Source organism: Physeter macrocephalus, chromosome 11 (genome assembly GCF_002837175.3).
Source record: "Physeter macrocephalus isolate SW-GA chromosome 11, ASM283717v5, whole genome shotgun sequence".
NCBI lineage: Eukaryota > Metazoa > Chordata > Mammalia > Artiodactyla > Physeteridae > Physeter > Physeter macrocephalus.
In genome coordinates, this window is record NC_041224.1 from 151,227,881 (window position 1) to 151,299,969 (window position 72,089).

Sequence of the window (72,089 nt, forward strand, 5' to 3'; positions counted from 1 at the left end):
GGGTGGGGGTGGGGGTATGAAAATATTACATTAGCCTCATATGGTTAATGTTACATCTGGGCATGAGATAGTTAAAAATCTCCCACTTGTCCATAGAGGGAATTTTGAAGGTTGAATATGGATTAAAAACTGGTGATGGAAATGTTGTAATTTTCTCAGGTAAATTGTGAAATTGAGCGCAATTAGAAAAACATCCCCAAAATAGCATTGGTTTTGCTGGCATGTGACCAAACCCTGAACAGCTTAGATTAGTATAAAAGAGATTCAAATATATGTCTTTCACATATGCTTAAGAAACTGAGCTGAAGGAAGAGAAAAAAGCAGCACATGCCATCTGTTTAGGAGGTAAGAAAGCTCCAGAGAGAGTTTGGAAAGAAAGGGAGGCTTCAGTCTTCTAAGACCAGTAGGCAGTGAGAAAGGCAGAGACGCAAAGAAACAGAAACAAGGTCAGGACCAAGGGCAGATACAGAGCCTGAGGCCCATAAAGCCAGCAGGAGCTGTGCCTTCTGCTGTGTACCACACCAAATTCTTCCCATCAAAATAATCCACATACATCTCTAAGAAATCCTGCAACACGTCTCAGCGGCAATGAGTTATTACCATTAGTGGTATGATCATCCATAGGACTCATTGGCCTATGCCCAGTGCTTGCCTGTTAGGAATGAAGGAAGAGGTTTTGATGACATTGGGCCAAAGAATCAATGAAACCAACCGTGTAGTAGAAACCTACTATGGCTCAACCATCGTTCTCCCCTGTGAGGTTCATGAGCAAGCAATACATTCAAGAACCATCTATAGATGAGAAGTCAAAATATTACTTTATTTTCACCTGAATAGGTGCCCAATTTCTTAGTGCAGAGTTCTCCTGTAAAAACAAGATTGGAGAAAAGTAAAGGCCAATGGTAAAGGGCTACACGAATGCTTCCCTCCCCATTACACACCAAAATCTCACCCTCTGTCCTGCCATACTGGGCCAGAAATAGAAGCAATAAAAAGTATGGTTGGCTATGCATTTGAGGAAGAGAAAACAAGATGGTGAGATCCCAAGAGGACGCTCTAGCTCAGCTTACCTATTCCTGCTGCACGAAATAGAAGAGGAAACTGCATGGAGGTTCAGAACCCTGCCCTTGTGAAATGTGGACCAATTAATTTCCTGGAATCTGCCCAATCTAATGAACAAGTCTTCTCTGGGAGAAAGCAAAGACCAGGAGAGAAGGGGAGAGATGGAATGTCCCTTTCCTTTAAATAGTTTCTCCCCAAAATGTGGGCCATGGACCAGCAGTATCATCATCTCCTGGTAGTTTGTTAAAAATACACATTCTTGGGCCCCACCCTAAATTAGTAGAATCAGGGAATTGCTTTTTAATAAGATCTCCTGTGGAGTCACATGCATGTTAAAGTTTGAGAAGCACTGAGTTTGTGAATCCTAAATCCATGCCCAAATTTTCTGTCATTTGGATCTTCACTCACTTGCTAAAATAGTGCTCTGCATATAGTCAATAGTTAATGAAAAGATGTTTGAGAAATTCTCTTTGGCACCTATTTAATTCCATTTGAAGGGAGGAGGCCATTTCTGAGAAACCAGCACACACTTACCAATGAGTGGCTTAGACAGAGACAGAAGCATACTAAAAACAAGCAAACAAAACTGTTCTAGACATATACACACGGCTCTGCAGAGTGGGACAGATGGGCATAGTCAGTTTCCTCTCACACCACCCCCCCCACCCATAATATTCCCTCCCTTCCTCACTCATGCTCTCCTTCATCCAAGCTAGTCTGAAGCTCTTATGTTGAGCTCTGTTTCCTACACAGGATAGTACCACGTGTGTTACATGTCTCTTGCAGCTCTGTCCTCAAACCCAGCATTGAAGAATGAGACACTGTACCATTAAGCCAGGACACAGCAGGAAAACAAAAAGCAATTGGGCACATCAATACTTCTCACATGTAAATACTGTGACCATAATGACCCAATTCACATCTTATTTCTGACAGTAGCCAAATCCCAGGCCTGGATCTTCATCTAATATTTGCTTTCAGTGGCTCTTCCTACCTAAGTAGGAAGGCAACAATAAAAATTCAGAGCACCCAACTCCCAGTTTCTTCTCTTTGCTCTATCTGACACAATACCTTAAAGTGAAAAGGGCCAGGGGTTGGCAAATATGGACTGAGTCTGCCATAACATTATTATGTAATCCAATAATGACGAGATTTAATGAGTCATAATTAAAGTCATAATGTGCTGAGCACTTACAATGTACTTCACAACAACTCTATGAAGGAAGTAGTAACCTCATTTAATGAGTGAGGAAATTTGAAGTTGTCAGAAGTTGAATAACTTGCCCAGGAAGCAGCAAAGTTGGAATTCCAACCCACACCTGTCTAAGTCCAAAGCCTCTTAACCACTGAACTAGTATGATCTCTCACTGATCAGAAACTACTATAAACTCACTGCGTGAGTAGAAAATCATTTTCCGGTTCTGAAGAACTTAGGGGTAGGACAGGAATAAAGATGCAGACATAGAGAATGGACATGAGGACACGGGGAGGGGGAAGGGTGTGGGAAGCAGCCACATAGCACATGGAGATCAGCTCAGTGCTTTGTGTCTACCTAGAGGGGTGGGATAGGGAGGGCGGGAGGGAGACGCAAGAGGGAGGAGATATGGGGATATATGTATATGTATAGCTGATTCACTTTGTTATAAAGTAGAAACTAACACACTATTGTAAAGCAATTACACTCCAATAAAGATGTTTTAAAAAAACCCATTTTCCTTCTCTGGGGCTATGAGGAGGATTAGGTGAGATTAAAGATGTTCAAGCACTTAGAAAAGTAAGGTGCTGTAACATATAAGGTATAATTTAGTACATTAAGGCTGTGTCCAAATAAAAACCCTCAGTACCATACAAATGGCAAGTACACGTGTGAAAAATGTTCACCCTTGAAATTAGAGATACCCCAGTTTGTTCGATACACAGTTCTTATTTATCAAATTAGAAAATATTTTTAAAAATTTAATCCTCCACGGTGGCAAGGATGTTGGGAAACTAGTACGTTGCTGGTGGGAGGTCAAGTTAATACAACCTTTCTAAAAAGCAGATTGAAAGTATGTTCCAAGACATTTTTAGACATTAGCATAATTTCTTGCAAGAGCATAGATACTAAGACCAGATTGCCTGGATTTAAATCCCAGCTCTACTTCTTATTAGCAGTGTGACCTTGGGCAAGTCTCTGTGACCTGGTGTCCAAAATAGGGATACTAATAGCACCTATTTCACTGGATTGTTATGATATAAGTGGTATCTATTATTTGCATAATCTCAGTGTTTTTTATAATACCAAACAATTGGAATCAATCTATCTGACCACAGAAAAATGATTAAGTACGCTATGCTATAGACACAAAAGGAATATTATGAAGTCATTAAAAATAAGGCTTTAAAAGGCTATTTAATCCCATATAATGTAAAGTAACAAGAGCAGGAAACTGTATATATCGTCCCATACCACTCATGTTCATTGAAAGAGCACTTTGTACAGATACAGATGTATAGAAAACAACCAGTAGGAATTACATCAAAATATTAACAAAGAATATATCTGGGTGACGGTGTAGGGTTGGGGGTTTCTTTATATGTTTCTGTACTTTGCAAATCCTCCAGAGCAATGCTTTTCACACTCTTCACAGGCATATGAATCACCTGGTAATCTTGTTAAAATGCAGATTCTGGGTCAGTAGGTCTGGGATTTTGCAGATTCTCCATCTTTAACAGGCTTCTGGGTGATGCTGGTGCTACCGGCCCAAGGTCTCCACTTTGAGTAGCAAGGTTTTGGAGCAGGGGTCCTCAAACGTGAGTGTGCATCTGAACCAAGAGGGGCGGGGTGGATGCCATGCCTAGAGTTTCTGACTTTAGTAGGTCTGGAGTGGGACCCTAGAAACTGCATTTCTGTTTTGCAGGAGATCCTGATGCTGCAGGCCTAGAAACCATGCTTCAAAAACCACTGCTGTAGAATATATCTACATATACTTTTTTCTCAGCATCATAAAGGAGGGGGGAGCACTAAAAAACAGGCCAGGCTTCTCCACTGTTTACAAAATCAAATGCAAACCCTTCATCCAAATGCCTCCATAATCTAACCCAATCATTTCCAGTTACTTTTCTTTAGGCCATAAAAATCACACCACTAATGCCCTAAACACACCCAAGCTTCCGAACATCATGCCCTCCGCTGTTTCCTCACTCTGGTTGAGATGTCATTTCCTTCTATCTCCTCATGCCCAGATCTTACCCATCCGTCAAGGCCTTCAAAGGCCATTTCCGGTACAAAGCTTCCCTTCCTCGGGGCTCCACAGGACTTTCTGTTCCTCCCTGATGACACTTAACCAATCTCTGCCCGGCAGAGTGACTCTGCCGGTGGGTGGTGTATCTCCCCCAGTAGACTGGGAGTTAGTTAATGGTGAGCAGGGCAGTCCCTTCCTTGACTAGCTTTGTCAAGATTTGCTGACCTCAGCAAATCCCCAGGAGACAGCCGCCACTCAGGGCAGGCTGAAAGAATGAATGAACGAAGGGATGGAACCTCCCGAAGCAGGGCAGAACTGTCCTGTAAATGGAAATTCGAACGCACGCCCAGCCTTGATGACCAACAGTAACAGGTGTTTTCCATCTCTGATGTCTGTGATTCATTCTGCACAACTGCCTGCACACCCAGGCGTCAGCACACGGCGGCTCCTGGAATACTGCGCCCTACACGCTGAAGTGCCCACTGTGTTCTGGGCGCCTGAGCAGCCACACACGGAGACACACCTCAGCGACAACCTGCATCCACAAAAAAAGAGGCCCTGCCACCTTAAAAATATTAACGCCTCACTGCAAAGAACACACACACTCGCGCGCGCGCGCGCACACACACACAGACCCCCTCCCCCGTGTGTCTCTTTCAGACTAGGCGCGTCTCCGAGGGCTGGATTGAATGGGAAAGAACGGGCCCGTCTTTGTCATTAATCCTCCCCTCCTTCAGGCGAGCCAAGCTTCTTCCGGGTCAGCGACAATCACCGCCAACCCCAGCAGGCCCTCGGTCCCCCACACCGCTAGCCCCGGAGCGCGCGAGGGCCAGGTCGCCACCGCCCGCAGGTTGAGGGAGGGGAGGAGGGAGAGGAGGAGGGCGGGCGGCGCGGGAGTCGGGGAGGGAGGGAGGGAGGGAGGAGGGAAGGAGGGGAAGGCAATCCGAGGAGGAGGAGGAGAGAGCAGCCTCCCGCAGCTGGCGAGGAGAATGGGAGTGCGGGACGACAGACCACCGCGGGGTGTCACGGCCGCGGCCAAGCTTGCCAGGCGTGGGGCCGGCGCCCGGCGCTTTTAAACCCGGGAGGGCGCGGCGGCGGCGGGCGGATCGCGGCGTGCGCTGGGCGCCGGGTGGCGGCCGAATGGAGAGGAAGGGCTCGGCGGCCAAGGGGAACCCGAGCCCGCCGGCAGCCGGCGAGGCTCAACGGTCGCAGCCGCCTCTGTGCGTCCCGGGCGGCGGCGGAGGGACCCCGGCGCGGGGCCAGGGTGGCACGGCTGCGGAGCCAGCCGAGTTCATCCGGCGAGCGCACGAGTTCAAGAGCCAAGGGGCGCAGTGCTACAAGGATAAGAAATTCCGCGAAGCCATCGGCAAGTACCACAGGGCGTTGCTGGAGCTGAAGGGGCTGCTGCCGGCCTCCGGGGAACGGGAGCGGGACTCGCGCGCGGCCTTCCCGGCCGGGGCCCCCAACCCCGGGAGCCTCTCGGAGGAGCAGAGCAAGACGGTGGAAGCCATCGAGATCGACTGCTACAACAGCCTGGCAGGTGAGCCGCGCCGCGCCCCCGCCCCCTCCTCCCCCAGCCCTCCCGATCTCCCGCCGGGCGCCGGTCCCCATTCCCCAGCCCCGGGCCTCCGGGGCACAGCCGACCGCCGCGGCGCGCCGCTACGCACACGCCCCCGCTGGGACAGTGCCGCTCTGGGAAGGAGAGCCTGGGAGGGGGGCGCTTTGGAAAAAGTGTGACTTTTAAGATTATACCTTCCAAAACTCGTTGTCATCTCGCATTCCTCCCCCGCATCCTCGTAAATCTCGCCTATAAATAACTGGACCGAGAGATGGGGACCCAGCCGGCCTGGAGGCGACTGCTGCTGCTAGCACTGGTCGCCAGTGGCCCTGGGTCCAAATGCGGGCAGAAGCAACCAGGGTGGGCCACCCGCACCCACGGCATGCCCAGTGGCTGCTTGCCTCAGGGATCGTTGGCACCAGAGCTCGCCCTCACCTTCCCCGCAGCTGACCGCATCCCTCTGAGTCAAGTCCTTCCCCAAGTTCCTTTGGCCCCAGCAGCAAAGGGCAGTTTGCTACGATGCCTTCAGCATCTCAAGCAAAATGGATTCCAAAATGCACTTCCTTCTCTCTGAGCTCTGCTGGGGCCCCGGTTGCCAGGTGAAGAGAGCGATCTCAAAGGAAAGCTAGTCCAAGGTTGGGCTTGAGCTGTGCTGTCTTCTAGCTCTCCTCCCTGCCTGACTCCGTGTAGCACTGGTTCTCACACCAGCTAGCTGCTAGGCTTGAGGAAAACGGAGCCCTTTTATTGGGATAAGAAGGTGAGGTATACATTCCCGAGTACACTTTGGGGATTAAGGTCAAAGTCGGGCGTTTCAAAAATTAACTTTGGCACAGAACGTTTTAAAGTCTCTAAAACCGGAGGAGTCTGGGTCACTCCAGGGCCTTCATTGAGAAAGTGGAAGATGTTGGCAGAGGCAATGGCCTTATATTTGAAAAACACTCTCTCTCCTCTTCTCACACCCCATTTGGTGGGATCTGGGCATGATCCAGCTCCTCTGACCAGATAAAGCCCATCACTCCTAATCCTTAACCCTTGAAGTTGCCTAAACTAGCTCTGGACAGTTGTAGCAGAGTCAAGTTGGGAGAATGGGTGTGGTTGGGGACGGTGGATTTGTCTGGGGCCCAGACAGTTGGGGGATGAAAAAAAATGTATGGATAATTCTGCTCTGTTCCTAAGGGCCAGTCAGCTCTGTTCCCTTTGAGATCTCTGGCGCCAGCCTACCTCTGCCTTCCCATAATGCCATGTCCAGTGTCATCTTTAATCAGGCAAAGCCCAGGCACTTTGTAGATTGTTAAGTAGTTTACAAACTTAAAGGATTAATGATAATAGTAGTAGTCGCAATTGTGGAAATGGTGGTGCTGATAGCAGTACTAGTAATAACGGCAGCAGATAAAGTAGTAGGAATACAGCATAGATGGACTATTTCACGCCATCACAAGGTACACCATGATTCCCTTTATTTCCCGTAAGTCTCTGGCATATTCATTACTGCCTGATGAATATAAAGGGCAGAGTGGCCATGGGTGGAGGAGGGGGCACTCCGGATCACTAATGCAGTGATTTCAGAGTGGTAATAGAGTCTTATATTTAGTGTTTTCCATGGGCATTCTAGGGTTGCCCCTCACCCCATGCTTTGGCTGCCGGCCGATGGCTAGCACTGCCTACTTTCTACCCCAGAAGTGGTTACATTTCCAAGGTGAAACCAAAGCTGCGTCCTTGGTCAGGCCAGCCCACTCAGGGCAGGGCTAAGATCTGGACGGTTCCTCCACTTCCATACCCACCCCTCCACACACTTCGGAAAACTTTAGCGGTGAGAGAATGGAAAGTAGCAATGGCAGATTTCCCCCTCTGCGGCCTTCTCCGGTTCTCACCACTTATTAATATTAATAATTTATGGATTACGAAAGTAATGCTTACCTATAAAATGTATTTTCTTTTAAGAGAATACAAAATTACCTTTTTTTTTTTGGCGGTACGCGGGCCTCTCACTGTTGTGGCCTCTCCCGTTGCGGAGCACAGGCTCCGGACGCGCAGGCTCAGCGGCCGTGGCTCACGGGCCCAGCCGCTCCGCGGCACGTGGGATCTTCCCGGACCGGGGCACGAACCCGTGTCCCCTGCATCGGCAGGCGGATTCGCAACCACTGCGCCACCAGGGAAGCCCACAAAATTACCTTTAATCCCACCAACCTAAAGAAATCCATTGTGATATATTTCCTTCCTGTATTTTGTTCTATACCTAAACATAAACTATTTACAAAGCTAAGGCCCTCCTGTATCCTGTTTTTATTCCCACTTGCCATTGTGTCAGAGCATTTTTACATTTCACTAAAATATTTTTGTGAAGATTATTTTAAATGGCAACCTAAAATTTTTAAATGTGTGTTTACAGTGAGCATTTGATGGAAAGAGAAAGAAAGATGGTCACTGTTATTGCTGTTAGAACCAGAACAGTGCAGCGTGGCCCATAAGATAATCTCCCCCACGCCCCCCGCTCCCCACCGTGCCTGATTAAAGGGAGGAGACGGCAACTGCAAGTTTGTTCCAGCAAAAAGGCAGCTGGCCCTTCCACTGGGGCTGCAGTGCTGGCTGAGCAGCCCAGTGGGCTTCAGGAGAGAGCAGTCTGAAGATGTTGGTTCTCTCAAGGATCTGTCCTTCCACATGGCTGTGCATAGAGGGAGAGGTTTGGGGTTTAGAAGCAACATGAACTAGCCCAGAAACACTTGGAGGATTAGGCTATGTTGCTAAGGGCATCTCAGCACCAAACAAAAGACTATTTTGAGGCTTCGGGAGGAAACCTAGGTTCAGTGGACCCTTGCACTCTGCATGGAAGGCTCCAAGAGAACAGCAAGGGGGCCGTTAGAATCTGCTGAGAGATGTTAACCTAAAAATCCATTTGCCTGACTTGAGGTGACCACTTGAAGGGTGTGCAGGCAATGTGCAAAGTGCCTGTGGCTGTGGTCTGTTCTGGCTTGGAGTTCCTTCTGATTAGTAGGGATCTGGCCAGGGGTGCAAGACCCCCAGATTTGATTTTGCATGTCTTAGTCTCTCAGAAATTCAAGGAAGGAAATGAGAAGCATCTTCTTCCTTCAGAATTTCTAATGACTTTGATACAATGATTAGAAAAGATACTCTGCCTGGGAAGATGTAGACATGTGATTCTTAGCAAGGCTGCAAAAGAAGCATGTACTGGCTTGTCGATCAACTCCCACTGACCTTCAACAAGACACAGGACTCCCCTGGGGCCTTGGAATGTTCTGTGCAAAACCTCTTGTTGAAGGACAGAACCTTTTGCTTTACAGCTGTTCCTGTGGGGCTGTAGTGGCCCCAGCTGGGTTTGATCAAAATGTTGCAACGCATGACTCTGTTGGTATTTTCAAATGATGTTCGGGACTCAGATGCCCACAGTGGAGATGGGTGCTGACAGGCCATGGCATTGGATCTGAAGGCTAGACGAGAGTCAGCTTATGTCCCTATTCCTGGCATACCCTGTGACTTTGTATTGGTCCCTACCACATCATTTTACCTCCATTTTCCCATCCATTTAGAGCTATGTTTGGGCGGGGGGTTTTGGGTTTTGTTTTGTTTTTTTACCAAAGGGGCAGACAATATCCATTGATGCCAACTGAAAGTCCCAGGACAGGGGAGCGACAAGGCCTAAAGAAGTCACGCAAGAAAAAGGCCTGGATGGGAGCCAGCTTTATCAGTGCTTGCGGACGTGTCTTGAAGCCGTGGGACCAGGGCCAGCTACATAATTTGTGAGGCCCAGTGCAAAATGAAAATGTGGGGCTCCTTCTTCAAAAAAGCAGGAGAAAGTTGTCATTAAAAGTTTTAAAAGATAAAGTTTTTTCCCTTTCTTTCATGGTTTCTCTCTCGACTGGAAATGGTGTTTTTATCTGCTATTTAATGTCATTTCAAGAAAATTACAATTTTAAATTATTGGCATGAATTTACTATTCATCATCTTAGTGCTTTCATGGTTTCTCTCTCGACTGGAAATGGTGTTTTTATCTGCTATTTAATGTCATTTCAAGAAAATTACAATTTTAAATTATTGGCATGAATTTACTATTCATCTTTATAGTGTGCAATGCCAGTTTTAAGTGGAAATATAAGAACATTTAACTGGTATATGAAATCATGTAAGTTACACAATTCACGTTTTGTAGCTTGTGCATGCATATGTAGTTTATTCTTACTGGAACCATGGAAATGCTGACTAAACGAACTCAACTGCTTTTATTTCACTTTTTATATGCATACTTTATAGGTGCACTTTATACCAGTCTTGGCTTTCTGATGAGTAAGGAAAGGAAAAGGAGCTATTCCATACCCCCACCCTAGTCTTTCCTCCTCTGTCGTCATTTTCAGCATAAGTGGTTGGCTAGTACAGGGCACTTAAGCAAGAAAGGATGTGATGGGGTTTTAGGTTATTTTTGTTTCTTAGAACACTATTGCTGTCTTTCTGCATTTGAAGCAATTTCTGGGTTGAATGGAAAGCCTGGCCTCTTTGGGCTGTCAACATGTGTGCTTACTTAGTTATTGACCTAACCCTCTTACTTATGCTTGTTGAACTCCCCTGCACTGTGGATCCCCTGGAATTCTGTGCTCATGGGGCATTGTGAATGCTATATACTACATGGGCCTGCAAAGAATAGTTGTACCTCTGTCTTCTGCTCAACTTCATGCTCCATTATCCAATCGGGCTTCACTTACAAAACACAGTTTCAAAGATAAAATAATTAGAATGTCAAGAAGTCAACAGCAGAGCATTAAACCAAATACAAGGCCCTTCTGAGCATGGGTCTTATGTGACTGCACCCTTAAAGCCGCCCCTGCAATGGGACACCAGAAGATGACTGAGCGTATACATCTAAGGTGGACAGAATTAGATATAGACCCTGAGGCAGATTCTAAGACAAAAGGTACCCCCTGGAAATTGGTGTGGGAACCAAAGAACCAAGCAGGAAGATGGATAAATTACAAATGCAAGAACTCAGTGAGGAAAAAAATAAAAGAGGTCAAGAGCTGGAGACAAGCAGTAACCTGGTAGCCAGAAGGTGAATTGTTGGGATAAGAACTGGCAAAGGAGGGGAAAGAAGAGGGGCTTCATGCTAAGATGCTTGGCCAAGATACTGCCATCTGGATGGGAGAGTTTGACTGGCCAAGCCATTGTTAACCTGAGGCTGTTCCTCAGGCAGCCCCTTGGCCAATAAATCTTAAGCTTGTACATGTGGCTTCAAAGATCATCTTCCAAGAAAGGATGTGAGACTTGAAACTTGTAGAATGCTTTCAAGGAGAGAATATTCTGAATGTAGACTTTGGGCTGAGTTTCTAAGGTGGATTCTGAAGTTCCTTAGTTTACCTGCAAAAGTAATGAGGTGGGTGGCTTGTAGCCAGAAACTAAGATATCTTGAAGTAAGAGTCCCTACAGCCAAAAGGCATGGGAGTGCCCCATCCAAGGCAAGGGGACTTGGCTGCAGGATGGACAGGAAGGCCAAGATGTGGAGCGGCCAAAAGCTTCACAGAGCTTCACAAGTTGGGAGTGACCTTCAGATGGGACATTCTCTCCTGCCAGCTCTTCTCTTTCGTCACCAGGTTGTGCCTCCTCCAAAGAGCTAGGATGAAAACCAAATGTTTCAACCAACCAGCCAACCAGCAATTTCCTAATTCCCAGATATTTGGCTTTGGGAAATCAGATGTCCATGCTGGGACCAGAGTTTCCCATTATCACCAACGCGATTAGTGTGGTCCATTCCTAATTACATAGCAGCAAGCACAGCTCTAGCATGGACAGTGGTACCAGACATTTAAAAAGCCAAAGATAGGGGAATTCTCTGGCAGTCCAGGGGTTAGGACTGGACTCGGTGCTGTCACTGCCGGGGCCCCGGGTTCGATCCCTGGTCAGGGGACTAAGATTCTGCAAGCCACATGGTGCAGCAAAAACAAACAAACAAACTTTTAAAAAAAGCCAAGGATAATACTACAGAAGATTAAAAGAGTTTAGTCTTCCTCATGGTGTTCATATGGCCTTGAAATGATCACAAGCAGCGTAAAGCTCATTATCTTCCTTTTAAACATACATACACATTTTCATATCAGCAATGAAATGATGCCATGTCTGGTAGGACTCAAAACCAACAGTTCCCAAATATTTTTTAAAAAGAAGCAGGATGTAGGAGCTATACTCAATATTTTGTAATAACCTATAAGGGAAAAGAATCTGAAAAAGTATGAGGTATATATATTATATATATATAATATACATATAAAACTGAATCACTTTGTTGTACACCTGAAACTAACAGAACATTTGTAAATCAACTATACTTCAATTAAAGAAAAAGAAAAAAAAAGGAAGGGAAATGTGTAGTGCCAAGGAGAGCTGACTTGAACTAGAAGAATCCTGGGTTGAAATATATCCAAGTGGACCTTCTCTTCTCTTTCAGCCAAAAGGAATTTAAAACAGCACTGAAATTACAGACAGCGTTTACAGAGAGGAAGCTTGTGGAGCAAAGGTTTCCCTTCCACAGTGTGTCTGTGTGAAAAGAACAAAAGTGCTAAGGAAGTGCTAACTAGCTAGCTTGAGAGTTATGGAAAACCAGAATTATGATTTCAGATTTGGTTATGACTCCATACCTTACAGAGGTGTGTGAATCTCCTTGTCAACATTACCACCTTGTTATCAGCATGAGCTTAGGCACTTCCCAAAATAGGGATACTCACCACTACCTATAGTAACTTATTTAATAACCACCACCAGAAAACAACAACTACAATAATAATAGCAGTAACAATAATGGTAGTAAAGACTACCGTGATGAGCCCAGCTTCGGGCGCCCAGTAGATGTTCCATAAATGTGTTTGAAAGGAGTGAAAATGCTTATCCCAGCATTTGTCTCATATTAAGGATCCAAGAAATTCAATCATTTCATTAATATTCATTGAGCAACTAATAGGTGCTAGACGCTGGGCCTTGAGGGCCGGGAACACAGGAGTAAACATAAAGAACAAGGTCACTGCCTTTCATGAACTTACATACATACCTATATAACTTTGTGAGAAAGAAAACTCAAGCTGGAACAGTTAAGTCCCTTGCCCATGGTCACGCAGTAGTATGTGGCAAACTGGGATTTCTCATCTGCCAGGTCTGTAATTCCAAAGCCTATAGTCCTAACCATTCACCCCACAACCTCCATCTTTAGAAGTTTCTTCCTTAGGTACTAAAATTTGCCTCCTTGAAATTTCTATCGATCCATCCATATTCTATCTATCTTTTGAAGCAACAAAAAATACATCTCATCACTGTAACAAGGAAGAGCCTTGACATTTTTAGGGTAACTCGCTTGCCCATCCTCCAGTCTTGCCTTCTGTAGGTTATTCCTTTTACCATGATTGTGCCTTGTGTGATTAGCATTCCCATTCCATGACCATCCTGGGTGGTTAAGGGGAAACTGTCCTGCTCTCTGTAACCAGGTTCTGTGTCACTAGGAAGGTGACCTGAGAGGAATGAGAATCTGATGAGTCATAGTTTCTAATGAGCCTAGAGGCTTACAGAAGCCCCACCCCACAGAAGACCTCCCCCTAGTTTTTATCCCCTTTGCTCCAGAGTGTGTGAATTCCAGTTAAGAGGTCTTGAGAAATTTAAGTGGATGTGTTAAGAGTAGGAATTCATTTCAGCCATTACTTTTCAGTAACCAGTTTGTGGATACAATGACGGGAAATGACCCATTAGAAGAATAACATCTGGACTTGTCCAGATGCATTACTCCAGACCTGGTCAGTTTTAATGTCATGAGAGTGATGATACCATCATTTAAAAATATGTTCTGGTTCAAGTGCTAAACGAGATTGGACACAGTATTATTCTGTGTGGCATGGAACATTTTCTCTCCTAACATCCTGTAAAGTAGTATTTATTTTTTAGTTTGTTGTTTTATGCCTGGCTGATAAGTTCTAACTTTGTGAGCCAAAACCTCATCTCCCAAGAAACAAAAACAACCCCTCCCCCAAACCCAGCAGTAAATAGACAAGTTGGCCCTGTGTCTAGTGGGACGGGAACTGAGGGAGACTCGTGTGACAGCTGGTGGCACATTCGCTACATATGTGAACTTAATCTGGTCTTGAGTTTCCTCGCATATTAAATGGGTATAATCATGCTAGCCTGACTCGCAAGATAAGGGTGAAAAGCAAGAAGATAACGTATGAATGTACTTTATAAACTACAAAGTATTAGAAGTGTAAATTATCATTTTAAGTGGGCAGGGATATTTAGGAGAACAAAAAAAAGAATAGAAATAAGAAGTGGGAACTGGGGCTTCCCTGGTGGCTCAGTGGTTACGAATCCGCCTGCCAGTGCAGGGGACACGGGTTCGAGCCCTGGTCCGGGAAGATCCCGCATGCCACGGAGCAAATAAGCCCGTGCGCCACAACTACTGAGCCTGTGCTCTAGGACCCGCGAGCCACAACTACTGAGCCCACGCGCCTAGAGCCCGTGCTCTGCAACAAGAGGAGCCACCACAATGAGAAAGAAGCCCGCGCACCACAACGAAGAGTAGCCACCCCTCGCCGCAACTAGAGAAAGCCCGCGCACAGCACTGAAGAGCCAACGCAGCCAAAAATAAATAATTTTTTTTTAAAAGTGGGAACTGCCCAATGAGGGAAATTTCCACCTTTAATTCTAACAGTTTTAAGACAAAAGGGATACTTGAGTAGTACCTACTAGGAAAACCCTCTTGATGCGTGGTTTCTGCATTAAATATCTATTGACGCTGACTCTCCCATTTTGTTTCAAACGCACACGAAAAAACTGCCCCCCAAATGCACGTACTCCACCAAAAAAAGCACTTGCTAATACAGTAAAACAAAAGTGTTTCTGATGAGTAGAATGCGAGAGACGTTCTTTGAAAGTCTTCAGACGTCCCCATCAAAGACACAGCGGAAGCATGACTTGGTAAAGAGTGACCTGGACAGCAAGTTCTGTCTCTAACTCACCAGCTGCCTTGGGTCAAGGAATTTTACCTCTTGGGCCGTAGTTTTCTGATGTCTAAAAACTGAGGGTTGGAGTCCAGGATCTCGAAGGTCCTTTCCAGCTCTGGAAAGAATAATCCTCCATTCTTTCTGAACTGGGTGGCCAGAATGGGAGAGTTCCGTGTGGACTGATAGAGACCAGTCTCCAAAATCTGTTATTACGTGAAAAGGCAGAATGCAAAACAGTGTTTATTTGCTTTGTGTTTAAAAAAAGAAAAAAGATATAAACTAGCATCAACATATACTCTAGTGCAGTACTTGCTCTCAAGAAGATTACCTGAAATTATGCAAGTGAAGCTGTTCACGTCACCTGAATAGGGACTGGGCAGAGAAATTGGGGAGAGGCTTTCACTTTTTTTTTTAAAGATTAAGACTTCATTGTTTTTAGAGCAGTTTAAGGTTTACAGCAAAATTGAGGGGAAGGGACAGAGATTTCTCATATACTCCCTGCACCCATACATGCCTAGCCTCCCCTGTTATCAGCACCCCCCACCAGAGTGGTACATTTGTTACAGTTGGTGAATCTACACTGACACGTCATGATCACCAAAAGTCCACAGTTTACTTCGGGGTTCACTCTTGTGTTGTGCATTCTATGGGTTTAGACAAATGTATAATGACGTGTACCTATCACTGTGGTACCATACCGAGTGCTTTCACTGCCCTAAAACTCCTCTGTGCTCTGCCTCTTTATCTCTTACACCCCACCCTTGGCAACCACTGATCTTTTTACTGTCTCCATAGTTTGCCTTTTCCAGAATGTCCTATAGTTGGAATTATACAGTGTGTAGCATTTTCAGACTGGCTTCTTTCACTTAGTCATACGCATTTAAGGTTCCTCTATGTCCTTTTTTAACTTTTTAACTTTTTTTTAACTTTTAACTTTTTATTCTAAACCTTTCTATAGTGCATGACTTTTCTAAGTATATGCATTATTACTTTTATTTTTTAAGAAAAACGATGATAAGGATTATCTGTGTAGAAAGATGATGGGTAGTTTTGCTTTCTTCTTTTATATTCCCAAAGAAAACCTACCTTATGCACATTCTTTTTTTTTTTTTTTTTTTTTTTTTGTGGTATGCGGGCCTCCCTCTGTTGTGGCCTCTCCCGTTGCGGAGCACAGGCTCCGGACGCGCAGGCTCAGCGGCCATGGCTCACGGGCCCAGCCGCTCCGCGGCATGTGGGATCCTCCCAGACCGGGGCGCGAACCCGGTTCCCCTGCATCGGCAGGCGGACGCGCAACCACTGCGCCACCAGGGAAGCCCCACATAATTTTTAATGCCGTTCTGGATATTATCTGTGCCTTGTCTAATCCCATCAGACTGTAACACCAAAGATGTCAAGCAAACTTATCCCAAGCCTCAAACTTTCTCTTAGTATCCCATAATATGACTTATCCTTTCTGCAGTGCCCACCACCCCAATGCACACAGAGGGCTGGATCCTGGCAGCATGGTACCCCACAGTAGGGGGGCGCCCCTTTGGACTCAGTAGCACGTGAGTGACGGTTTGAATCTGCTGGTGAGGCAGGGAAGAAAGTTGGGTCGGAGCTTGTGATACAAACTGGTCCTGAGCATTAGTGATGTGCCGCTGGTGTGGAGGAAGGGACCGTATGGGTGGTCCATGTCCAAGATTCTTGGTGGCCCCCGAGTCTAGGAAATCCTGCCCATCGGTAGCTCAGACCCAGCACCCGGAAGGAAGCTCACTCACTCATCAGATCTTTATTGGATACTTGCCATGGCTCTTCACAGCCCAAATCTCAAATCCACTGTGTTCTCCTCGAAACATGGCATGCGGTTGTGGGAACAGGGCTCTAATCTAGAGTCTGCGGCTAACTTCCTCCGTGACTTTGGAAAAGTCACATCACTCTGAGCCTCAGTTTCCTCATATGTAAACAATCGGTGTTGGGTCAGATGCCCTCCAAGTGCCCTTTCAGAAGGGTTGAACTGTCTAGGAGTGTGAAGACCCTCTAGCTCCCCTCTCCCCCACCTTCTAGCCTCTCTCTCTGGAAGCAACCAGATTTAGGAAGGAAATAGGAAACAAGCTCTCTTTTGTTCCAGTTTACTGATATGTGCTGACAAATAAGCATAAAGATCTCAACTAAGATTTCCAAGGTAACCTTGCAAATCTGAGGGTAAACCAAAGTAAATGGCAGTCTCCCAGGATGATAGAGTCAGACAGAGGGTCTCAGAGAGAAACCAGAGTAGGGGTTGGGAGCCTCTGTAAAATATTTCCTGGGCCCTGGAATCTAAATTGATGGCACCAGAGATGACCTGCTGCTGCTAGACCTTCTCAGATTATTCCAAAATTCAGACTTTGATTCTAAGCAGGCAGTCATTCACCATAAGAAATCTGGCAAGACTAGCTGTATTAGGCCAGGAAGTTCTGATGGAGGGGAAAAAAAAAAAAAAAAAAGCTTTTAAGAAATGAACTGGCAGTGGCAGGGCCAAGAGTTTCAGGGAACAGTTTCTGTCTAAGCTATAGCATCTCAGAGAGTTGCCACCATTGACTCAAGACTGGAGAGCCCTGAGGAGTCTGGGCCAGATCTGAGGATTTGGGGGATGTGATTCTAGGCCTACTGCTCATTTGGAGTCAGAACTGAGCTCCTTTCTTGAATGGACCTGAACCTCAGGCTGTAGGTGCCACTGGGTCATTGGAACTGGTGTGGAATTCTCCCTGACACCTAGAGAGAGAGAGAAGGGCTGTGTTCCTGTGTGTGCCAGTGAAGACGGGAGGGAAGAAAGGGAGCACAGAGGAGCAGAAAACCTGTAGGGCAAGGCGGCCTGATGGAAAAGATCTTTACTTAGTGTAAGAGGGTCTGGGTTTGACTCCTGACTTCCCATCAACTCCTCCGTTAACCTTGGGATGGTCCTGATCTTGACAAGCTTCTGTTTCCATTACAGCATGGGAGTAGTAGTATGCACCAAACAGGATTGTGATGGTGATTGAAATTAAAGGATACATGCACGCGTGCCTAGCACAGTGCCTGGCACGTAACAGATGCTTAATGGATGATGGCTGTGTGTAAATCTAACTCCTACTCTGGTAGGTACTATGGCGGGAAAGTGTGCAAGAGGGGAGGAGAAAGGACTCAGCAAAGGAGGCTATGGAGGAATATGGGAAGCAAGTGAGCAAAAGAGGGGTCACACCTTGCTCGCCTCCCCTGCACTGTAGCCACTTAAGAGCAAATTTCAGCTCTTAAGTGCAGGGGAGGCAAGCAACGTGTGAGCCAACAGCCTTTGGTATGGATGTTTCCTACCTGGGCCCACGGGGCTGGATGAACAAGTAACCCATCAGGCTTCCTCTGAAGGGCAACTGAGTTCCAGCAGAACCAAGGGCCTTTGGGCCCTGAGGTCTAGGCCTGCTTCCAGCTTCTCAGGATATAAGGCGGTCCAGAAAACACTTAGAAACTGCTGAGTTGGGACTTCCCTGGTGGTGCAGTGGTTAAGAAACCACCTGCCAATGTAGGGGACGTGGGTTTGAGCCCTGGTCCAGGAAGATCCCACATGCCACGGCGCCACTAAGCCCGTGCGCCACAACTACGGAGCCCACGTGCCACAACTACTGAAGCCCACACACCTAGAGCCTGAGCTCCGCAACGAGAGAAGCCACCGCCATGAGAAGCCCGCGCACTGCAATGAAGAGTAGCCCCCGCTTGCCACAACTAGAGAAAGCCCGCGTGCAGCAACGAAGACCCAACACGGCGAACAATAAATAAATAAATAAATAAATAAGAAACTGCTGGGCTCTAGGCACACATGTCTCTGGCCTGAGGCTGTGCAAGCGAATAAGCCTCAGTTAGACGGTGTCTGTTCTCTGCCACTTTCCATCCTCTGCCCCAGGATTCTCTGACCCGTTCTTTGAACTGAACTAGTAGGGAAAGAACTTCGGATTCTCTCACAAGTTAGACCAGTTCAGAGTCTGAGAGCAGAGAGCAAGGATGTTCCAGGAAGAGAAGATACATGCTGTGATCAGCTGGGTTCCCTGGGGAGCTTCACAAGCAAGAAAGTTGACTGGTGCGCTGGGGAAAGGAGGCTATGGAGGAAGGCAAGGCCCCTGCAAGAGGGAGAAGCTGCTAAGCTGGCAGCCTCATGCCTGCTCTGCCTGTTCTCTTGTGTCTTATGCTGGCGCCAGTTTACTGAGCTGCCTTCCTCATGTCGGATGAGGAAAGCCCCTGGCTTGATCAGGTGTCCTGGGAATAAAAGCACTAGCAGCCATGTCCCCTGGAGCCTCCTTTTAATCTCGCCTTACAGGCACTCCTCTGCCATAATGCCTGGAGTCCTCTCATGACCCTGGGTCTCTCCAAATGGGTGCTCCGTGAACAGCCAGTGCTTTCTGCTCAGTACACCCTTCAGAAGCCTTTACTGCATCTCTCCTCCCAGGTTCCCCACTGCTCTCTTTGAAGACATAATGGGCAGAGGTGATTTTTTTTTTTAATAAAATCACAGTTGATGAGGGTATTCTAAGAAAAGATAATTTCTTCCCTCCCTAAGAGGAACTCTGATGCCTATTACACATTCTTCACCCTGATACACACACACACACACACACACACACACACACACACACACATTTATTTTTCACAAGAGTCAGGTTGTACTGCACAAACGTTCACAACATTTTCCACCAATATTTTACGCTAAAAACATTTTTCGGTGTCATTATTTTTCTACAGCATAATTTAATGTCCGTGTCATGTTCCATTATACCAATGCCCTGTTATTTATTTAACCAGTTTCCTACTGATGGATCTTTAAGTTATTTCCAATACTTTGCTAATACACACAGTGCTGCCACAGAGAGGCCACAAACGTGCTCTTTCTGCTACACGTGTGCCTGTTAGCTAACTTATCCCCAAACATATCTGGTTACATGGTATTTGCCCTGTTGTCATGGAAAGATGGCAGGAGAGGCAATAGGAACAGGAGAGATGTTGCTGGGGTCACAGAAGGATGGAGGGAGAGGTGATCAGAACAAGAGAGGTATTTTTTAAAGTCTAAAAAGAGAACAAGATGGCATTTTGGCTTCTGAGATTTTCCCCCATCCTGGCTCAGAATTCCTGCCAATGGGCATGACATGTGTCCTTGGCCAGAGCCAACAAGGTAAAGATACTATCAGGCAATGGGTTTCTTCTGAATGTTTCTGGGTATATACTCATTGTCATATTCCAGATGGCCCAACTGGCCCTTCCAAAGTCCCACTTCTAACCCAAGGAAGGGTGTGAGTGAAGACAAACAGTAATCCTGTCCTACCTTCTTCCTACTACATCACTTCTCTCTGTGTATATACTGCAATGAAGTCGATAAGAGTTGGGGGCCGTGGATGGGATAACTTGTAAGTATGCTGCTGTAGCACCCAAGTCTGCTCCTTCCCTCATGAACAGGAGCAAGTGACAGGCACCAAAAGGCTGAGCTGACCTCAGCCTTTGGCATTACAACTCTTGAGCAGATTTCGATATCCCTTAAAGGACTGTCGACATAAGTCTTTAGCTTATAAGAGTTTTAGACTGGTTTTTCACCTGAGCTCTTTCAACTGCCACTTTCACAGCCAAGTAGTGGCCAACAGAGGGTGAATAAGAAGAATATAAACTCCTTGAAGATATCAATATCTTTTGAATGCTCTCCATTTCCTTACAAAGCCCCGGCACAGGCCGTGATGAATGAATCCTCATCGAATAAGTTTACGAAGGGCCTGTACCCAGGATTGTGTGGTGATGCCGGGGACATCCACGTGAAGAATTCGAAGGGCGGGAAACAAAGGGCAGCTTGGGAATGGTGTAAAGAGATCTCCAAGAATAATGTTGTTAAAACAAAAGAAAACAAAACAAAAGAAACACTTGGCAATGTTTATTTGAATCCAGGGTAAGCATGTGCTAGATTGGAAAAATAGAAGGTCAGAAATTAATGTGAATGGAATCAGAGGAGATTTAGCCCATGAGATAAAGCCAGACGATTCCTGGTCATGGGAACAGCATCAGCAGTGATGGGGGAACTCTATCTAGGTGCCAGGCAGGGCAAGAATGATGTGAATGAAGATACTGCCCCTTGAAGGGTGCTGGCTTCCTGAGTCAGCAGGAAGTTGTCCTAGCTTCTCAGTGCCTTAGACTTGGGAAAGACCTTGAGGGATCAGAGAGTCCAGGTCTCTTTACCCACCAGCTCTGCTGGAGTGGAACCAATGTGGGCTTGGGCTTAGACAGTCCTGGCTCTTTCCCTAAAACTCAAATGGCCTTAGCAAATCACTTAACTTCTTTAAGCCTCAGCTCTTGGAAGCAGGACTAATAAGACCTATTTTCCCAGAGTCACTGTCAAGGTCAAGTGAGTCATGAAACACTATATAAATGTTTGGTATTGCTACTTACTGAACATACAATATGTGTAAACCAGTATGATGTACTTTTGCTGTGTGAAGGTTTACAGATGCTTGTCTGGAAAGCAAAGAAGGTATGTGTCATAAATAGCTGCCATGATGGGCATGAGCTGAGTCTATGGCTGTGAAAAATGATTTTATTCATTGGAAAACAAAAGGGCCCACTTGATGACCGTACCTGTAGATCTGGCCTTATTAGAAAAAGACCACCCTACATGTTCTGTGAAAGCATTACCATTAGGGAGGGTTGTACTATAATTCACAGGTATTAGAAAGATGGTAACTTCTCAGCAAGTTAGAAATAGAGGGAAATTACCTGATCTTGATAAAGAGCATCTACCAAAAAAACTAAAGCTAACATCATACTAAATGGTGAGAGACTGAATGCAGTCCACAACTCTTCATAGCAGCATCATTCATAATAACCAAACACTGGAAATGGCCCAGATGTTCTTCAACAGATGAATGGTCAAACAAACCCTGGTACGCCCATACCATGGAATACTACTCAGCAATGAAAAGGAATGAACTATTGATACTTGTAACAGCTTGGATGCATCTCAAGGGGATTATCTCAAGATTATGCTAAATGAAAAAAAAGCTAATTCTCAACAACTTCATATTCTATGATTCCATTTATGTAACACTTTGAAATGACAAAATTTTAGTAATGGAGAACAGATTAGTGGTGGTCAGGGGTGAAAAAGGAGGTGGGGCTACAGGAGAGACATGGATGTAGTTATAAAAGGGCAACAGGATCCCTCCTGTGATGGAACTGTTCTGTAACTTAACTTTGGGTGTAGACAGAGGAAACCACATATGTGATAAATGGTATAGAATTAACACACACACACACACACACACACACAAATGAGTACAAGTAAAGCTGGAAAACCTGAATAAGATCTGCAGATTGTATGAGTGTCAGTATGGTAGTCAATATATTATACTATAGTTTTATAAGATGTTATCACTGGGGGAACTGGATAAAGGGTGCAAGGGATCTCTGTATTATATCTTACAACTGTATGTGAATCTAATATTATCTCAATAAAAATTTCAATTAAAAAATAATACTGTTGGTGTTAGTCTGGCCAGCAGCAGCTAAGATGGATGTTGTTTCAGGAAGAAACCAGAGATGTGTCATGTCAGCCCTATTAGGATCACAGCCGACTCTCAATGGAATTGGAGATGCAGGTGGTTTTAGGACTTAAAAAAGAGAAGCCTTGGTGGAAACTCTGCACTTGGTTTTGTTTGTTTGTTTTTGTCTTTGAATGCAGAGACATAAGACGGGTAGAGGGTCCCGGAGAGTTATATAGGAAGCTTCCAAATGAGATGTATACAGATAAAGTATAGAAATAAAATGGGCACAGTTTGGTACCAACAGGGTCCCACAGTTGCACCTGGCAAGAAGCAGAACTCAAGCCTCAAAGCTGTCTAATGAAGGAACTGAATTAAAATTCATTATAGGCAGTTGAACATTCTAAGAGAGCACTGTGGGTAATGCTTAAGAGCACAGTCTCAGGTGACAGATGGCTTAGAATCAAATCCCGGCCCTGATGCATATTAGCTTTGTGACCTTTGGCAAGTGACTGAACTTCCTTGGGCCTTAGTTTCCCCATCTGGAAAATGGGCAAAATACTAGAACCTACCTCATAGGCTGTTGTCCAGATTAAATGAGTTAATGCTTAGAACACTCCCTGGCCAATTCATGCTTGATCAAGGTTACCTGCTCTTACTCTTACTACCCTTCTGGGAGGATAGATGAATACTGCCTATGGTGCAAGGCTAGATTCTCCTGAGCTCATCACGAAGCATCTCAGCATTCTACCCTGTTTCTTCATTTCCTTGGCCTGGGCTCCTGTTCACCAGTCAGAAGTCTCTAATCACTAAGAAGGAAAGAACCCAAAATGTCGCATGTTGACTGTCGGAGAACAGTTGTTTGCCTACATGTGCAGATTTCTTGGCTCTAGGGCATGGCTTTCTGGGACCTGTTTGCCCTTGTGGGTAATCCTGGGGCCTCCCATGGTTATCCTGGGCTCTCATGGTTTAACCAATAGATGTTCCTGAAGAAACATACATCGGAAATGGTAGAATGTAAAGTACTAGCTCAGGTGAGACGGCCCACCTGCAGGTGCTCACTGGAGACTTTTTTAAAATGTGGATTACAGGGACTTCCCTGGCGGTCCAGTGGTTAAGACTCCGCACTTCCAATGCAGGGGGCGCAGGTTCGATCCCTGGTCGGGGAACTAAGATCCCACATGCTGTGCGGCTCAGCCAAAAAAAAAAAAAAATACAGACTTAAGAAAAGAATGTGGATTACAGGGTTCCAGAACCTCCATGTTAACTAATGATGATAAGTTAGCATGAATGATTTAATGAGAAACACTGTGGGGTTCTCATCAGATGTCAGGGTCTGGCCCTTGGGAAACCCTGACTTTTCTCACCCTGCTCACAAGCCTTCAAGGTAGGGAGCAGCCGTAATTACCTTCATCTTTACCCACTTCAAAACTGAAACTCTGAGAGGCGAGCTGTTTTAACCCAAGGATGCCAGGTGAATGCTGGTGCTGAGGACATTGTCTTGTATCAACTAACTCAGAGGCACTGAAACTGGCCAGCAACCTCTCCATAAAAATATTTCTGTCTTCTCTCGAAGGCTCTTTCATGCCCTATAGAGTCAGGAACAAGGCCTATTCATTTTCCTGCCACAGCTGGCTTTTAGAGTTCCTAGCTTTCCCAAATTATTAGGACTCCAGAGGAGTCCAGCAACTTTGGGTCTGTCTGCCACCCCGTCCATAAAGCTGTCAGTGAAATATCGGCGGCCGTACCCAGTCATCCACTCATGATGAGAAAAGGGCTGAGAGCAGGCAGGAGGCAGCATTCATGTCTGCAGTTTAGGGATGTAGATGGGTGGGAGGAGGGTACAACCAACTGTTGACTCAGAGGCTGTCTAATCTATAAGTGAAAAGAAAATAGTCCCAGAACCCTACCCCGTTCTTTCCCTAAGCCCCCTTTTCTGGCTGCAAAGCTGCCTTTATCATGTTCTCTGCATATACCCACCCAACCCCGATAGGAAAACACACCTTTGAGCACACTTTAGAAAGGAAAACTGGTAAGTAAAACCAAGCATCAAACCTAGATGTGGGAAATATTTGTGGCAAGTGTGAGTTTAGGTACATCTGAGACCATGAAAGGAAAAATGAGAAATCGGGGATGGGCTCTGCCCTCGCTGCACAGGTTTGGGGGCGGAGCATTTTTGCTGATCTCTGAATCAGCTCATGTCCACGGAGCATTTGCTGTGGGCCCAGCACTGCATCCAGCACTGTGGTGCACTTTCTCACTTCATCCTCAGAACAGACCAGTGAATTCGATAGAGTTGCTGTCTTTATTTCAGAGACGAGGAAACTAGTCTTAGAGAGGGCCAGTCACTTTCTAAGGCCACATAACTGGCCAGGGGCAGTCAGGATTAGAACCCAGGTCTGCCTTACCCCTAAATTCTTCATCTCCCTTAGAAAGTAGACATCTCTTTGTGCAAACTGGGGTTTGCCCGTCTCCTTCCAGCTGTCTTCTTTGCCCTCCCCACAACCCCGTGAAATAAAAGCAAGCCACACATAGATTATTTCTGAAATGAAGATTCCTAGGCGTTTGGGAGGGCCCAAGGCTCTAAGTAAACAGCCACTGTCAAGGGGAAAGATCTGTGTGTTACGTGGCAAAGGCCATGCAGACAGTCACACACCCTGACCTAGTAATTGTAACCCTGGGATTATAGGTTATATTTAACATAAACAAAACCTCCATGATTATATTTATCTTAAAGTTACTTCAGTATCTAAAATGTAGAGGCAACATAAATGTCCAGAAAGAAAAAAAGAGAGAGAAATCAAGAGAAGAAAGTTGTTTTCAGAACTCTGAGTGTAAAGCATTCGTGTACACAGAAAGGAAAATCAGTACTTTTATGGAAAGGTAAAATTGGGTGGGTCATAGCGGTCCTGGATATGAAGGCTAATAAGTAAAAATACCCATCATTTCACTGCACACACTACATTCTCACTGCTCTGCCGCAGAAAGACCCTCTATCATTTTGCAATATATACAAACATCAAATCAGCATGTTGTACGCCCAAAACGAACATCATGTTATGTCAACTTTACCTCAATTTTTAAAACGTTTTTTCAATTTTTTTTTTTTTTTAATTTCTTTGGCCACACCGCGTGGCATGCGGGATCTTAGTTCCCCGACCAGGGATTGAACCCGCACCCCCTGCAGTGGAAGTGCAGATTCTTAACCACTGGACGGCTAGGGAAGTCCCTACCTCAATTTTTAAAAAGAGAATCAAGATGCTAAAAAAAGAAAGAAAGATAGACCCTCGAAATTACCCTCCAAAATATATCTGACCTATTCTTGAAAATTGGCTTTAAATTAAGCTGTAGTTTCCTGCACTGTGTGTAGGATTCAAAATGGAAATTTCCTCTGATTAACATAACACGTTGCTGGGGAAACCACATTTGACCAGTGATTTCCTAAAGAACTAGTATTTATGAGAATCAGTTTTTGTGCCCAGCGCTGTGTGGGGCATATAACATACATTAATTACCTCATTTTATCATCACAAGAGTCCCTACAACATAGGTATTATTATCTTCATTTAACACATGAGAAGAAGGAGACCGAGGGAGATGAAGTAACCTGCCCAAGGGCCTGGGCTAGTGTGTGGCAGAGTTTGGATTCCAGCCTGGGACTGTATCTCCAGATCCAGCACTGATGTGCAGCCAGAACACCCCAGAACTAACACAATCCCATGTGCCTATTCAGTGTGGTTAGGACCTATACCAGTTGTTAAATATCCTGAATGTCACCTCTATCCTGATCCAAGCTCTTTCCACTTGACTACTATGCCAGCGCCCCTTGAAATCAATTTGAAAATGGGTCAAATAATTTGGTTTGGGAAAATTTCCCCCAGGAACGTAATAGCCAATTCCTGGGCCCCCTTCCCAAAGAAATGACCAGCAAGGTGTATTCGTTTCCTAAGGCCACCATCATAAAGCGCCACAAACTGCATGGCTTCAAATAACAGAGAAACACTGTCTCACAGTTCTGGACGTTAGGAGTCCAAGATGAAGGTGTTGGTAGGGTTGGTTCCTTCCGAGAGCTGTGAGGGAGAATCTGTTCCAGGCCTCTCTCCTAGCTTCTGGTAGCCTCTGGCATTCCTTGGCTTGTAGGTGGCCATCTTGTCCCTGTGTCTCTTCACATCGTCTTTTCTGTGTGTGCCTGACTCTGTGTCCAAATTTCTCCTTTGTATATGGACGCCAGTCGTACTAAATTAGGGTCCATCCTCCTGACCTCATTTTGACTTGACCGCCTCTATAAAGACCCTCTCTCCATGTGGGATCACATTCTGACGTGTTGAGGATTAGGACTCCAACATACCTTGTTGGGAGGACACAATTCAACTGCTAACAGGGAGCAGCCTCATGAAGCGGGTTCCCCCTCCTCACTCCTGGCCCCAGATGGGTCTTTCCTTCCCTCCCATCCAGCCCATGCTTCCCTCCCGTCCAGCAGGTAAGGGCAAATGGTAGTGAATCGGCTGTCCAAAGAAAACCAATGGCTACATGAACTTGGTCTTCCTCCTCCCATCAAGTTTCCTTTCATCTCATGCCAACAAGTGGCGTTTTGCCCAGGCTGTCACCATGCCCTGCGTGCACCAGGAAAAACAGAAACAAAACAGGTGCCAGAGCCAGGAGAGCCTGACATGTTTTAGCCTGAGGTCTCGGTGTGGTTGCCTTGGGGAACATCAAACTTATGATTTCCTCTGTCTCTGTGTGTGAGTGCTTGGGGCTGTTTAAGTTGCTGATTCTCTTTCTCCTACTGCAGAGTCCTCTGCGGAGCTAAGAAAGCCTGCCAAGCTCTTTTCATAAAATCATACCCTAACCACCCAAGGTTGGCAATGGAAGAGGAATCTCCACATGGGAGGAGTGATTGAGGATTTACCGCCCCAATTTTGTCCTCCAAAGTTACCTTTCTCTTGTAAGTTGCACTGGCACTACTGCTGCCACCATGTTAGGCTCAGGGAAGGCAGTTTCCCTTCTAGCACTCCTTTCCAAGTATGAATGGAAGCTTGTCCTAATTCTCCACAGCTTGGTTGATTCCAGGATGCAGCATTTGTTCAAACTTGTCAGCAGACCCAGAGACCAGAAAGTTCATAATATTTCTCTGAAAAAGAGCTTCTAGATATGGTGGTCTGGGAGCCCGGGCCCATCTCCACATGTCCACTTTGGACATGTCTCCCCACCGGGCACCTGCCGCTTAATAACTGCATCTTTGAAGCCAAATATATACTCAGAGCCGAGGCCATGGACAAGAACAAGCTCCATTTCCATCCAGCCTGAGGCCTGCCTTCCCAAGTCCACTGTCTCCTAAGCTGGGACTGGCCAACAGTGGCGGTGCTTTTGCCCTGCAGGGAAGATCCTGCCCCAGAGCCTTGGCTTGGGAAGACCATATCCGAACATAATCCAGTCTCTGTGCCAAAACAAATCTCCACATAGCAGAAGTGTTTTAGACAAGCCCTTTGATCGCTGCCCCACCAGTTCTGACTGTCATCTCCAGCAGAAGATGCCTTACCAAAAGGAACAGAACAGAAGTCCTTTTGAAGAGGAACCAGTGAAACAATTTCATCCTTCTATCAAGCGGCGAACATTTATATTCACAGGCTGTTAGGCGGAAACGGATGGTAGAGATTACTCAATGAAGTGTGGGCCCCTCGTTTTTACTGAGGCCCCGAAAGGGAAAGTGATTTTCCTAATGTTGGCCAGTGGCAAAGGTGGGACGAGGATCCAGCTCTTCTGATTCCCAGCCCAGTATTGATCTGTACTGTATAGTAGAGCACAGAGACTCGTATTTTAAACCTTATTTCAAAATGGAGACCGGGTTGCTACAATGTGGAAGAAAACTTGTGGATCATCAGTGAATCCAAAATGGCAATCTAGGATCTCCTGGGATGACGGGATCTAAGCACATGAGTGTAACAGCAGAGGGGACATATTTCAGGGGTTCCCTAATGCTAGTCAGTTCTGACCCCTGGGTGCCGCTTGAATGAATCCCTTTCTCCTGACTTTCTGCCTCAGCTTGAGTCAACTGAGTCACCATCATTTTATCATCCAAATCCACTCTTGCCCTAAGAATAAAGTCCCAGATCCTCAACATGAACCAGAAGGGTCTGTGTGTCCTGGTTTCATCTTGCTTCTCTAGCTTTATTCCCTTTTACCCCTCCCCTCAGTCTCTCTGCTCCAGCTGGGCTTGGCTACTCAAACCTCCTCAAATAAGCCATAATCTCTCTTTCTATCTTCCTTCCTTCCTTCCTTCCTTCCTTTCTTTCTTTCTTTCTTTTTTCCTTTCTTTCTTTTTCTTTCTTTCTCTTTCTTTCCTTCCTGGTTTCTTTCTCTCTAATATGGGAATATAAACACTGTTGTGTGTTTTTAAAAAAAAATTTTCTTCTTTTCTTTCTTTCTTTCTTTCTTCCTTTCTTTCCTTCTTCCTTCCTTCTTCCATTCTTCCCTCCCTCCCCCCCAACATAGAAAGCTTTTTCTCCTTTCCACCTACATCAACTGTTCTCACACAAGCGTGATTTCCCCCGGCTCCCCACCAGGGGACAATTGGCGATATCTGGAGACATTTTTTTGCTTGTCACAATTGGCATCTAGTGGGTAGAACACAAGGATGTTGCTAAAAGTCCTACAATGCACAGGACATCCCCCCCTAACCAAAAATTACCCAGCTTAAAATATTTATGGTGCTGAGGCTGAGAAACACTCAACCTTTGGAACCCAGCTTAAACACCGCTTCTTCCAAGAAGCCTCCCATGATACTTGATCTTGGTTTAGGGCCCTCCCCCCTCAGGAGGCTCCCACTCATCACTTCTCCTTCACAGCTCTTGGCACACGGGGGTATTTGAGATAATGCACCATCCGCCCTCCCCAGCAGTCCATCCGCTCCAGGACGGGGCATGGCGTTTGGTTCACCACCTCATCTCAGTGCCCTGTACAGTGCTCTGTGCAGTTAGTTTTTGTTTTGTTGACCCTGGGACACAGAGGAAGGCTGTTTACACAGGTGCCCTGTCTTTTACAAGGGATGATGTGGTTTCTAAGGGCTTCACATGTAGACCCACAGGTACCCATGGACAAGAGCACAGTCTTGGGAGCCAGAGAGAAGTGGGAGGATATTGTAATTCTGCCACCTCCTAGCTGAGTGACCTCCAGCAGGTGACTTAATTTCTCTGGAACTGGGTTTCATCATCAGTAAAAGAAGCATAACGGAGAGCCTGTTTCATAGAGTTGCTGTGAAGATGAAAGGACGCAGTATATGTAAGGTACTGAGGTAAGGTAAGGTATCCTCTGACACAAGGTAAGGGATTAACGACAGAGAGGAAGAAAAGGCAATGGGACAAAATGACCTACTCTCAGGGCCTCCTGCAGCCCCCAGGCCCTGGGTAGCAGGCAGAGAAACGTGGAAGAGACATCAAGAGACTGCTGGTCAACCTCTCCTTCTTAACTTCTTCAACTCTAAAATGTGCCTACAAACATCCCATTTTACTTATCCCATGGGCTTGTTATATGTACCCCAGATAACTCCCCACCCAAACAAGAGAGGTACCTAAAAATCACCTGCAGGTAGGGCTGAGTGCAGCCCAGACTGTCTCTTACCTCCTCTACCCTGGGCCTTCTTAAGAGCTCTGGCCTGCCACCCCTTGTTTCTTATCTGGATTTCCCCTCTGGGTGCAGACTTTTGGGAAGGCAGCCCGTCTGGACCCGAGCTAACTCCAGATTTCTCCGTCTCCCTGGGCTCTGCCTCTGGTGCCAATAGGGCCTCCACACCCTGTAAGCCGCCAGGCCCCACCTCCCCTGGGGTCTGAACCGGGGTCCACAACCAGGTCTCACAGTTCACACCAGGTCTGCAGGGGAATTCCAGGCATTTTCACTGAATGAGTCCTGGAAATCGACTGCTATCCTTCTTTTGCCCAAAAGGTGGGGGCATGGTGTGTGAGGGGCAGAACTTTCCCGTTTCCAGGCCTTTTTGCTCCCCCCCCACCCCGCCCCAGTTTTAGACATTCAAAAACTGTTTTTTAAAAGAAACAAAGATCCATTTCCTAGACTGCTCAGGTCAGCAAACAGAAGTGTCTGAGGATGGAGGGCTGGACAGGAAGAGGGCTCTCAGCTGAGAACAGAGGACACGAGATGGCGTGTGGAAGCTTGGACAGGAAACCCTTCAGTTCTGGGGGCAGCTGTTGGAGCCAAGTCTCACACAGGTAGCAGCCAGTGAGGTACCCAGGCGGGAAGCTCATGACGGGACCCCTCCCTGTCGGCAGAGCTGTGAAAGCACCAAGGCAAACTCCAGCAGCATCGGGGTGGGGCAGGGGGGCAGGGGGGCCTCCACCCCACAGCTGAGGGAAGAGAGGGCAGGGAGCTGGTGACCTCAGCTCGGCAGGGTGGACCCCTAGTGTGCCAGCAGGTCTGCGTGTCTCTGAGACCACAGCCACCCGCGCCCATGCCCAAGGGGTTAGCAGCCTGCTGCTTCTGTCGACTTGTTTGGCTTCCTGCCCTGTAGCGAGTGGAATGTGATGGGTCAATTTCCAGATCTGGGCTGATTCTCTGCCACTTCCTGGTTGTCATAGCTCCAACGCAGCCTGCAAAAGGATGTTTTATTGTTTGGGGTTTTTTTGTCTAAAATGCCCGATGAAAGATCTGGTCTCTTAATCAGCAGTTCACATCCCTGTGAAGTTATTTAAGGAATCAAAACAGCTGAAGTTAGACCCCTGAAGATTAAAATCAGTGACTTGCCTCTATCCCGAGGACGGTTCTTCCAATGTGGGAGAAACCTGAGTGCAAAGGAGCAGCCCATCAGCAGCCTCCCACGTCCCACCAGCCAGGTCCTGGCAGGAAGCAGCAGTTTGACCTCCTAAGTCTGTTTTCATTCACTTTGAAGAAGCAGACAGGTGCCCTTCCCCCACCCCATCCCACCCTCTTTTTTAAAAATTCCTCCAGTGTTTGACAGTCCTCTTTGCCTTTAGTCAACGGCTACTGAATGCTTGAGGGAAGGAATGGAGGCTGAGGTAGCTCAGCAGGGCTGGGATTAGGGTGAGGCAAGTGAGGCCCCTAGGGCACAATATGTAAGGAGGTGCTCACTCTCAAGGGTACAGGCTTCCTCACCCTCGCCCTAGCCCTGGCCCTGTGACTGATCGCTGGTGAGAGAAAGCTTCAAGGGGGAGACGGTTTACTCAGAGATAACTGACTCTGGAATAGGAAGGAGCCACACATAGGCACCTGCCAGCCTCAGCTTCCTCTTGCCTGGGACCCCCAGGTCTCTCATGCCCAGAGGTGTGCTCTGTATAAGGCTGGTCACTAGCCCATCAGAGGCCCCTGCTCCCAGGGACTGCAGAGACAAACGTGTGGAAGAGAACTTGAGGAAAGTCAGAGGCAGTTGTCACCACAGGGTTGCAGAGGCTGCAAAGAATTATAATTACATGAAGTAACAGTGTGGGTGCCTACTATGTGCCCTGTGTCAAATACTGTGCCATCATTTTATATAATCCCTTCAACAGCTCAGTAAGAAACTTGGGCTCTGGAGCTGGACAGTTTTGATTTAAATCTCAGCCTTGCCTCTTTCATGTTGTGTGTCCTTGGGAAGTTACTTAAACCTCTCTGGGCCTCAGCTTCCTCATCTGTAAAATGGGAATAATAGTTGGACCTTCGTTATAGTATCCCAAAGATTCTATCAGGTGAGACAAGTAAAGCAACGAAGCAAGCATCCGGCACAAGGGAAGCATTTGACAAATATTGGCCAAGGTTAGTATTGTCATTGCCTCTTGTGGCTTGTCCCTACAGTAGCCACACCAAAAGTGTCACAGACTGATGGCTTAAACAATAGATATGTTCTGTCTTATGGTTCTAGGAGTCCAAGATCAAGGTGTCGGTAGGGTTGGTTCCTTCTGAGATCTGTGCTTCTCTCCTAGCTTCGGGTAGCCCCAGGCTACCGGCTTGTAGGTGGCCGTCTTCTCCCTGTGTCTCTTCACCTCATCTTTCCTGTGTGTCCGTCTTGGTGTCCAAACTTCTCATTTGTCTTAGTCTCTTTGGGCTGTTGTAACAAAAGTATTGCACACTGGGGGGCTCCAACAACAACCACTTATTTCTCATAGTTCTAGGGGCTGGGAAGTCCAAGATCCAGACACCTCAGATTCAGTGTCTGGTGAGGGCCCACTTCCTGGTTCATAGATGGCTGTTGTCTCACTGTGTCTTCACATAGCAGAAGGGGTGAGGGAGCTCTCTGGGGTCTCTTTTATAAGAGCACTAATCCCAGTCATAAGGGCCCCACCCTCAATACCTAGTCACCTCCCAAAGACCTCACCTCCAAATACCGTCACTCTGGGAATTCGTTTTCAACGTGTGAATGTTCGGGGGGACGCAAACATTCAGTCGATTGTACCCTTTTTATAAGGACACTGGCAAGATTGGATTAGAACCCTCTCTAATGACCTCTTTTTAACTTGATTACCTTTGTAAAGACCCTATTTCCAAATAAGGTCACATTCTAAAGCACTGGGGGTTAGGACTCCAACGTATCTTTTGAGGGGGGCGGGGGGCACAATTCAATCCATAATACAAGGTCAAGTAACCTGCTCAAGGTCACACAGCTTGTTGAAGATGAAACCAGATCCTAGAACCCAGGATTATTTGATGACAAACTCCATGGCATAAACCCCACCGTAAAGCCCCAGCACTCGTAAACCTTCTCTGGTCAGAGAGGAAAAACCAAAGAGAGACATTCAGAGCCTGCTGCTGTTGTGTTGATGGCACTTTCCCTTCTTTCTCCCTTCCTCTGTAGCCTGCCTGCTCCAGGCTGAGCTGGTGAACTATGAACGAGTCAAAGAGTACTGCCTCAAAGTCCTGAAGAAAGAAGGGGAGAATTTCAAGGCGCTTTACCGGTCCGGTGTGGCCTTCTACCACCTTGGAGACTATGACAAAGCACTCTACTACCTGAAAGAAGCAAGGACCCGACAGCCAACAGGTAAGGCAGCAATTGCTGTTTCCTTACCACCAGCCCCCTGGGGCAGCTCCCAGGCCGTCTCATTGCCGTGGTCAGATGTCCTGGCTGGCAGGGCCAGGCAGGGAAGGGAAATGGCAAATGAGGGGTCAGGTGTGTGCTAGGTCCTGGAACAAGGAGAACACATAGTCCATGCCTTTGCCTGGGGTCTGGGTTCCAGGGAGCTTGGGCAGCTCTTCTTTTCAAATAGAATATGGAATTCTTCATTTTTCCAACCGAGAATCCAGCCCCCTTTACTTATTCGACGAGTACATGTCGTATTCTTGCTATGTGCCAAGATTTGTGCTGGGTGCCAAGGATGTAGATAGGAAGACGTGGTCCCCACTTGTGAGGAGCTCACATTCTGGTTGATGAGGCAGAATACAAATGGATAATCTGGGGTCTAAGCCCAACGTCCTCCAGGAAGCATGCTCCAGCTCCTTCAGTCAGATCCCAGTCCTTAGAGCAGGTGTTAACTGTACCATTCGCTTAATCCACATCCACTAGCCCCGCCATTCATTCATGCCACAGATATATATTGAGCAGGGTACAATGGGCCAGGAACTCTTCTAGGTGCTGGGTAAATAGCAGGGAACAAAAAAAAGTTGCTACCTTCAAGGAGTTTATGTTATAATGGAAGGAGATGGACAGTAAACAAACAGACAAATTAATAACGTAATATTTAGTAGTAGTAAGTGCTATGAAGGAAATAAAGCAGAGTCAAAGGATCAAGATTAAAGGGGGTGCTGTTTCAGACCAGGTGGTCAGGAACACCCTCTCTGAGGAGGTATCATTTATTTATTTATTTTTAAAATAAATTTATTTATTTATTTTTAAAATAAATTTATTTATTTATTTTTGGCTGAGTTGGGTCTTTGCTGCTGCACGGGGGCTTTCTCTAGTTGCGGTGAACGGGGGCTACTCTTCGTTGCGGTGCGTGGGCTTCTCCTTGCGGTGGCTTCTCTTGTTGCGGAGCACGGGCTCTAGGCGCGCGGGCTTCAGCAGTTGCCGCTCGCAGGCTCCGTAGTTGTGGGTCGCGGGCTCTAAAGCACAGGCTCAGTAGTTGTGGCGCACGGGCTTAGTTGCTCCGCGGCATGTGGGATCTTCCCGGACCAGAGATCAAACCCGTGTCCCCTGCATTGGCAGGCAGATTCTCAACCACGGTGCCACCAGGGAACACTTGTGGAGGTATCATTTAAACCATGACTTTGACTTGCTTTTGCCATGTGGCGCACGGGCTTAGTTGCTCCGCGGCATGTGGGATCTTCCCGGACCAGAGATCAAACCCGTGTCCCCTGCATTGGCAGGCAGATTCTCAACCACCGTGCCACCAGGGAACACTTGTGGAGGTATCATTTAAACCATGACTTTGACTTGCTGTTGCCATGATTGTTCATATGGCTGATTTTTTTTGAATGCAATTCTCCTTCCAAGGAGTCTTGTTAGGATGAATTTGCAAATACCCAATATACTGTTTTCTTTATTTTTTTAAAGAACACTAATATCTTTATTTTTATGTGTTGTTGATTTGTTTTCTGTATATAAATCGTGTTCCCCCAACTCTACTATAAGCCACTTGAGGACCAAGAATGGGACTCATTCAACAGAATTTTCTTGAGTACCTGCTATATGCCAGTACTGTTCTGGATGCCCTGCCAGGCATTTTGGAATATTATACAGCATTCATTTGTACCTCTGGAAGTAAACATCTCAGGCAGCCTAGTTCATATTTTGGTGTGTGCAGGGCTAAAGAGTTGTTCTATGTCCTTCTGCACTCACTAATTTAAGGGCTGGAACTGGGGGGAAATTCCCCAGTTTGTGGTGAGGTGTTTGCCTAACCTTACTTGTAAGAACGAGATAAAACAATGAAGCAAATTTCTTCTAAACTCTCCAACTAAAAAACATTACAGGGGCTTTCCTGGTGGCGCAGTGGTTAAGAATCCACCTGCCAATGCAGGGGACACGGGTTCGAGCCCTGGTCCAGGAAGATCCCACATGCCGCAGAGCAACTAAGCCCGTGCGCCACAACTACTGAGCCTGCGCTCTAGCGCCCGCGAGCCACAGCTACTGAGCCCACATGCCACGACTACTGAAGCCCGCGCGCCTACAGCCCGTGCTCCCAACAAGAGAAGCCACCGCAATGAGAAACCTACGTGCAGCGACGAAGACCCAACACAGCCAAAAGTAAATAAAATTATTTAAAAAACAACAACAACATTACAATCAACTAATATTTATTGATCATTTGGATTAAGCCCTTTTAGACATATCTATTTTGGTCCTCACAGCAATTTTATGAGGAAGATATTATGATCCCCGGGAGAGGCAGCCTTTGGATTCAGATGCAGCAACTACGTGTGTCTCCTTGGGCATCTGACTTAATCTCTCCGGGGCCCAGTTTTAACTTTGGTCACAGTGCGGATGATGAAACATACCTTACAGGATTATAATGAGGGTTCAGTGAGACAATGAAGGTTAAAAACATGGCATAAAGTAGGCACTCAAAAACGGAGGTTGTTTCTTGCAGACGAGACAGGAGGCTCAGAGAAACTTCTAAGTTGCCTGAGGTTAAACTCCAACTAACTGTGCTGACTCAGGACCACTGGGGTTTGCTGCTCCATAGAAATAAGGGGAGAACTTCCGCTGCCTCTCCTCTCCTTGCCGTCTGTCCTCTGGGTCACAGGGACCTGTCCACGTGGAGCAGTGAAGGAGAGGAACCACATCCTGGTTGCCCTCTCAGCCACGCTGGACCTTGGCTGAGTGAGTCTGGCTTGTCCATGGTCTGCAGATACAGCCTCTGGTCTGATTCTCCATAGACCCAAGAGTTCCCCTCACCAGCTGTTCCCTAAGGTGTGTTTCTCTCCTCACAGACACCAACGTGATTCGATATATCCAGCTGACGGAGATGAAGCTCAGCAGATGCTCCCAGAGAGAGAAGGAAGCCATGTAACTGGAACACCTTTCTAGAGCCGAGCCTGACCCGGGACATCCGGGCACCCCCTGGTGGAGAGCCCTTCCCAGGGTTCTGTTCCTTTCTCCCCACTTCCTCCTCCTATCGCCCCTCAACTCTTTGTCTACCCCCAGTGTGAAAAGAAGGAGACGTGCAGATTTGGAATCTGGTGGGTTGCCCTGACAAGGGACATCCTCTTTCCAGTAGGGCAGCCGCTGAGAGAGACCTAACTTCAGCGGGAACGGCTGGAGAGGACTGTCACAGGTTGGGAATGCCATTGCAGCTTTGACTTGGGCCAGTGCTTCTGGCAGAGGCAGAGCCTGGCAGGTGCACCATCCCAAAGGCGTCAGGCACGGAGCCCACGGGCAGGACCCCTCCACAGCTTCCTGACAGACTGCAGCATCTCAAGGCAACTGTGACCAATTCAGGGATGAGACAGACGCCAGAAGCGTTGGTTAAGCCAACAGAGTCTGAGAATCTGTACACTGGATTTCTGCACACACACCCGCTCCCCACCCCCAAGAACCTCAGGCCCTGCCTCCCCTCCCTCACTCGTTGTCTTGGTTTGTGCTTTCTCCTCTCCCACTTGGGGATCTGAGGCTCTGCCAGGATTCACATGCCATCGAAGCCCACTCTCAGTGCCCTCTGGTGACCACACATACCATTCTCCCAGACTCCCAGCCAGCAGGCAGCTGTGACAGCAGAAGGGCAGGGTAGAGTGGGCCAGGGGCTGACCACATAGGGATGGGGGGAGGGAGAGATGATATCTAGGGGAAAGAGCATTGTATAGATTGGGAGACTGAACTGCGGACGAATTAAGTGTAAATAAAAATAAATTAACAGGCAGCAGTTCCTGTCATTTCTGTTGAAAGTGGCCCACTCCCTCACTTTTACTCCCTCCCGCAACCCTCAATCAGAGCTGCTTGCAGCCAGGCAGGATGGGGCTTCCCCCAAAGCAATGGGCCATTTGTGCAGTGGTGTACAATGCTGGCTGCGCCTTTGTGCTTTTAGAGTAGGCTGGCATTGTGGAGACTGCCCAGGGATTTGGCTATGTGGGAACTTGTAGCCTCTTCTTTGATGAAATTACCTGGACTCAATATCTAGCACATAGAATGTGTTCAACAAATATTTGTTGAATGACTAAATGGTGACTGCAGACTGGCTCTCCTGCCTTAAACTAATTTCATCCCAGCCTAGTCTCCTGATACCTATGCCCTTTTTGCGATGCCATGTTGCTTCCGTCAAATAAGAGACATTTACTGAGGGCTTCTTGTTTGCCTGTTGTTGTGCAGTTTGCCCTGGGACATAGGATGTAGTCCCAGTCTTCAAGGAGTTGGAAGAGTTGAGAAATAGTCATAGGAGATTATTACCAATGATACCTTTAATTTATATGATGCTTTAACATTTTCAAAGCACTTTCATGTATTTTTTGTGTGATCCGTGAGACAATATTGTACAAATTAAAATATATACAGATGCAATAATATTAATAGTGAGCATTAAATGCACTATCCTCAGATCTTTACATGTATAATCTCATTTCTTTTGTGCAATTACCCTACTATTCCCATCTGATGGATAAGAAAACTGAAAAAGAGAAAACTAGCCCAATGTTGCATGGCCTTAAGTGGCATAGCTAGGATTTGAACCGAGTCTGTCTGACTCCAGAGCTTCAGCTGTTAACTACTCTGTAGTTAGTTGCTGCCCTAAAAAGTATAATATTGGGTAGTTACAACCATTCAAAAGCAGGACAGTATGTGTGACAAACCTTGACTACGTCAATGATGGTACGTGGGCTGCCTTTCATATTTTGCCCAAGGTGAAAAATTGTCCCTAACACTTGACTCCCTAGTGGCGGAAAAGGCAGCTGAGACCCAGCAGTTATTTCTGTGTATTTTTTATTCTCCTTGCTGATGGGCCAGCACGTATCCAAATAATCCACCTAGCATTCCTCACCCCATCCCCAGCTTTGGGGAAGAGTCACAATTATAGGTAGAGATTGAAAGGAAACACGAAGTTCATTCTGGGTTATTTATTTAATCAGAGGCTCCAACACTGCAGGATCCAATCACTTCTGAGGGGCCCAGAAGCCAGCAGCACAGGTTATATTCACATAGCTCCTCAAAGGCTTCCAACGGGGGCTGCAAGAAGGTGCTAGAAATAACCAGGGGCCCCCAGTTTGTTGCCTATAGCTCACCCTCTGGAGAAGGGAAAAAGGGAAAAAAGCTGTTACTGCTGCCACATCCTCCCCCACCCCTACCATGTCCTCCTCTCTGCCCTCTTCCTCCAAAATGGTTTCACAGGACCCCAACTCAAATCCACCCTGCAGCACACACAGTACAGGCAAACGTGCAAAACTCCCCTCTTCCTGAGGCTCCAGCCCAGAAAGTTTGTGAGTTGGCAGACTGCTTGTGAGGATCTGAAGGATGAAGATGAGGTCAGAGGTGGCATGCAGAACCAGTTCAAACCGGCAGGGTCTTCCTTTGGTCTTCGTGCCATGAAGAAGGACTCAGAGTAACTATTCGCAACGTGGAGCAGGAGAGGGGTCTTGCCTCACGGAGTGAGTTGGGGCAGGGCTGGACAGATGGGGATGATAAGATTGTTACCATCCTTCCAAAGAAAAAAGTTGAAAACCAGAACTAGGTGAGGACAACCTCATGGGACCTCATAGAACAAGCCACCAGGTCTTCTGCTTGTCTGGTAACGTAGGTATGCGTGCTGGGAACTCCATTCACTGTGACCCAAAGTTAAATGATCCCAAAGAAAAAAGTTGCCTGGGACTTGTTTGAGATGGTGGGACTGAACTTCCTGTGCGTTTGTCCAGAGACTTCAGAGAGCTGGTAGGCAACATCAGCTCTGTTCCCTTTAACAAACCATCAGCTTCCTTCTCCTCATCCCTCCCCCAAACAGGGACTGTTATTTAATTACACGTTTTGTTTGCAGATGTCACTGCTGAGCTATACTTGGAGCGTTCATCCTGGATCTGACCTGCTTTGCCATCTCCTGCTTGGACTTTTGTGATAGACTCTTTGGGGAAAAAAAATTATACTTTTATTGTAATTATTATGAAAGCCTCACATGTGTATTGTAGAAATATGAGGGAAAAAAAAGATAAATTCCGCCCCATAATCCTACTACCGGAGACAGATATTGTTATCCTTTTGGATGTATCTTTTGGTTGTTTTTGGTATAAATGTACACATGCACATGCATTTTTTAAACAAAGATTGGATCATACTGTACATACTCTTTAATAACTTACTTTTCAAAAGGTGTATTTATATTGTAGAATATGTAATGTATACACAGGTACAAAATTCAAGAAGTACAAAAAGATCTGGAGTCAGAAGTAAATCTCTTTCCTGCCCTGTCTGCCAGTCTCTAGTTTCTCTCCAGCTACTTGTATATCCTTTCAGAGACAGTTACGCATTTTCAAATGTATGTATCTATTTTGTCACCAATGGTAGCACATGGGACACACTTTTTGCACCTTGTGCTACTTCTCCCACTATATCACGAACGTAACATTTTTTGCTCGTCTCCCAAACTGTTTCAACAGCATCCTCATTATATGGGCGGACCCTCATTTGGTAACCAATCTTCCAATAGTGATTATCTCATTCGTTCCCAATCTTTATTGTAAATAATATTGCAACAGACATTCTTGTAGCTAAATTTTGCACATATCTAGGACTATTTCCTTAGGATAAAATCTGAGAAGGATATCGTTTGGCTATCTTTAAGAATTTTGATATATTTTACCAACTGCCCTCCAGAGAGTTTGTACCAAAGCACTCTTCTATTTGCAGGCTTGAGAGTGCCCTGTTCCCTGCACCCTCACCATGGGTGGGTATTATCACTTACCAAATCTTTACCAATTTGATAGGAAAATAATAGTATATCAATGTTATATGAACTCACAATTCTTTATTAGTGAATAGTATCTTCATATGCTTATTGACCATTTGTAACTCCTTCTTTGTGATTTTTCTATTTATTTGATATTGGTATGTTTATCTTTATTATCAATATGTAATTTTGTTAAGAGTATTATTTTTGGCAAGAAACATTGCCAAATATGCTTTCCAAGTGCTTTGCTTTCAAATTTTGTTTATGGTGCTTTTTGACATACATAAATTCTTAATTCTGCAATTAGTTTGTTCCTCTGTTGCCAGCTTCTTCTGCCTACGGTTCATCCTCTCACTTCTATCAGAGTGGCCCTTCTAAAACACAATCTGATTATGTCACTCCACAGCTTAGAAATCTTTAATGGCTCCTCATCACTTTTAGGATAAAGGCCAAACTCAGCATAACACACAAGGTCTTTCATGTGATTTCTCCCACTGACACCTCCTGGTCCTCTTCCCAAGGTTCCCTACATTCTACTGCTGCATAGCTTCTTGTGAGTCCCCGAACCCATTGTTCTTGGGTCTCTGGGCCTTTCCATGCTGTTCCCTCTATCTAGTTGGCTATGCCTCACCCCTCCAATCCACTCTTTGCCATGCTAACTCCTATAGGACTTGTTCAAGTCATCACTGCTTGAAAGCCTTCCTTGACCCCTTAGTCTGCATTCCAAACAACATGAGTCTACCTCTGCCTAGCATTTGCTACAAATAAGAATCAGAACTTCCTATTTCTATTTGTCCGGTCCACTATCTGGATGTTCCTCAAGGCAGACACGGTGGTTTATTCATCTTTGCAGCTAGAATGCGTAGTACAATGCCTGGCACCTACTAAGTGGCCAATAAACATTGCGCATTGAACCTGGAATGAATGATGGATTCGGTGGCAAATGTTACTTGAAGTAAGTGCAGGGCTCACTGGATCTGGGCTTCTGAGGACTGAAGAAATCCTAGGAGACTTGGGTTAGAAGAGAAGCTATGTGCTCCAGTGCTGTGCTTTCCAAAACATCAGAATCACTTGAAGCAGCTTTTTAAAAATACATAATCGCAGGCTGTGCCTTAGATCCATTGAATCATGGGGATGACGCTCAAGATACTATAGTTTTTTAATGTCCTGAAAAGTTTCCGCTGACCAGCCAGGTTAAGGAGCCACTGCTGAGGCAGACCAGCAGACAATCAGAACACCCAGCTCCACTATTTCAAATCCTGTGACCTTTCGGCATGGATATTTGGAGCTTTGTTTGAATACCAGCTTTGATGTCTACTAGCTGTGTGACCTTGGTGCAGTTGCTTGACTTCTCTGATCCTCATTTTCCTCACCTATACATGGCATAATGTCATATTACTTAAAAGGCTGTTGGGAGGATTAAGAAGTACCTGTCTCCTAGCTCAGTACTTGGCACAGAGTAAGCATGGAATAAACATTCATTTCTTCCTCCCACCCTCCTCAGCCTCAGTTTCCTCATTTATAGTGTGGCTACCAATACCTGTATGTTTATCTTCTGTATTTCCCTACACTGCACTCTAGAAGAAAGTGAACTTCCAGCAGGCCCCTGGGTTACTCTCTGATCAAATAGAACAAGTATAGATACTTGGGGGTTAGGGGAGCAGAGGAAGCCCCATACTCCATTGCATGCCTTCTCCAAGCACATCAGACTCCACAGCAATCGGTTGGAATAATTCTGATGGTTTTCAGAACCAGGTGTTTCCTAGTCACACCCAAAGATCAACACAGTTTTCTTTCTGCAGTTGCTCCCAGAGGCTAGCGGCTTCTGCGCTGCAAGGAGAAGGCAATTGTCAGGGAAGAGGATAGCCATCGCCCACTCTCCTTCCAATGCCATGGTATCCACATCCTGTGCCTCAGAGCAGGGAAGACAAAACTGGCTGCAAGGCCAAAATAGCTGATCTGCAGCTGCTTAGATTAAGGTGCCCCTGCTTCCCACTCCTGATGCCTGCACTGTCTCTTCCTGCCAGCCCAGAGCGGGTGGCAGAGGCAGGGAAAATGCATTCAGTCCATCAGGCGTGACAGAGTTCAAATTACCAAGTCAGCATGAAAAGTCCCCCTCTAAATGGACTGAAATTGGATTCTGTAAAAAAACCACCCTCAGTGAGGCCCTTGGCTATTCATATTTGCTAAGACATGGAGAAGGGGGAGAAGGCAGAGGCCCCTGCAAAATGTTGGGAATCTCAGCTGTTCTGTTGAATTGCTTGTCTGGAAGTAAGCCAACAATTGAAAGCCAGATTGGCCCTGTCTTCAACATCTCACAGAATATTAGGGCTGGAAAGAATCTTAAAGCTCAATAGTTCAACCTCTCAACTTACAGATGAGGGATCAAGCCCAGAGAAGATAAGTGACTTCTTCAAGGTCACACAAGCTAGTAAGTAACAAAGCCAGAACTAGAACTCACATTAGTTTCCACATCAGTTTTCTAACAACAAAATTAAATTCTACCCACTGAACCAAAATACACTTACAAAGCATCTTTCTTTTTTTAAAGTAATGCTGTGACATTACTCTCCTCTAAAGAAAGAAGGAACATAATACTCATGCAGTCATTCCCTCACTCAATATTTATCATTCCCATCACTTCATTGTAGGTGGTTCACCAGGTATTGTCTCTGCTTGAGAAACTCACAGTCTATAGGGAAGAAGGAAAAGTAAACAGGCAACTTCAAATCTGCGTAATAAATATTCCAGAAAACACCAAGGGCACACCAAGAAGGGGCATCTATAGCAATCCTGAAGGATCAAGGAAGATTTTCCGGAGGGAATGCCAATTAGAAGAGCAGAAGTGGTGAGAGAGGGGTCAACTTCAGACCAGGGTCAATGGCAAAGCTCTGTTACTCCCTTTCCTGGATACCATATGAAAAGATGTGAGGCCGTCAGCATGAGCTGTCTTTTCTTACCCTTTCCCTGTTTTCTCATGCCTGGGCTCAGGCAATGGCAATGTCACTTTACTACCCTTATAGGCCCAAGGGCTGAGAAGTCACAGAAAACTCTGCAGACTCTATCTGATTAAATCCCCTCTGTGCAGAGTAGGGACAAGTACATCTGTTATCTCTGAGTGCAATCAGAAGCTCTTCAAGAATTGTGATTTCCATAATAGGTGAAAATTCTACACCAGGCTTCACAAATGCAGCTCCAGAGCCATTATGGCATGCATACCTTTGATATATTCCATTGTTTTATGTTCTTTTTTCCCTCTAATCTCAGCCTCTTTATTCTAGAACAGCACTGTCCATAAGAAATATAATGTGAGCCACCTGTCTAATTTTAAATTTTCTAGTAACCAACCTTAAAAAAGTAAAAATAAACAGAAAATTACTTTTAGTAATATTTTCTAAACAAAAATAAAATTAAGAAAACAATCAAAAAATTAAATCATCAGGAATAAATTTAGCAAAAGCGCAAAACTTATACTCTGAAGACTACGAAACATTGTTGAATAAAATTAAAGAAGACCTAAATAAATGGAAAGACTTTCCATATCCATGAATTGAAAGTCTTAAGAACGTTAAGACAGTAATACTTTCCGGGACTTACCTGATGGTCCAGTGGTTAAGACTCCACGCTTCTACTGCAGGGGGCAGGGGTTCGAACACTGGCTGGGGAAGATCATGCATGCCTCATGGCATGGCCAAAAAAAAAAAAAAAAAAAAAAGAAGATAGTAATACTTTCCAAGTTGATCTATGGATTCAACACAATCTCTATTAATATCCCAACTGATTTCTTTGCAGAAATTGACAAACTGATCCTAGACTTCATATGGAAATTCAAGAGACCCAGAATATCCAAAATAATCTTTAAAAGGAAGAGCAAAGTTGGATGACCCACACTTCTAGATTTCAAAATTTACTACAAAGCTACAGTAATTAAGACAGTGTGATACTGGCATATAGATCAATGGAATAGAAATAATAGTCCAGAAATAAACCCTCTCACTTGTGGTAAATTCACGTTCGACAAGGGTGCTAAGACAATTCAATGGGGGAAGAAGAGTCTTTTCAACAAACAGTGCTGGGACACCTGGATAACCATATGCCAAAGAATGAAGTTGGACTGCTACTTCACATCATATACAAAATATTTACTCAAAATGGATTGAAAATCTAAATCGAACAGCTAAAACTATAGAACTCTTAAGAAAAGAACTTTGGTGTAAATCTTTATGATCTTGGATTAGGTGATGATTTCCTGGGTATGACACCAAAAGCACCAGCAACAAAAGTAAGAATAGATAAACTGGACTTTTTATCTATTAAAATTAAAAACTTCTGTGCTTCAGAGGACACCATCAGGAAAGCAAAATGACAATCCACAGAATGGGAGAAATTTTTGCAATCATGTATCTGATAAGATAATTGTATCTAGAATATAAAAAGAACTACTCAACCCTATAATAAAAAGACAATGGGCAAAAGCATCTGAATAGACTTTTGTCCAAAGAAGATATACAAATGGCCGCTGAACACGTTAACAAATGCTCAACACATCATTAGCTACTAGAGAAATGCAAATCAAAAGTACAGTGAGACACCCCTTCATATCCACTAGGATGACTATCATCAAAAGACAGATAACAAGCATCCGATGCAGAGAATTGGAATCCTTATACACTGCTTGTAGTAATATAATGTGGTACAGCTGCTGTGGAAAACAATTTGGCAGTTCCTCAAATGGTTAAACATAAAGTTACTGTATAACCCAGCAATTCCGCTCCTAGGTATATACCTAAGAGAACTGAATACATATGTCCACACAAAAACTTACACACTAATATTCGTAGCAGTATTATTCATAAAAGCTAAAAAGTGGGGAAAATCCAGATGTTCATCAACTGATGAATGAATAAATAATATGTGACATATCTGTACAATGGAATGAAATTAAGTAGTGATACACTGTACAACATGGGTGAACCTTGAAAACATTAAGTGAAAGCAGCTAGTCACTAAATACCACATATGTATGATTCAATTTTTATGAAATTTCCAGAATAGGCAAATAGTAGAGGCAGAGAGTAGATTAGTGGTTGCCCAGAGCTGGAGATTTGGGAGTGGTGGTGGGAGGACTTGGGGGTGATGCTTAAGTGGTGCAAGGTTTCTTGTTGAAATGTAATGAAAATGTTCTAAGATTGATCATGGTGAGGGATGCACAACTCTGTGAATATACCGAAAGCCATTGTCAAGTACATTTTTTTTTTTGGCTGCTCTGCCCGTTTGTGGGATCTTAGTTCCCCCACCTGGGATTCAACCTGGACCCTCAGCAGTGAAAGCACCAAGTCTGAACCACTGGACTCTCAGGGAATTCCCTCAAGTACATTTTAAATGAGTGAATTTTATCCCAATAAAACTGTTAAAATAATGTATTTTATTTAGCCCAATGTATCTAAAATATTACCATTACAGCATATAATCAATATAGAAATTATTAATGATGTATTTACATTCTTTTTTTCATAATCCAGTGTGTAATTTACACTGACAGCACATCTCCATTGGAACTAGTCACATGTTAATTGCTCAATAGTCAAGCGTGGCTAGTGGCTACTGTATTGGACAGCAAAGTTCTAGAGCTTCAAGGACCCTCCTATGAGTACTAAACAGTCACCAGGGGCCTTCCTGGTTATTTTAATCTTGCTCCTTCATGGAGTTTCCATGTCCCCAAACTCCAGACCCTTCCATAGCTGCTGCCCCTGAACCATGGCAGAGGGGCAAGGATTGCAACATTGTAGGAGAGAGAGGGCAGCAGGGGAGAAGACAGCTCAATCATCTGCTCCCTGGGCCTCTCCTTCTGACCCCCTCTCTGCCTCACACACCTTTTGTAATGTGAGCCAATCAGAGTTCAACTTCAGACTTTAACACTTATTTGTTGTATGTCTCATTTCTGAAACTAAGGATAATAACAGTACCATTCTCAAAGATTTACTGTGAAGATTAAATGCAATAATGGGGGTAAACTGCTTTGGATGGCGTCTGGTACAAAGTAAGCATTCTTTAGCATTAGCTAATTATTTAATGATAATAATAGTAATAAGATGAGAAGGAGGAAGAAGAAGGAGCAGAGGAATATTTTTTAACGGAATATAATATATAATTATATACATTATATATGCATATTATATATAATATAATGTAGTATATTCCTTATCCATTCATCCTTATCCGCATCTTTGTCATCCGTTCATCCACTGATGGACACTTAGGTTGTTTGCATATCTTGGCTATTGTAAATAATGTTGCAATGAATGAGAAGAGGAATAATATCATTCCTAATGTCTCTAGGTTTTAGCAGAGTGCCTGGCATATAATAGATACTCAGGAAACCATAGCTCTCCACCCTGGAAGCTTATGACATCCCCAACAGTTGGTTCTCTAGTCTCTGCGTGAATGCTTCCAGGGAGTTTCATATCAAATAGAGCCCATTCCATTTTTAGGCAGTTGTACTTGTTGAAATCCACCATCTTATATTGGACTGGAACTTATAAAATGCACAGATCTCAAGTCTTACCAAGTTTGCAAACTGATAAGTCCTAATAATGAATACTCCCCTGCAACCAACACAACAATCATAATATAGAACATTGCTGTCACCCTAGAAAGTTCTCTCATGCCCCTTTCCAGTTAATCCCCTCCCAGAAACCCTAGAAGTAACCGCTATTCCAATTTCTAGCCCCATAGATTGGTCTTGCAAAAATAAAAATTGCTTTTAAAGTTCATGTAAATGGAATAATACAGTATTGTCACATTGTATTTTTATCTCAATGCACAATTTTATTCCTATTACATTTAATCATATTGATTTCAGTCTTCCCTTACAGCTCGTTGTGAGCATTTTCATCTTGATCCCATCACCCATATCTGCTAATTTCTCGAACTTGGTGCCATCTACAGATTTGATAATAATTCTTTCTTGTCCTTCACCCAACAGGAAACAAGAACAAAGATGGAGTCCAGCAGTACATGACTAGAAATCTCCCCTAATTTGAAAGCTTAGGAGATGAAAAGCATTGTGGAAGTGCTGCCAAAAAGGGGGCATGGGGAGAGGCTCCATGTTGATGGAGAAGACTGAGTTCTGCCTGGATTCATGGAAAGAGGGCAGTGGTGACATGGCATCCTGCTGGGGAGAGGGCAGGGCTGCAGAGGAAGGGCTGAGACTCACATGCATAGAAATGAGTGCTGAGCTGGAGGGAGGAAAAGAGCTTGGGGCGGGGGGTATGGAGAACAGAGGACCCATCACTCACCCATAGTTAGAGGACCACGAAAGTTTCCAAGATCATCTCAGAAGTCCTGAGCAAACGTTACCCTTTGGTCTGGTTTTATGTTTGGTTTTATTTGTATTGGTAAGTCCCAAATGGAGTCTGGCAGCTCATAAGAAAAATTATTTTCCTGGATTTAGAATCTACTGAAATTGTTAAAACCATGGAGCGCTCTTAGTCTCTCCCCAGCTTCAAATCAGTGAGGCTTTGGGTACCTGCCGAGTGCAGGCTGGAAGGTGGAGCTGCGGGAAAGGATGTTTGGGACTTGTTGGTTCTTTTCATCTTTCGGTCAGGGGATAATTCTGGTAAAGTAAAGCCCACCTTATCAAGATGTTCTTTAAACTTTTACTTTTTGATTACCTTTGATTGAGCATCCTAGGGGCTTCTGTTTCTTTGACACACATGTGAACTTAGAAATGTAGATAAGTGCATGACCTATGACAAAGGAAACTTGAACCTCCATCTGCCATCATTGGCTTTGGTACCTTGAACGTGTGGCAGGCCTCATTTACCTTATCCTCATCTATAAATGGGTGAAGGTGAGTCAGAATCCTGTCTGGGTATCAGAAGCACCCAGCCAGCATTTAGAAAATACAGATGTGGGGTCCTGGAAACTGCATTCTTTTAGAAGCTAAAATTCTGATAGTGGTTCACAGAGTCATATTTGGGAATCACTGAACTACTGAGGTCTCTGACAGTTCTAATAGTCTATAAATATGTGGTAGGAGATCCTAGCTGACACCAAACAGAATTGGTCCTTTCTGGTCCATGTAGTTATTTCATTTGCATGCATCAATATACATATTGGTCAAAGTTGAGAAAACGCTTTTTTTTTTCTCCAGAGGTTTAGAGAAGATGGAGAGATAGACATAAAGACAGTGAGTGTCTTTATGGGATGGAGTGTCTGACCATCAGGTATGGTTATAAGTTCATGGTAGACTGACATTTGATGGAAACTTCTATGATGAGGAAATGAGGAGATTAAAAAGGTATGTCAGGGGAGTTCCCTACTGGCCTAGAGGTTAGGATTCCAGGCTTTCACTGCTGTGGGCCAGGTTCAGTCTCTGGTCGGGGGAACATAATTCAGCATAAGCAAGGTACTGACATCTCATCCCCAGTGGATTGAACTGTGAAACCTTTGAGCATGAGGTTACTTAGGCCTCTTAGGTACCATCAGAGCCATCATTGAACTTGTAGAAGAATTAAATTCTTTCACTTCCTCCATTCTCCTTCTGCCTCCTGCAACCACAGCTACCTTTTAAGCCACTAAGTCCCACTTTCCTAGCCTGGGTCTAATCTTACACCTGCCCAGGTTTGCACCAGTTTCTAGTTAAAAGAACCCAAGATCTTAGCTGAAGCGTGTTCTGAGATCCAGAAAAAGGAACGGTAAAACAGAAGAGGAAAGGGAGCTGAGAGAAGCTAAAACTCTCTTTGTCAATCATGTTGCTCACTTTGCAGCTGAGAAACTGAGGCACAGAGCACTCATGCACAGCAAGAGCATTGCTAGACTGGTCTTCAGTCTTTCTGGGATTCACTGCACAGAGACCTCAAAGTCTCTCTTTAGGACTGCTGGAGGTTGCTTAAATTGATTTCCTGCATCCCCTGGCAGGTGGCAATAGGGGAATTTTGAATAAGACTATTAATAGAAGGTATGCATTAGGGAATGTCTAGTGAATCCACTAATAGAAGAATTATGTCTGGTGATTTAAAAAAAAAAAAACTCATACTAAATATTGCTGATGTTAAACTCTGAATATATGCCAAGGCCAAGAATGTTTGATATGGCAAAGGTGTATTGGTGATGTGGTTCCCTCTTGCTACTGGTCTATATACAAAGACTTCATTCAAAGATGAGCTCACTAAAGTATAAAGTTAATTTCAATATAGAATGTAATCCAGTTCTTAGCATACCTGATGGCATTATTTCCTGGCTTAGAGTTTAAAAATCATAGCAGTTCACACATCCCTCATGGAGAACCTGGGATCTAGATGGGTGAACAGCAGTGCTTCTCAAGCTTTGATGTGCCCAAGAATCACCTGGAGATCTAGCTAAAATGCAGATAAACTACCGAATGGGAGAAAATATCTGCAAAGGATATGACTGATAAGGGGTTAATATCCAAAATTTATAAACCGCTCATACAACTCAATATTGGAAAAAGAAAACAAAAAACAACAAAGAACACAATTTTTAAAATGGGCAGAAGACCTGAATAGACGTTTTTCTAAAGAAGACATACAGGTAGCCAACAGGCATATGAAAAATGCTCAGCATCGCTAATCATCAGAGAAATGCAAAGCAAAACCACAATGAGATATCAACTCACACTTGTCAAAATGGCTATTATCAAGAAGTCTACAAATAACAAATGCTGGTGAGGATGTAGTGAAAAGGGAACTCTAGTACACTGTTGGTGTGACTGTAAATTGGTGCAGCTGCTGTGGAAAACAGTATGGAGGTTCCTCAAAAAATTAAAAATAGAAGGACCATATGATCCAGCAATCCTACTCCTGGGTATACCTCCGAAGAAAACGAAAACACTAATTTGAAAAGATACATGCATATGTTCATAGCAGCATTATTTACAATAGCCAAGATATGGAAGCAACCTAAGTGTCCATCGACAGATGAATGGATAAAGAAGATGTGGTATAGATACACAACGGAATATTACTCAGCCATAAAAAGAATGAAATTCTGCCATTTGCAACGACATGGATGGGCCTAAAGAGTATTATGCTTAGTGAAATAATTCAGACAAAGACAAATACTCTACATTAACACTTATATGTGGAATCTAAAAAATAAAACAAATGAATGTATATAACAAAACAAACAGACTCACAGATATAAAAAGACAAACTAGTGATTACCAGAGGGGAGAAGGTTGGGGGAGGGGCAAGATAGGGGTATGGGATTAAGAGACACAAACTGCTGTGTATAAAATAAATAAGCAACAAGGATATACTGTACAGGACAGGGAAATATAGCCATTATTTTGTAATAACTTTAAATGAAGTATTATCTATAAAAATATTGAATCACTATGTTGTACAGCTGAAATTAATGTAAAATGGTAAGTCATCTATACCTCAATAAAAAAAAATGCAGATTAGGATTCAGTAGGTCTGGAGGGAGGCCCAAGAGTCTGCCTTTCTAACAAGACCCGGGAGATGCTCTGCAGCTGGTCTATGGGCCACGCTCTGAGTAGAGAGAGGAGAGAGTAGCCTGACTCCTGAGCAGAGACAGCCAGTCTGCAGAGTCAGCTATTCCTAACCCTGCATCCAGGTACTCCTCTGACCATATCTTTATCTAGCTACATATTGCTTATAAATAAACTACTGTATGCTTAAGTCTCACTGAGACTTTTGGGTATACCAGCACTCCAAACATCTTGGGAATCAGGATCTGAACCCCACAGGCCACCTCTACTTCCAACCCCTTCTGCTAACCTCTAAGTCCTTCTTTGCACAGTCACCCTAATCCATACCCTATAATCCATACTCCCCAATTTACTTTATTTCCCTATTTTCCTCCCTCTGAAATAATTTGCTTCTATAATAGGAAACGTCAGTTGACTTCTATGTGCCAGAGAGAACTGTGTTTTACGGTCCTATCAGGTTTGTAAACATCATTTTATGAGACAGTTATTATTAGAACAACCATTTTACTCACAAGAAACTTTAGAACCAGAAGGGTTAAATAAACTGCCCAAGGTCGCGCAATTAATAAGTGGAAATACCGAGATGTGATCCCAGACCACCTGACTCCAAAGCCCACATTCTTGGCCACTGTAATGTGGGAAGTTGTCCTGGGAGCGTGAGCAATCCATTCTCCCTGGGATGTCAAGGACTCTTACTGCCTCTTCTCAGCCTAATTGTATCTGGTCCTAATTCACTCTGGCTGCTTTCATCTCTCCTTAGCCTGGATCAAAATCGCATTAAGTCCTGAACGTCCAGGATCAAAGTCTGGGTTAACCTTTGAGCCTCTTCAACACTAGAGAAGTTGGTGAGATTGATGTCTGAGACCCCAGCCTCCTCTTCCTGACCCTCCCTGCTGGCCTCCGTGGGACCACCTTTCAGCCCCCTTGTTCCCTCTCACTTCAGGAGCCTCTGCCTTCCTTTGTTCTCTACTCTCCTTTCCTTCTACATCAAAGGTGGCTTTTAGAGAAAGATCTGAAAAGATTTCTCAGTGTCTCCACATGCATGAGGTTTTTGAGGCAGTTTGCATTTTAAGCCTTATCACTTAATCAAGGGAGAAAAGTTCTGGGGCGCTTAGGTCAGAAGGATATATGGCTGTGATTAGGCCCAGGCTGGAAAGGGAAGTGGGCAAAGAAAGGGCATTCCAGGCAGGAGGACCTATGCTTGCATATCGTAGTTACTCAGTAAATGTTTGTTGACAAAACACTGAAGAGGAAATGGATACGTTTAGGTCCACTGGGACCAGAGAGGGATCTCCCTGCAAAAAATCTGGCCTCCCCTCCTGAGCCTTTATCCAACTCTACAAGAGTTGGACAAAATTTGCTTAACAGATAGTGTTTTCCCCTTCTCTTGGCTACATAGGTTGATTTTTCCTTTAATTTAGTATTCTAAAAGTAAAAATAATAGTTCCACCAGGTACCACTTAAACAAGAGGAAATCTCTAACATCCAACCAAAGGTACTTGTTATGATGAAACAGGTTAGAATTGCCTCCTTTACCTTCCCACTAGCTCATTTGGTTATTCAGGCCTCCACACAGTTTCTCCTTCTAGAAGAGTGACAATAATCATTAGGAGTCTGGCCTCTGACCTTTGGAGCCTTGTCAGGAATAGGAACCAGAACCTAGAACTTTGCCAGGGAGGCTACCTATCAACCCAGTGCATGATCTGGCAGCTCCACCCATTCTTTCATTTTTCTGGCACTCACTCTCCAACCCCTTGGCTTGTCTGTTATGGGGCCCTGTGACCACTCCTCTAAGAGAGCAGCAAGCAAGAAGACAGCAGCGAAAGCAGCTTTAGGGTAAATTTCAGGCAGCAGGAGGGCTCTACCATTGGTTGATATCTGTGTACCAATGAATAGAAGTGTATTAGACTACACTAGAATGGAAGATAGAAGTGTGAGGAATGGGGACCTGGGGACGCACTGGAATCATATGTACAGGCCAAGGAACAAGGGTCCAGACAAACCATCAATTTCTTATCATCTGCTGAAACATCTCTCCATTGTCTCTTGGGTTGAGAACCAGGGACACTTGGCTGGTAAGGGTCTACTTATAAGAACAAAGAGCAAGATGAATGTGTTAGCACAGACATTTAGAAGGAAAATTCTGAGTTTTATATGTCAAGTATGGGATAAGAGATGTTAACCAGTAGAACATCTTGCTAGAAAAAAAAAAGAAAGGTTCTCATCCACAGAATGTTTGGGCAGCGACCTGGAAAAGAACTAGCTTATTCTAGGAACAGCCAGGTTAAATTTTTTTAAAGTTATCTCTGGCTATTCAGTGAAGTTGATCATCTAATTATCAGTCTTCATGTTTCTGTCCCCCATTAGACACAAGTTCTTCAAGGGCAGAGACCATGCCTCATGCTTGCTTTTGCAGCCTTGATGATAGCCATACAATAGTGTGGGTAATCCACCGACCTTTAATAACCAGGGAAAAGAGTTCACAATAAATATCAAGGGCAAGAAAAAGAAGTTGAATAGCTAGAACTACTTCTGCATCACCCACTTCTGCACAAAGCTAAAGGCAAGGGAAGACCTAGGCCCTAAATCTGCCCTAATGGAAATGCAGCCTTTCCTCAGCCTCTACTGCTCTCATGTTGAATTTCACCCACATCACTGCTTTTTGTTTTTTGTTTTTATTTTATTTTATTATTTTTGGCTACACTGGGTCTTAGTTGCTGCACATGGGCTTTCTCTAGTTGCGGCGAGTGGGGGCTACTCTTCGTTGCGGTGCACAGGCTTCTCATTGCATTGGTTTCTCTTGTTGCGGAGCACGGGCTCTAGGCCTGCGGGCTTCAGTAGTTGTGGCTCACGGGCTCTAGAGCGTGGGCTCAGTAGTTGTGGCGCACGGGCTTAGTTGTTCCGTGGCATGTGGGATCTTCTTGGACCAGGGCTCAAACCTGTGTCCCCTGCATTGGCAGGCGGATTCTTAACCACTGCGCCACCAGGGAAGCCCTCACCCACATCACTGTTGCCTAAGCATTACAGCTTTTCCCCCTCAAAGCAAAAACTCCTAATTCTGACCACTTTGGTCACTGAGTCTCAGTCGGGAAAAACCAACTATATGGCATGTGACTCCTCCTCCGATAACCCCATAACGGTCACCAGCAAACCAGTGTCACTCGTTCAAGCGTCATTTAGGAAACATAGTCATAAGGGTGATGGTGACCAGTTCAGAAAGATCAGAGGGAGAATTTGGGCTTTCCCATCATTGGCTTGAAGGAATAGCTCCCAGCCTGGCTCCAAGACAGCTGGCAGGCTCTGTGTTGCCACAAAACAAAGATCTCCCCCGTCCAAAGCTAGGAGAGCTCAAATTCTTTCTCTACAGCCCCTCCTACCAGGCTGATGACCCCAAACAGAACCAGTTAGAGAAGGGTGACCTGGTGACACCCAAGAAACGATGGGCCACTTCTTCACATCTTCATGCCTTGTCATGCCTATAGCCCTGGAGCTGACAGAAAAATTTCATTTGCTTTCTGAAAGACAACTCACAAGAAACGAGAATAAAGACACCTGGCAACAAGAAAACTAAACCCTGCTGGCATCACCTTCTCTCATCCCTCCTTTCTCCTGACTTATTCTTTCTTGCCTCAAAGATGAGCATCTTCCACTCAGGCTGCGAAGCGAGGCCCATTGACAGGAGGACGATGAGCTCTCCAAGCCTTGGCCGGGTAATCTAGCTTGAAGGCATCCTCTCTGTCATCAGGCCATTTTGGAAAACTGTAATTCACCTAGCTCTCCTGATTTGTAGGAGGCTAATCTTAAAAGAATGAGGACTCTGAAGAAGTCATGGCCAGAGAAATAAATATCTCAGTTAACAAAATGCTTTTATTGCATAAACTTCACAGGCCTTTAGAACTTAAAAGGAGCTCATCTAATTGAACCCTTTATAAACAGACGGAGGCCCATGGTGACAGGGCTGGGACTCAAATCCATTTCTTTTGGAGCCCGAGCTCCATACGTCTTAGTGGCCCTGGACCTTCCATGTACTTCTGGATTGGCAATTTGTTTCCTGGGTTGCGAACTCCCTCCTGGAACCCCTCAATGTGTACCTTAAAACTAAGAAGGGAAGGAAGAAGTGACTTTTGGGCTTCACTGTCAGGTCCCCGAACTGAAAGAGAGCTGCCACCATAATAAAAATCCTTCATGCCTCCTCGTGGGGGGCTCAGCTTCAGAGTTTCCCAAGCACAGGAGCGACGGCTGTGACCTTAGAGATCTTAGCAGTTCTCTACACCTTGGGTCGCCATGGAAAGGGGGTGACCCCTGAGCATGTTTGACAGAGACATGCATGGGAAGGATTGGCTGGCAGGAAGGACCATGTGCCAAGTTATACTTGAGGGCCTGGAATTGGAATTTACGTCACTGCTAGCAAAACACAGCAGTAGTTAAGCTGAGCAAATCCCATCACTTCTACTTTCAAAATATATCTAGAATCTGACCACCTCTTTCCACTCCTACTAGTACCACTCTGGTCTGAGACAAGATCTCTAGCCCCCTTAACAACACCAGCTGGACCCAGTACTCCTGTTCTTGACTCCCCCAGTCTATTACAAAGTGATTCTGTTAAAACTTGATTCCAGTCATGTAACTCCTCTGCGCAAAACCTTCCATGGCTTCCCTCTCACTCAGAGTAAAAGCTGGACTACGAACCACTTACTATGAACGATAGGATCCAACAGGATCTGGATCTATAGTCTCTGACTTCATCACCTAGTGCTCTCCATCTTCTCCAGCAACACTGGTCTCCCCGTGACTCCTTCTTGGTGCTCACCTCAGGGCCTTTACACTGGCTGTTTCCCCTATCCAGAATTCTCTACCCACCCCCATATGCCACCCTCACCCCCATAACATGACTAGCTCTATCACTTCTTTCAAGGTCTTTAATCAAAAGACAACTTCTTCGTGAGGCTCTCCCTGACTAGCCCCATTTAAAATGTTAACACTCATCCCAGCCGGCTGACATTTCATAGATCTCTTTCCCATTTTATTTCTTCTCCTTCACACCTGCCAGTGACACGTTACATATTTTACTTATTTATCTTATTTGTTGTCTTCCTCTCCCACTAGAATACAAACACCATGAGGGTTCACTGCTGCATCTCCAGCAACCAGAATGATATCCAGCACACAGTAGGTATTCAGTTACCATCAGTTAATTGTTGAAAGGCCAGTGGATTACCCCCACTATTGTATGCTTATCATCAAGGATGCAAAAGCGAGCCCGACACATGGTCTCTGCCCTTGAAGAACTTGTGCCTAATGGGGGACACAAACATGGAGACTGATAACTAGATGATCAACTTCACTGAATAGCTAGAGACGGCTTAAAAAAATTCAACCTGTCTGTTCCTAGAATAAACTAGTTCTTTTCCAGGTCACTGCCCAAACATTCTGTGGCTGAATGAAGGAAAGTGTGGTTTGGGTGCCCATGACATGGTAGCACTGACCTGCCCCCCAGCTGGGAATGAGGAGTCAGGCCCCCTGAAATAACAACATTTGAGCATCCCCATCCCCAACAACTCCGTCTCCCCCTGTAGACGATGAATAGAGACACGCTCCCCAGGGACTTCCCTGGTGGCGCAGTGGTTAAGAATCCGCCTGCCAATGCAGGGGACACGTGTTTGAATCCTGCTCCGGGAGGATCCCACATACCGCGGAGCAGTGGTTAAGAATCCGCCTGCCAATGCAGGGGACACGTGTTTGAATCCTGCTCCGGGAAGATCCCACATACCGCGGAGCAACTAAGCCCGTGCGCCACAACTACTGAACCTGCGCTCTAGAGCCCGCGAGCCACAGCTACTGAAGCCCGTGCGCCTAGAGCCCGTGCTCCGCAACAAGAGAAGCCACCGCAATGAGAAGCCTGCGCATGGCAACAGAGTAGTCCCTGCTCGCCGCAACTAGAGAAAGCCTGCGCGTAGCAACAAAGACCCAATGCAGCCAAAAATAAATAAATAAATTTATTAAAAAAAAAAAAAGACACGTTCCCCATATTCCCGTATCCCATCCCTTCAGCCTGACCCTCCTTTCCTACCCAGGCCCATCCAGCCTCAGAGATGCTCCTGCCAAGTCCAGTGAACCTCAATTTGAATAAGAGCAGTTGTTCAAGGTACAGCACTTACTATGTCAGCCACAATGATAAGCACTTTACGAACAGTATTTCATTTCATCCTCATGAGGTAGGTAATATCATTCCCATTTTCATATGAGAAAACCAAAGCTTAAAGACTGCATTGAACACCCAACTGAATGATTTTCCACTTCTTTCTCTTCTTTGAGGACCTGCCATCTACCCACAAAGGTGGGTCATTGCTGGCATGCTGGTACCAAGCATGCCCCACACTCCTCAGGCCACGGTGGAAACTTGACCCCAGAGCAGCAGGTTCAGTTTTTTTTTTTTCCCAGAAATGTAGATGTGGATATAGAGACAAGGCCCTTCATGAAGGGGGGACTGGAACATCAGCCTGTAGTCATGTGTACCATGAAGGCTAAGCGAGAAAGAAGAAAGAATCAGATGCACTGAAAATCAGGTGCACAGAGAAATTTGCAACTCCAGGGAAGAAAGAGGAGGAAGAAAGAGGCCATGCCATGGTCCATGGTGACTCTTCCACTGGCTCCCAGATTTTCTGAGACTCTTTCAATTAGGTACTCCATTCTGATTAAGATAAACCAAGTGGCTTTCAATTATTTGTAACCAAAGGGGCGTGACTCAGAGAAGTTAAGTACCTTACCAAATTCCACTAGCCCCAGAAGGATGAAGCTGGACCTTCAAAGCCCATGCATTTCCATAACTGCCAAACCACTCGGGCTGTGTCTTCTCCCAGAGGCTGGCAGGACAGCTGTAGGGCATTCTCTACCAGGTCACACTCTCCTTGTCCCTCCTTGTCCCTCCTTTCACACCCAATACATTGTCCTAAGGTAAACTGAGGTCACAATAACCTCCAGGGCAGCCTCAAATGAGAAAAGAAGTTAGTTAATGATAAGGATGTATAGCAAGTAGAAAAGAGCAGCACCATATTGTGGGTAGGGAGGAGACATCATGGGGTAATTGATGTTTTTACCAAGTCTCAGGTCTTTGGGGGGGCAGGTGAACCGTTTCCTTCCCTCCATCAGATCCAGCTAAGCAGACGGCTAGGGTGAGGAGGTGAGAGCCCAGGAAGGAGTATGGGGACAGTCTCTGGAGAGGGGACTTTGTCCATGAGGCCTCCAAGCCCAAATCCCCCATGAAGAGAACTGCATTCAGACTTGTCTTCAAATACGCAATCAAGCCAGGTGAAGCCCAAAGAAAAGTGGGCCAAAGGCTTCTCTGGGCAGATTCCATTAGAGGTAGCTGCTCCCTCGGAGCCACTTGAAGTCTGCAGCTCCTGGAGCTCTGTTTATTGACTCTTTATTTCTCTAATTTGTCAAGTACTGTCTGCGAGCATGTGCTTGCTTCCTAAGTGCTCAGCTTCTATCCTGCCTCCCAGGCTTCTCCAATTTGATTAGTATACTCTGCACTCCATCTTTTGAGTCATTAATGAAAACACTGATGAATATTGGGCATAAGTCAGATCCCTGGGAGGCCTCTCCTCGGCTGCCATGTCTTCTTGACTTGTTAACAATCCGGCAGGGATGACCCCTCTTTTCAGACAGGCTTTGCCTCTTGTTCAAGAGTTTTTGTCCCCTATTTTCATTTATCCATTTATTCAATCACTCATTCGTTAACTGTGCTAGGGCTAGAGACTTCCCACAATTTCTGGCAAATGCAAATTCATGGAAAATGCTTAACAAATACTAGTTATTACTACTATGAAGTGCTGTGGGGACACAAAGATGCACAGGACAGACCCCAGCCATCAGTAATGAGAATGAGGATAGGAATAACAGCTGCCACCCGCCAGTGCTAGGTTAAGTATTACACAGATATTATCGAGCCTGTGCTGGACATTATCCACCCTAGGGGGGCAGTTGTTGGTAAGCATTAACAGTAAGGATTCTAATCTTATAATAGCCTATAATGGAAAAGAATCTGAAAAAGAATGTATATATATATATATATATATATATATATATAAAACACACACACATATATATTTATATAGCTTTGAATCACTTTGCTATATATCTGAAACTAACACAATGTTGTAAATCAACTCTACTTCAATAAAAAATAAAAGTAATAAAGAAAAGAGTAAGGATTCTAAAGTCAAACTTTTTATTCTGGCTCTTCCACTCACTGGCTTAAAACTTCTTTATCTTAGATTCTTCTTCTGTAAACTTACTAAATAGGGTTGTTATAAAGGATTTAAATTATTAAGTAAGATAATACAGAAAAGGTGCTTAGAGAACAGCCGAGCACATAATGAGCATTCAGTAAATGCTAGCTATTATTATTATTTCATGCCATACAACTACCTGATATGAACTACTATTATCTGGGTTTTACCAACAAGAAAACTGAAGGTTAGAGAGACTAATTTGCCCAAAGTCCTACAGCCAATAACAGAACTAGGATCCAAGTTTGATGCCAAATCCCATTTGCTTAATTATTATAACCTAGAAAGGACAAAGACATGCATAAATAACTATTCAACAAGATAGAAAAGCAGATGAGACTGTAAGGCACAGAATATTGTCATGACACAAATAGATTCTCAATAAATACTACCAAGTGGTGATGATGATGATACAATTATAAGTGCCATACTAAAGTTTTAAAAGAAAGTGTTTTAGGGTGTCAGAGGAAAGAGAGATCATTTCTGAACAAGGAAATAGTTGGGGACTTTGAGGGAGGAGGTGCCATTTGAGTAGGACTTAGCATACGGATAGGAGTTGGACACAGTGAGAAAAGAGAAAATGATCCTCCACGTAGAGGACACTGCATGAGCAAAGGCAAGAAGATGGGGACCATGTTGGGTGTGTTTGAAAAAAAAAAAATAGCAAGAAGTTCCCTTTAGATAGTATGCGGTATATGCAAGGAAATAGTTGGGAATGAGCTAGAAAGGAAAAAACACACACACACACACCACCACACCAGTGGCCTCATTAAATAAATGAGGCCTTGAACAAAAAAATGGCCAAAGCAGAGAGATTCTCACGTTCCAAGAGCCTCCTGGAACTCATACTGGGGAAGGAAGCATAGTAGGGATTTGGGAAGGAGGAATGGGATTTCTTTGATATTCGGGCAAGAGTAATTTCCAGAACTCCTGTACAACAGGGCTTAAGTCTGAGGTGGAGGCTGGGCAGGGCTGACATGCAGCCAACACACGTGCCTAAATATGGGTCCTTAAAACATCAGTGTGCTTTGAACCTCGAGGACATCATGCCAAGTGAAATCAGCCAGTCACAAGAGGACAAATACTGTATGATTCCTTTCCTATGGAGTATCTAAAGTCATCCAAATCATAGATGTAGAAGCTAGAAAGGTGTCACCAGGGGCTGGGGAGAGGGAGGAGGCAGGAATTCGTGTTTAGTGGGTATAGAGTTTCAGTTTCACAAGGTGAAAACGTTCCAGAGATCTGTTGCACAACAATGTAAATATACTTAACACTACTGGACTGTACTTTAAAAATGGCTAAGATGGTACATTTAATATTATGTGTTTTTGACAATAAAGAAAAAAAAATATGAATACCACCTCCCTCAAAATAGTGTTTCCCTTTCAGATGGTAAATGGCACTGCCCTGAGCCTCCTTCCCCTGGACATCTGGACCTCCCTGACATCCTGCTATAAAAGGATTCATGTCTGGCACTATTTTGAAAATCACCCCTGGGGCTAGGGGACTTGGCTCAAAGATGCTTTTGCACTGTATTTTTCTTAAGATGGAAAAACACAACCATTATATTAATGAATGGGGGAGGTGGGCAGGGCTGCTGCGAAGAATGTGGAAAAAGCAAACAGACCCAACCACTATCCTCTGGCCTCGGATTTTCCTGAGGCGGGATCCCTGCAAAAGTGAGTAAGCACTGCCTGGAACTCTCTTCCTGTTGAGTCACCAGGGTGGTAACCCCACCCAGCCATGCCACTGTGTTCCTTAGGAGTCTGAAGGTACAGACCCTGAGATGGTTCCTTCCTGAGCCCAGGATGATCACAAGGAGCATATCAGGACACGAGGCATCGCCACCCCACTGGGCACACACCCTGACTGTTCACCTTGCGGGCCCCTGGTTTTCCTGATGCTCCCAGCATCAGATACCCCTGACCCCTCCATTAGCTTGGAAATGCTGTGGAAGGTGTCAGAAAAAAACAGTGCGAAAGAGTTTGTTCTTGGCCGCTCTGCCTCCATCATTTCTCTTCCTAACGAACCAGTGGAAAGCTGGATCTGTCGGTACATCACAGCTCCTTGCCTGGCTCCCGGTTCATCATCTGCCAGGCAGGACAGGAGGAGAGGGGAGGTGAAAGCTTAAGGCCCTGCTCTCCCCTCTGCTCTAACTTCCTCCTCCTGCCCCGAGCAATGGCCTCTCTCAGTCCTGCGTTTCACTCTGATTCCCCCCACTTCCCACAACCACCTCCCGCCAACTGCCAGTCCTTCACAAAAAGAGAACCAAGAACAGGGAGGAGGGGATCCTGAGACAGAGTCCCTGACTGGCCAGGGTCCGAGGGGTGATGCCAGAGGTCAGAGGTGAGCGGTGCTCCAGGATGGACGGTGCCCCCCAGCCCTGCCTTCGGGGGGCCGTGCGTGCCACATGCTTCTCCTCACGTGGGAAGCAGTAGGAAGAAGCCTAGACCTCCAACATCTGCCCTCCTGCTGGGTGAAGATATTCTTTCTTTAATAAAAGTCAAGGCCTTCCAGTCCTCCCATAGAGAAAACTTAGAAGACACATAGAAGACCTTATCATTCACCCTCAGCTATGGCTGCGCTCAGGGCTTTTCCAAGGGGTCTCCCCTGGGAGGGGAAAGGAGAGCCCATGAATGGCATTGGGGACCTGAACAAGGGAGAAAGGGCACAGGAAATGGAGGGGAGGCAGTTGTGACAATTAAAATGGTCTTTATTACAGTATGGAGGCTCCTCAAAAACCTAAAAATAGAACTACCATATGACCTGGCAATTCCACTCCTGGGTATATCTTAAAAAAAAACAAAACACGAAAAACACTAATTTGAAAAGATACATGCACTGCAATTTCACAGCAGCATTATCTACACTTGCCAAGATATGGAAGCAACCTAAGTGTCCATCAACAGATGAATGAATAAACAGATGTGGTGCATATACACAATGGAATACTACTCAGCCATAGAAAAGAATGAAATTTGCTGCAACATGGATGGACTTAGAGAACATTATGCTAAGTGAAATAATTTAAACAGAGAAAGACAAATACTGTATGATCTCACTTATATGTGGAATCTGAAAGATACAACAAACTAGTGAATATAACAAAAAAGAAGCAGACTCACCAATATAGAGAACAGGCTAGTGGTTGGCGGGGGACTGCAATATAGGGGTGGGGCTAGGGGAGGTACAAACTGTTAGGTGTAGGATAGGCTCAAGGATGTATTGTGCAGCACAGGGAATATAGCCAATATTTTGTAATAACTGTAAATGGAAAGTAACCTTTAAAAATTGTATAGAAATTTAAAAAAAATTTTTAAAGAAATAACAGGAAGAAAAGGTCTCTTTTGGCACATCAGTCCTCCTTACGCAGCGCCTCCTGCCTGCCCGTCTCCAGGAGCTTCCTAGGGAAACATATGTGTTTTCCATTTTGGCCATCCCTCCCCCTGCAGTGGCGCACACTCTCTGTTCCCCAGCCCACTGCTGGCCTGATGCTCCAGTGAGTGCTGGAATGACGTCATCCTGCCTGTGCAGAACCCACTTTCCATTCCCTACCTCAGCTCCTCTTCTCTACGGCAGTCCCCATGTCTCAAGCCGACGGTGCTGACTTGGGGATTTGGCTCAGCCTTTCCTGGGCATCACCAATGTTGGCTTGGCCACTCCGATGGCAGCAGACACTGATCTGGTCCCCCCCCCATAGCCTGGTCACCCCATCGTGGCTTGTGATTGAGCTTGTCATGGCTGGCAGGTGGCCTTTTCTACACACAGAAGAGCTCCTGTTGAGCTATGGTACTTCGATTCATATTTATACAGATAACAACACCTAATTTTTCTAGAACTTCTCAAGTGCCCGGCACTATCCAGTGTTTACATGTATTATTCATTTAATCCTTACAACTCCGCAAGTTCTATACTATTGTAAGCCCCGATTTATGGATTAAGGAAACTGGTGCATAAACGTTTGCTAATATACGCAGAGCTGCATGTAAGGAATAGAGCCTGGATTCCAACCCGAGCTATTAAACTCCAGAGTGCAGGCATTTTCCAAAACATCATGCCATGAGGCCACCAAAGGTACAGAGGACTGGTACCCAATTCTTTCCTCAAAGCAGGTGGCAATGCGGTGGATGGAGAAGTGTCTGAGGAGGCAGATACCTGAAAGAGGGAGGGGAAAGAGCGCAGAAAGGGGATTGGAGCCAAAGGCCAAAGATTTGGGATTTGCTTTCCTGTTCCCCAAGACCTGGCGCCCATGGCAGATGGTAAGCTGTGGGGTGGGAGTGAGGAGAAGAGGAAATTAAGGACCTGGAAAGAGAGTAAATGAGCAGAGGGGGCCTAGGGGCGAAGAACGCAGGCAGGCTTACCTGAGAGAAGTGGTGAGATGGATACAGCACATCCGGGAAGCATGATGGGAAGAGGAGCTGGGGAACCAGTGCTGACCCCTCTGTCGAGGTCGTTGATCCCGGGCAGAGCCAGGCAGTCGCTGACTTTAGCTGTAAGCCATGAAAGCAATCAGTTTATCACTACAGCCCTCTTATTGACCAAATGTTTCCAAAGGCATGAGACACCAGTGACCTCAAAACGGGTCTTGGAGAAAGGAGGGCCAGGGATGCAGAGATGGAGACCAAACACTAACATTTCTGCCAGCAGGGCTCAGGGCCTGCCAGGCAATGCTGGTTTCCTGGCCCTGAAGCAGCCTGCAGGCTGCTGGGCCAGGCCGGGGCCTGGGAAAGGGAGGAAGGCCACCCCCCAATGCCCTTGGGATACCTTGTCAACGGGCTAGCGTCCTTTGGAAAACGCTCCAGAAAAAACAGCCAAAGTGAGACAGAGGATTTCCTTCCTCCTCTGACCTGTCAGAAATTCCCTTAGGGCTATTCCGGGAGCCACGTCTGTCTTTATAACAAACCTAGACACTGGTCAAACTTTTTAATCCACCCTGCAAACAGGAAATGGAGAAGGAAGCAAGATGGAAAAGACAAGTCAGAGTCTGTCACTGGTTCTTGTCACGGGGGATAAAGCTGAGGAAACACAGATTTTTCTGAGTTGTACTTGATGGGGGTGGAAGCTGAGACCCACAGCCTAGAACTGGGGGTCAGGGGGAAACAGAGCAGACCTTTACAGAAAGGGGTTAGTAGGAAAGAAAGAGAGTACCAGAGGCAGATGGGGGAGGGGCTGCAGGGAAAAGAGGGAAAAGGGAGGGATGGGAAAGGAAAGATGGGAAGAGGAGGAGGAAGGGGAGGGGTGGGGAGGGGACGGGGGGTGGGGGTGAAAGGGGAGAGGAGAGATGGAATCCTCAGTGACTAGCCTGTCTTCACTTCTCGCTGCCTCTCCCATCTGCTATATGCTTTCAGTCAGCAAGTTCTTGCCACAGACACTTAAATTCTCTTCACTTTATTGGCCCCACTGCCCACGCCTCCAGGTCCTTCCTGTCTCTCACCTGGACCTTGTCAGTGGTTTCCATTAGTCTCTTAGTTTCGGTTTCTCCCATCTCCAGCTCATCTTTCCACCCCTCTAGGCTTACCTTCCTAAACTAATTTTTTCATGACTTTCTTATCCTACCATATCATTTTTTTCATAACCCCCTCTTCAACTTTCACCACCCAATTTGGTGTAATGGAAAGAACATGGGATTTTTGTAGAACAGACCTCAGGGGTTGCCAGTCTCAGTGCTATTGACGTTTGGGACCCGATCATTCTTTATTGTGGGGGGCTGTCTTGTGCATTGTTGAACATTTAGTGCATTCCTATTACCCAGTAGCACACCCCTATCTCCCCACCTCCAACTTGCTACAACCAAAAATTTCTCCAGGCATTGCCAAGTGTCTTCTGGGGGACAGAACTGCCCCCAGTTAAGAAACACTGACCTAGATCCAAATCCTGGCTCTGTTACCTACTAACTAGATTCCCTTGGTGATGTGATGGATGGAGAAGCATATGAAGAGACGTAACTTATTTCAACCTTTAGTTTCCCTGACATTAACACAGGGCTGATAATAGCTACCTTACTGAGCCATCGTGAGAATTAAATACTTCTAACACTAACACATACCTAAACTTAACACAATGCCTAGTACACAATAAGCACTCAGCAAATATTTGTTTCTTTCCCTAATGCCCATTCTCTCATCCAAAAGACTTTAGCAGTTATCATTGTATACAGTCCAAACCAGAGGTTCCACCAACATTTAGCCCCATCCTGTATGTATTAGTTAGCCATTTTTCTGTTATTATAAGGGACAAACAACAGTAGATTAAACAACATAGGAGCTTCTCTCTCAAATAACAGTCTAAGCGAGATCAGTCCAGGCCTGATACAGCAGCCGCGTGTTGTCTGCGTCCAGGCTCTGTCTATCTCGTTCCTGCCATTTTCAACATCTCATGGTTTAAGACAGCTGTTTCGGTGCCCACCAGCACATGTCCACTTCCAACCAGGGATGAGGAAAGAAGGGTGAAAGGGGAGGTTGCACTTCTTATTTTAGACAATTTTACAATTGGGAGGTTGGCCGCGTCACTTCTTCTGCTCACATTTTATTGGCCAGAACCCAGTCACATGACCACACCTAACAGCAAAGGACATGTCTGGCCAGGGAGCCAAGTGCTCAGCTAAAGCTTCTATTAGCGTGGATGAGAGAAGAGATCTTGGGAGGACCTGTGGCTGTCATTGTCTGTGGATAGCCCCATCTTCCACAGTTCTACTGGAGGAGCCACACCTTCGGCCAGCCTGCACTACAGACTATCTCCCTCAACACCTCCCGCTTTCTCCTCTCCACCCCTTTGCTAGCCTTGTCCCCCAACGGGGGCTTGCCTTCCCTTTTGCCCTGCCAACCCCAATCCTGTACATGCTTCAAGGCTGAGCTCAATCGCACCTACTCCTTTATTATTTCTTTTTTTTGGCCGTGCTGTGTGGCATGTGGGATCTTAGTTTCCCTGACCAGGGATCCATCCCATGCCCCCTGCGTTGGGAGTGTGGAGCCTTAACCACTGGACCACCAGGGAAGTCCCCCACCTCCTCCTTTAAACGTCCCCCAGATGTCCCCCACCCAGATCAAGTGCTTGCTTCTCTAACCTCCAAAAGGGTTTATTACCAGCCTGATTACCCAAATCTGAGTCATACTGGCTAGAAGGGCCAGTTGCCAACCTCTGTGCCTCTTCACTTCCTAAAAGACTTCTAAGTTCTCTGCGAGACTTAGCCCATGGTGTTTGCTTTTTCAAATCCCCACGTAAAGCATTGTATTAATTTGCTAGAGCTGTTACAGACTGGGTGGCTTAACCAACAGAAATCTATTTTCTTACAGTTCTGGAGGTTAGATGTTGGAGGTGAAGGCGTAGGCAGGGTTGGTTTCTTCTGGAGGCCTCTCTCTTTGGCTTGTAGATGGCCATCTTCTCCTTGTCTTCACATGGTCTTCTCTCTGTGCCTGTCTGAGTCTTAATCTCCTCTTCTTATAAGGACATCAGTCCTGTTGGATTAGAACCCACATATACGACCTCGTTTTACCTTAGTTACCCCCATAAAGTCCCTATCTCCAACTACAGTCATATTCTGGTACTAGGGGTTAGGGCTGTAACATATCGTTTTGGGGGGACACAATTCAGCCCATAACAACCATACTGTAGATGCTCAGGAAATATTTCTTATCTATCTGATTAAAAGACACTGAAGAGGAAAGAATAATCACACTGTTAACTAACTCCTGTGCCCAGGACCTCTCAGTAATGTTCAACATGGTTACTTCTCTTGCCTCCTCTTAGAACTCAATATTCTTTGGCTTCTATGACTCCACTCTCTCCTAGGTCTCCTTCTTCTCAGGCCACTCCTTCTTCATCTCCTTTGTGAATTCTTCTACCTCTATCATCCTCTAAAAAGTCAGTGTTTGTTGCTGTTCTTTTCTCCTAACCCTAAGCTCTTTCCGCGGTGATCTCATGTACTCCATTGCTGCAGTCATCTTTTGCATCCTTACGGTTCTCAGATCCATAGCTTCCACCAAGACCTCTTCTGAACAACTCATTCAGAGCACTGCTGCAGAAAAACAATGGGGCACAAGAGGATGGTCATGTCCCAGGTCTCGAGTGAGTCCCTGGGATGGGCTGCTAAGTGAAGGGCCTTGGCTTCCAGCAGGAAAGAATTCAAGAGCGAGCCATAGTAAAGGGAAAGCAGGTTTATTTAATGAGATACACACTCCATAGACAGGGTGTGGGCCGCTGCAGAAGGTGGGAGCAGAAAGCTGGAGCCGCAGCCCCAGGGCCTGGGGTCATCTGGGAATGTGAGAGCAGTGGAGGTGGGGGGTGGTTAGTTTTTATGGGTTTAGTAATTTCATAGGCTAATGAGTGGAAGGAATATTCTAACTATCTTGGAGAAGGGGCGGGGATTTCCAGGAATTGGGGCACCACCCACCTTTTGGCCTTTTATGGTTGGCCTTGGAACTGTCATGGTGCTGGTGGATATGTCATTTAGCACGCTAATGTATTATAACGTGCGTATAATTAGGCTCAAGGTCTACTAGAAGTAGAGTCTTCTGCCATCTTGGGCCTAGTAGGTTCTAACCTGTTTTTGTCGTGTCCTGTTCTTAATGGTTGTGTCATTCTTTTAATGGTTGTGCCTTGCCCCCTTCCTTCCAGTTTTAGCACCAAGTTCTGTTTGGCCATCCTGCTGGTGCCATCACCTCAATATGCCCCAAACTGGATTATTTATCAATTCCTTCTGTCTTCTCCATCATGACACACTATCTTCCCCAACACACACACACAATATAAAGTGCCTGACATATAGTAGATAATCAAAATATGGTAGCTATGATTATTATCATTACTCTTTGCAATGATGCCAAAAGCAAGTAAAATACACCACACACACACACACACACACACACACACACACACACACACACACATTCTTCCTTCTCTAAAGATCCTTATCTCAGTGAACTGTATCACCATCTCCCCAGGACTAAATTCTCCCTCAAGTTTTACCTTCTTAATACTTCTTTTCATTGCCTCTTCTACCAGTTGACTTTAGGCCACTGTCATCTCTCACTTAGATTACTGAAAGCAACCTTCTTTCCAATCTCCCTGCCTTTAATCCACTCTCTCCTCTTCAACCAAAGCGATTTTCGGAAACATAAATACAATGATATCACTCCCCTGATTGAGACCTTTTAGGAACTTACCACTGGCCTTAGACAAAATTCCAAATTCGTTAGTCTGGCAAAAGAATTCTTCATGCTGTGGGCCCTTTTCTATTCAGCTTCATCTCTCACCCATCCCCCTTGACACTATTATGTTACATGACTTTATCACATTACATTATCATATTACATTACTTACAATTTCTCAAAGAGGTCTATACTCTCCTTCAGCCTCCAGCTTTTATACACATTTTTCACTCTGCCTGGACTCCTTTTCTTTTTTTCCTTCTCCTGGTCAATTCTTATTGATATTTCAGGTCTCAGTTCAAGATACTACTTCCTCCAAGAAGCCTGATCATCATTTGAGAAACAGTTTGTCTGCAAACCCCTTCCCAGGAACCAACCACCTCCCCCGACCTTCACACACGTTAACATCCTCCCCGGCAGATTTCATTTCCTGACCGCTGAGCTCCTCCTGTCCTTCGCTCATGTCTTTGTTAAAGCATTTATCACACTGTAATTTGTACTCCTGCCTCCCCTTCCGGTATGCGAGCTCCTTGAGGACGGAGGCTGTGCCTGATTTCTGAGCTAGAAATCTGTTTGTCCTTCCATATCCCCATTTTGCTCTTCTCTGCCCTGCTGTGAACCCCAAGCGGCTGACTCATACCAACTACACCAACAGAGCTTCCAGTTTTAGCACCAAGTTCTGTTTGGCCATCCTGCTGGTGCCATCACCTCAATATGCCCCAAACTGGATTATTTATCAATTCCTTCTGTCTTCTCCATCATGACACACTATCTTCCCCAACACACACACACACACACACACACACACACACACACACACACACACACATTCTTCCTTCTCTAAAGATCCTTATCTCAGTGAACTGTATCACCATCTCCCCAGGACTAAATTCTCCCTCAAGTTTTACCTTCTTAATACTTCTTTTCATTGCCTCTTCTACCAGTTGACTTTAGGCCACTGTCATCTCTCACTTAGATTACTGAAAGCAACCTTCTTTCCAATCTCCCTGCCTTTAATCCACTCTCTCCTCTTCAACCAAAGCGATTTTCGGAAACATAAATACAATGATATCACTCCCCTGATTGAGACCTTTTAGGAACTTACCACTAGCCTTAGACAAAATTCCAAATTCGTTAGTCTGGCAAAAGAATTCTTCATGCTGTGGGCCCTTTTCTATTCAGCTTCATCTCTCACCCATCCCCCTTGACACTATTATGTTACATGACTTTATCACATTACATTATCATATTACATTACTTACAATTTCTCAAAGAGGTCTATACTCTCCTTCAGCCTCCAGCTTTTATACACATTTTTCACTCTGCCTGGACTCCTTTTCTTTTTTTCCTTCTCCTGGTCAATTCTTATTGATATTTCAGGTCTCAGTTCAAGATACTACTTCCTCCAAGAAGCCTGATCATCATTTGAGAAACAGTTTGTCTGCAAACCCCTTCCCAGGAACCAACCACCTCCCCCGACCTTCACACACGTTAACATCCTCCCCGGCAGATTTCATTTCCTGACCGCTGAGCTCCTCCTGTCCTTCGCTCATGTCTTTGTTAAAGCATTTATCACACTGTAATTTGCACTCCTGCCTCCCCTTCCGGTATGCGAGCTCCTTGAGGACGGAGGCTGTGCCTGATTTCTGAGCTAGAAATCTGTTTGTCCTTCCATATCCCCATTTTGCTCTTCTCTGCCCTGCTGTGAACCCCAAGCGGCTGACTCATACCAACTACACCAACAGAGCCAATGGAGGGAAGTGAAGGAGGTCAAGGTTTTCACCCCACCAGCAAGATAAGTCCTTCAACCTAAGGTCACACACAGCTCCTGCCAGGTGGCTCTCTCCACATGGCTCTCTCTTTTTTGGATTCTGGGAATGTTCTCTCCTTTTACCCCTTCAGCCCAGGGTTGATAACATCATCCTGATATTACTAGCTCCAGGGTACTACACCACACCTTGTTTTTCTACACTCTATCCACCTTTGAAAAGTCTCTTTAGTAACCCTCCTCCAATGACTAATTACCCAATTTAAGCTTGCCAGGATTTGACTATTTTCCTCTTTGAATCCCTTGCAAATAATCTAGGACATAAAAGTTGAATGAATGAATGATGAGTAAGTGAATGACTCAGTGAGGAGAACAACCCAAGCCATTGGCTAGCTCAGCTTAATCAACCTCCATATCACCTCCATTTCACAAGGAGGGGGAAAAAAATCTCAGTTTAGAACTTGGAACTAAAGTGAGAGTTTTAGGGTTGGCAAATAAGGGGATCCCGGGGGCTCTTTTGACGGGACATGTGGTGGGGAATCGGAAAGGGGCTGTTGGGCAGATGAGCTTTTACAAGCAGTGCCCAAGCCCTTCTGCAGAGCTTCCAGAGGGCTGGGCATATCTCCCTGGTGAGCCCCCAAGGGAAGTCCATTTCCTGCAGTGATGTTGTCCCAGGCAGTGACTATATGGGTGGGAAGGGCTCTCAAGCCTTCCTTTTGGAAGGACCACGTTCCTCTTGGTCTCACCCCTAGAGAAGTGCTTAGAAAATCACTAGATATGTTGCTTCCTCCATCCTCCCCCTCAAATCCAGCAGCCAGAAATTCAAGCTCTAGAGGTGTGGGAGGGGAAAGGCCATCAATTGTCAAAACAGGATAGACTGTATTATTGAGGAGACTGGGGTTAAGGCCACAGCCTGGGGGCAGGATGTTCCGTCATGATTCATACACCACACAACCTGGTGGTGTCCTCCCACGGTCCTGAGGGCTGTTTTGAGCTGGGAGAGACCTCAGTGCTCATCAAACCAGTAGAACCTGGGGCCCAGGGAGGGAAAGTGATTACCCAAAATCACACAGTAAGAACAAACCTACCATCTCTCTGCTACATTTACCACGGTGCCTCCCGAGGACAGGGGATGCTTGCAAGATGTCAGGTTTCAGTGGGAAGGACAGGCTCACAACAGAAGAGGGGGCAGACGGGCCACAAGCTTCTTATGCTCCGTGACTTGGAGAAGGGAATTAGCCCTGGCCAAGCCATGGCTACACAGCAGGCCCTGTGCACGATGCTGTCAGGGTTCAGAGTGCTGGCTCTGGGCTCAAACAAATATGGACCTGAATTGTGTGTGACCCTGGATAGATGACTCAAATTCTCTAAACCTCAGTTCCTCTTCTGTAAAATGAAGATAAAGTGAATACCTCATAGGATTTGGGGGAGGATGAAACAAAATAATCCCCATTAAGCATTTAGCACATTTGAAAACTGGCACTGAATAAGCAAGCACGAAATATATGTTGGCTGTTATCTTTTATCTCCAGCAGTTGTCTTACTTACTTCTCACACCATCCTTTAAGAGAGGGAGGACATAGGCTCAGAAAGGTAAGTGACTTGCTCAAATTTATGTATCCATTTGTATTTGTTAAGTTCCTACCAATAGCCAGGCACTGTTCCAGACACTGGGGTTGGAGCAGTGAGCAAAGCCAACGAAAATCCCTGCCCTCATGGAGCTTACATTGTAGTTGGGGAAGACAGACAATAAATAAGAAATATAGGTGAATTATACAATATGCCAGAGGGTGATAAGTGCTGTGGAGAAACAAAGCAAGGAAGAAGATGGAGTGAGGGCATGGCGGACTGCAATTTTAGAGAGCGGCTGTGAAAGGCCTCCACCCGATCACATTGAGCAAAGGCTTGAAGGAGGCACGGGTGTAGGCATGTGGATCTCTGGGGGAAGAGCATTCCAGAGAAAGGAAACACACATGCAAAGGCCCTGAGTCAGGCACCAAGGATTAGAGGGATAACCTGGAGGCTAATGCTCTGAAACAGCATTAGAAAAGTGTTGTCAATTATGATGCTGGAAGCTGGGGTTTGAACCCAGAACTGATTCCCAAACCCAGGCTCACAAACACACTCTGCCTTGCTCGGCCCCCGTCACAGCCTCCCTAGATAATTAGCTGGTGTGATTGTGAGGGCGGGGTGTTGATTCTGTCCTTTGTGTGGTTCAAAGTCAGATACCAGGAAGGGGGTGAAGAATTCCACTTCCAAATAAGTATAATGTCTCTATCTTTAGAACCAAAAACGGGAATAT

At 45.4% G+C, this 72,089-nt stretch overlaps 1 protein-coding gene across 1 annotated transcript; it reads left to right on the forward strand.

Annotated features, from left to right (window-relative positions):
• Window positions 1–5,225: 5,225 nt before the first annotated feature.
• TTC9 (tetratricopeptide repeat domain 9) lies at window positions 5,226–42,611 on the forward strand. Its single transcript, XM_007113386.4, has 3 exons — window positions 5,226–5,826; window positions 33,109–33,291; window positions 36,177–42,611. The coding sequence occupies exons 1-3, from the start codon at window positions 5,427–5,429 to the stop codon at window positions 36,254–36,256; spliced, it is 663 nt and encodes a 220-aa protein (XP_007113448.2). The 5' UTR covers window positions 5,226–5,426; the 3' UTR covers window positions 36,257–42,611.
• Window positions 42,612–72,089: the final 29,478 nt, after the last annotated feature.

Excerpts from the sequence above, each read along its gene's own strand:
- TTC9 (XM_007113386.4), top strand. The coding sequence starts at position 5,427 with ATGGAGAGGAAGGGCTCGGCGGCCAAGGGGAACCCGAGCCCGCCGGCA. Across the intron at positions 5,827-33,108 it reads CTGCTACAACAGCCTGGCAG|CCTGCCTGCTCCAGGCTGAG; the intron begins GTGAGCCGCGCC and ends CTTCCTCTGTAG. Across the intron at positions 33,292-36,176 it reads AAGGACCCGACAGCCAACAG|ACACCAACGTGATTCGATAT; the intron begins GTAAGGCAGCAA and ends CTCTCCTCACAG.